General features: G+C 37.3%; 9 protein-coding genes and 1 long non-coding RNA gene across 13 annotated transcripts; 4 read left to right on the top strand and 6 right to left on the bottom strand.

Annotated features, from left to right (window-relative positions):
- The first annotated feature begins 848 nt into the window (after positions 1-848).
- Positions 849-1,595, top strand: LOC118437176. Its single transcript, XR_004835923.1, has 2 exons — positions 849-1,121; positions 1,258-1,595. It is a non-coding gene; the product is annotated as an uncharacterized LOC118437176 (long non-coding RNA).
- Positions 1,596-4,822: 3,227 nt separating this feature from the next.
- Positions 4,823-15,451, bottom strand: LOC110855444. 2 transcript variants are annotated; one of them, XM_022103856.2, is made up of 10 exons: positions 15,014-15,451; positions 14,151-14,566; positions 13,389-13,457; positions 7,377-7,438; positions 6,661-6,718; positions 6,414-6,538; positions 6,203-6,327; positions 5,126-5,232; positions 4,922-5,052; positions 4,823-4,865 (listed from the first exon to the last, which is right to left on the bottom strand). In XM_022103856.2, the coding sequence occupies exons 1-7, from the start codon at positions 15,249-15,251 to the stop codon at positions 6,270-6,272; spliced, it is 1,026 nt and encodes a 341-aa protein (XP_021959548.2). In that variant the 5' UTR covers positions 15,252-15,451; the 3' UTR covers positions 4,823-4,865; positions 4,922-5,052; positions 5,126-5,232; positions 6,203-6,269. The 2 variants fall into 2 exon arrangements, with proteins under 2 accessions (XP_021959548.2, XP_035712050.1); XM_035856157.1 differs by lacking the exons at positions 4,823-4,865; positions 4,922-5,052; positions 5,126-5,232; ... (1 more) ...; positions 6,414-6,538; positions 6,661-6,718 and having other exon boundaries at positions 7,269-7,438; positions 13,389-13,599.
- Positions 15,452-17,737: 2,286 nt separating this feature from the next.
- LOC110855185 (synaptobrevin-1) lies at positions 17,738-19,629 on the bottom strand. Its single transcript, XM_022103602.2, has 6 exons — positions 19,445-19,629; positions 19,207-19,306; positions 18,748-18,826; positions 18,553-18,632; positions 18,108-18,159; positions 17,738-18,004 (listed from the first exon to the last, which is right to left on the bottom strand). Coding segments are annotated over exons 1-6 (420 nt in total). The 5' UTR covers positions 19,447-19,629; the 3' UTR covers positions 17,738-17,897.
- Positions 19,630-19,712: 83 nt separating this feature from the next.
- On the bottom strand, positions 19,713-23,093 carry LOC110855220 (2'-5'-oligoadenylate synthase-like protein 2). The gene is made up of 3 exons (XM_022103637.2): positions 22,826-23,093; positions 22,159-22,759; positions 19,713-21,193 (listed from the first exon to the last, which is right to left on the bottom strand). Exons 2-3 carry the CDS (start codon positions 22,724-22,726, stop codon positions 20,754-20,756), a joined length of 1,008 nt encoding a protein of 335 aa, XP_021959329.1. The 5' UTR covers positions 22,727-22,759; positions 22,826-23,093; the 3' UTR covers positions 19,713-20,753.
- Positions 23,094-24,393: 1,300 nt separating this feature from the next.
- On the top strand, positions 24,394-27,846 carry LOC118437140. The gene is made up of 2 exons (XM_035855959.1): positions 24,394-24,635; positions 25,059-27,846. Exon 2 carries the CDS (start codon positions 25,060-25,062, stop codon positions 27,127-27,129), a length of 2,070 nt encoding a protein of 689 aa, XP_035711852.1. The 5' UTR covers positions 24,394-24,635; position 25,059; the 3' UTR covers positions 27,130-27,846.
- A 3,663-nt stretch (positions 27,847-31,509) lies between these two features.
- LOC118437141 lies at positions 31,510-36,350 on the top strand. Its single transcript, XM_035855960.1, has 5 exons — positions 31,510-31,610; positions 32,120-33,281; positions 33,485-33,995; positions 35,889-36,016; positions 36,088-36,350. Exons 2-5 carry the CDS (start codon positions 33,204-33,206, stop codon positions 36,337-36,339), a joined length of 969 nt encoding a protein of 322 aa, XP_035711853.1. The 5' UTR covers positions 31,510-31,610; positions 32,120-33,203; the 3' UTR covers positions 36,340-36,350.
- A 329-nt stretch (positions 36,351-36,679) lies between these two features.
- On the bottom strand, positions 36,680-39,080 carry LOC118437121 (synaptobrevin-1-like). Its single transcript, XM_035855918.1, has 6 exons — positions 39,043-39,080; positions 37,619-37,712; positions 37,169-37,247; positions 37,001-37,080; positions 36,792-36,843; positions 36,680-36,708 (listed from the first exon to the last, which is right to left on the bottom strand). Exons 1-6 carry the CDS (start codon positions 39,078-39,080, stop codon positions 36,680-36,682), a joined length of 372 nt encoding a protein of 123 aa, XP_035711811.1.
- An 11,254-nt stretch (positions 39,081-50,334) lies between these two features.
- LOC118437147 lies at positions 50,335-53,796 on the bottom strand. 2 transcript variants are annotated; one of them, XM_035855973.1, is made up of 6 exons: positions 53,686-53,796; positions 52,260-52,387; positions 52,144-52,178; positions 51,847-52,083; positions 51,649-51,773; positions 50,335-50,591 (listed from the first exon to the last, which is right to left on the bottom strand). In XM_035855973.1, exons 3-6 carry the CDS (start codon positions 52,147-52,149, stop codon positions 50,459-50,461), a joined length of 501 nt encoding a protein of 166 aa, XP_035711866.1. In that variant the 5' UTR covers positions 52,150-52,178; positions 52,260-52,387; positions 53,686-53,796; the 3' UTR covers positions 50,335-50,458. The 2 variants fall into 2 exon arrangements, with proteins under 2 accessions (XP_035711866.1, XP_035711865.1); XM_035855972.1 differs by having other exon boundaries at positions 52,256-52,387.
- A 1,402-nt stretch (positions 53,797-55,198) lies between these two features.
- LOC118437215 lies at positions 55,199-57,674 on the top strand. Of its 2 annotated transcripts, XM_035856097.1 has the most exons (7): positions 55,199-55,253; positions 55,368-55,414; positions 55,843-55,974; positions 56,039-56,073; positions 56,141-56,380; positions 56,456-56,586; positions 57,100-57,674. In XM_035856097.1, the coding sequence occupies exons 1-7, from the start codon at positions 55,237-55,239 to the stop codon at positions 57,236-57,238; spliced, it is 741 nt and encodes a 246-aa protein (XP_035711990.1). In that variant the 5' UTR covers positions 55,199-55,236; the 3' UTR covers positions 57,239-57,674. The 2 variants fall into 2 exon arrangements, with proteins under 2 accessions (XP_035711990.1, XP_035711989.1); XM_035856096.1 differs by having other exon boundaries at positions 55,212-55,414.
- Positions 57,675-57,814: 140 nt separating this feature from the next.
- LOC110855221 lies at positions 57,815-60,783 on the bottom strand. Its single transcript, XM_022103638.2, has 3 exons — positions 59,982-60,783; positions 58,575-59,183; positions 57,815-58,327 (listed from the first exon to the last, which is right to left on the bottom strand). Exons 1-2 carry the CDS (start codon positions 60,628-60,630, stop codon positions 58,615-58,617), a joined length of 1,218 nt encoding a protein of 405 aa, XP_021959330.2. The 5' UTR covers positions 60,631-60,783; the 3' UTR covers positions 57,815-58,327; positions 58,575-58,614.
- Between the last annotated feature and the right edge of the window lie 8,904 nt (positions 60,784-69,687).

The following is a 69,687-nucleotide window of genomic DNA, read 5'->3' on the forward strand; positions in this document are numbered from 1 at the left end:
TTCTTTGCAAGCCCAGATTGTATTTTGAAAAAATTACTTCAAATCAAGATCTAGTATCTTGTATGCATCACAAAAGTTGCTAAAAGTATTTTGTAGCTTGTGTAACGCTCAGTATTTGGAGTTAGCATCTTGTGTCTTAAGGGTTCGTTCAAAATATTTTGTATCTTGTATCGTTGAAGAAAAATATCTTGGCCAGCCGTAGAAGAGTTTCAGATTCCACTCGACCTACAAGCCTTTTCGCTAACTTGTGGCACCCTTGACGCTCTGAATTTTGCATATCTGATGAACTTCCGCACTAAATGTTGTTTGTATAAGGTTGGTTTCTGAAATTGAAGTGGTCAAAACATAATCAGGGTTGGACACACATACTTTGCGCCCCAAGTACTAAATATTACCGGGTATGTTTCTCGTCTCTGTTGTCAGTTTCGTGTACCGCAAATATTAATAATATTAATTTAATATGTATATGTACTTACCTTTGCAGACAGATGATGACCATGTACAAGTGAGAACACAGTTTTGCTAAAATACTTACATATGTACATACATACCTACATTTCTTACGTATAAATGGATGTAATTTTAATTCCTTGATCATAGGCATTACCCCAAACCTTTATTTTACATGTACATATGTTTATTTACTCACTACAAAACAAGGCGAAATACACGAAGGATTGAATTGATGGGTCCCTCAAGAAGAGAGGCTTATTCCCACACCCCTGGAACACCGAGGGCTGGCTGGTAAAAATCAGCAAAATCAACGACATTAGGCAGATTTAGAAGTCAGTCAAACTTGTGTTTTACTCGACCCGCAACAGCAAAGCCTCAATCTAAAATGGCCCCCAGTCGAGTTTCCTCAGTAAATCTGACTGAGAACTGGGCTCGCCAGTCGGCCTGACTCGACTCAGGTTTTCTATGCTTATTCTCATTTTACCCCAAGCGGCAGGTTAATTTCTATGAACATTCTCACTTTATCCACATTCAACTCTCTCCTTACTACATGTGTTCATTATTTCCAATTGATTTATTTCAATCAACTAGTTAATTATCGCAATCGCAGTTATAATAACTTGTGATACAGCAGAGGTGTAAAAAGGAAATAACATCGTGTCTGGAATGTAAGTTGAATTCTATACTTATAAATACGGCAGTGGTTTATCAAGAAACATAAATCGTGACCGTATCAAGCCTCAAATTGCATTTCCAACTTAACAATGCAATTTCATTTTCTTGTTATCTTTTTGTGCTGTGTAGAAGGTCTGGACGTGAAGAAAATTACGATGAAAAAAATGAAAAAGCTCCTGCAGGTTATCAAAGATGCTATGAACGATTATATAAAAGACGCTGGCGATAAGAAGATCTTCCCCCACAAAAAACAAATTCAAGCGTGACAACTTTTATGAACTTCTAAAAAATCGGATGATAGGGAGCATGGATTAAAAACACCCACTTTCAAATTGAAACAACAGTACTTTATGTAATGAGTTTTGAACGGGAATCATGGATGACATTTTAAATGTTTTATTGTTCCGAGCTTTCGACAGCGAGCTGCTATCTTCTTCAGGGAGCGATATTGAAATTTAAATTTAAATTTATTGAAACAGTACTTTATTTTCTTGTATGACAGATAATTATGATGTAATCTAGTCCGTGATCCATGCTCATCACTTCAGAGGTTGTCAGATATATGTGAAATAAATAAATGATCTCAAATGATTGATCGAATCAAGTTGTATTTAACGACACGATCATTTTTACATTTACAATCTCTGCATATAAATACCTTACTTAATCTAAGCTAAGAAATCCTCTAGTTTAGGTGGCGAAATGTTGAAGAGATGCAGCGGTTTGTAATGGAATACAGATCGATTGTTCCAAAAAATTACTAAATGCAATTAAAATCACAAATGTTTTTATTTAGTTCAACTACGGTAAACAAACTGAGAGGTACAACAATTGAGATTTGAATGGCCCGCGTACAAACTGAGTCGAGTCAGAAAAAATTTACTCGTTTCTAAAACAGGTTTAAAAATCTGACTCGAGTGAGACTTCGACTCGGAGTCGAGTCGAGTCAAACCAAAGTTCGACTGATTTCTAAACCTCACTATTAGACAGTCCACGAACTGAAGGAAGATTAACACTGTTGTCATAGGAGAAATGTCCACCTCCTTCCTACACAGCACAATAATACTAACACTGGTTACCGTTAGGCATACTGTGCCTAAAAACGTAGTAAAAATACCCACAATTTTTTGCATTGTGATACTTAACTTTCATGAAAGATGATACTTTATAATCGGGTTTTTAATGTATTTTTTTCTGCTTAACTTTCCCTTCTTATATGGTTTTAAGTAGAGACCTAGTCACCTGCATGTTTTTTTATTTACAAAATTAAAATTTAATTCCGTCTTAATACCGGAAATTGTTATATTTATGCATAAAGCTAGTGGGTTATAATTCTAATTTTTTTCATTACAAAAATTTTACTTTTTACTTATTTATTATTTTGTATTTGTATTTTATAATGGAAGAAAACAGAGTTAGGTATAATCTCCCAGCTTGTAAATGTAAAAATTATCAATTTTTTGAAGCAGTAAAACTTAATTTTGCAAAACAAAAGGCACGGTGATGGACACGTTTCAAGGTCGCTATTCAAAATACATGGAAGTATGGAAAATTAAGAAACATGATCAAAACCGATGATGAATTTCTACATATGCAGTCGGGAAGAACAGTCGCACGATACTGGACTTGGAGAAAGTGCATGAAACTTGAGCATCTACATGAATGTGTGAAAGCATCCCACAAAAATATGTACATTTACTTGATCTGCACTCTAAATAATTTAATTAGACAAATTGTAGACAAATCGTCACCTCGCGAAGGTCCTACTTACAGTTTTGCATTTTTGGGTAATTATTGAGCAGGAGTCTTATCGCCAAGGGGAAACATGTAAGTTAAAAAAAAAGATAATTTCTACAATATTTGGAAATTCTATTCTATCTATCTGCATATAATATAAATGGAAGTTTTTATTTTTTCAATGACTACGTCGCGTCCGTTTTGTAAGATTTTTGGTTTATTTCCCATAGGTGACAAAACATCTCCGTAAGCATTATCTAAAATTTAAGCACTATAGTACCTCCGCGGGTGGGTATTTGTCTCCAAATTATTTAGAGTGTGTATTCCTCCACATTTCGGCTTGGCGAGATGATTACAATGTGCTTAGAACTATGGTAATCAATACAAGGTAATAATCATGTACAAACAGATGAAATGAAAGTGAACAGTATTTTAACGATTTGTGTTCCCTCTTTCTTCCTGGTGAAAGAAAGTTCAGTACAGAGTGCTCCAAAACCTGTCCTGCCTATTTCGCAAAACCCGCTTTTTACAGCAACGATTTTGTCACACTTAAAAAGCTGGTTCTGAGTTTTAATAATACTAAAAGTTCCGAATTATTATATATCCGAATTTACTACTTAACTTTCATGTTATTTTTTACGTTTTTGCTAAACCTTTTTACGCGCAAAAGCCGACCTGCGTAATGTTTGTTGGCGTGAAATTTAAAAGAATTTAAGCAAGTCATTTCTCGCGAAAACTCGTACTGACAATGGAGGTCTCCCAACGAATGCTCACAGATTTGGACCAAACCGGCGTCAATCGATCACAAATATAATTAGGATGAAATTTGCAAATAGAACTATCTGCCAATGCGCAGGTTTGGCGGAGATATTTGCATAAAAAGCGGAGAAAACCACGAAAAAGCCATGCAAATTTTTAATTTTCCAAATTTGCTGCGAATTTTTCCCGCTTTGGATGCAAATATCTCTGCCAAACCTGCGTATTGGCAGATAGTTCTATTTGCAAATTTCATCCTAATTATATTTGTGATCGATTGACACTAATTTCGTCAAAATCTGTGAGCATACGTTGGGAGACCTCCATTGTGAGTACTAGGTTTCAAACCAGATGAACAATGGGGAAGCGACAGATTATGTATTTATTTGGTTATCGTTTATCTTATATTCAAATGTCGTCAACTTTTTTACTACAAATAGCCGACAGCATTCGATGATAAACTGAATGTGAATTTGATTATACTTACTGATAACTTTCAATTACACACAGTAAATCGTCATCAGGCAAAAATCTAATTTATTTTACTACATTTGCTACCTGGCATCTCATGTCCAGAATACCAATGTACATGTGCATGTGTAACGGTATTATTATGTAAATAATGGAACAAATATGCATATTCATATGCACATTAGTTTCGTACGCTTTTTCCTGGACAAATTCTGCAGGATATCAACGACGACGTGGTGGAAACAAAAGCCATCATTTCATATGTAATTATCACCGGCATCACTGACATTATTAATCCCTATGAGGATATGAATGTACGCATTCGAAAATATTTGTATGGTAAATATAGTTATTAGTTCTATGGTTTAAGACATCTTAGGTCCACGCATAAAAAAGATTTACATATGTACATATATATACATGTATGTATGTATTTATATATAAACATATAATTAATAAATATGTAAAATATTTATTAATATAACATATATATAACAATATATATATATATAATAAATAGCCGAAAATCTTTACTAACTATAGTTCAAGTCTGCACGAAGTGCAGCCTTTAAAATTTTGAACTTTTTATTTTTTTATTTATTTTTTTTGTTTTAGGGAAGTTGAAATAATCTAAAATATAAAAAATTTTAAAAGTGCAGACATTGCCAGTTTATTGAATGCTTCTTGCCCAATCAAGTCAATCACGTCGTCTTGCGACTTATCGCTTAGGTGTCGATTGCCCAGAATAAATCTAATCGCCGCCTTGTCCAAATCTTGACAAACTACAAATTAAATATCGACCTACAACAATCATAAATTAATAAAATACCAGACTGTTCGCTGATGGCGCGTTTCGAACGAGGAAGAACACATTTTCCGTTGTAATATTTCGAATCAGGAGCTTCTCACAGTCCTTGTGTACTTCGTCGTGACAATGCGAGTCCGCTAACTTCATGAGACCTACGAAACAACAAATTGGAATATTTATTTATTTCTGGTGGTTTGTTCGAGGAAATATGTAGATTCGGTTAACCAAAAATATTTATAGAATCTGTCTCCGTGACGTTGATCCTCCCATGGTACAGGTAGAAAAGGAGAGCTTCAAAGATTTTGTAGGTCGTGTCCTTAATCTCAATCGCGCTACAAAATTTGGAATTCAAATTTCTGATTAAATACAATTTGAACCAAACAGTGGAATATTTTTCAAGCTATGGCGAGATTGTGTAACGAGTTATACAGAAAAATCAAGCAAGACAAAAATTAGGAATCGCATGACACTCATTTATCTTCCTCTCCTTTGAATGCAGTCTTTAAAAAACATGTCGGAATAGTTCAATTTTTGATTACAATTGTTTCGACTTTTCCTCCACGGGAAGAAAACAAGGCTCGTGAAGTTTTCCTCGAAATATTTGTCAAGGTGATCATTCAAAGGAAAATTAGGTGTCATGTGATTATTAAGGGGTGAAAGCCCTTTATAAGATCGTTATGTCCGTCCCTCTGTCTGTCTGTCTGTCCGTAGCTCCGATAACTTTTGAACGGAAAGACATAGAGACTTGAAATTTTGAACGTAAACTCCTAACGTCAAGGGACAGGACGAGCTCGAAGATGGACACTGTGACATAGTCACCTGTGACGATGATGTCGTCACAGTGACGAAAAGTGACGAAAAAGTGTCATGTGTCAGTTTTGACATGTGACAAATCATTTGAACTATTTTTCGATAAGGAATTCAAAAATTCGTGTCATTTTACGATTGGACGTCACCTGTGACGATGACGTCGTCACAGGGACGAAAAGTGACGAAAAAGTGTCGCGTGTCAGTTTTGACATGTGTCACATCATTTTTAAATATTTTTCAACGTCGAATTCAATGGTGACCTCCATTTCGACCTCAGAGGTCATCTAAAGGTCATAGGGCATATATATGTCAATTTAACAAGAAATTCATTTTAACGTATGAAACAGTTCTGTCACCCCTTGGTTATATTCGTTGTAACGGTTTATTAATTTTTTGCTTGATGGTTGTATATAACTCTGGAAATACCGGGGTAGCTTGAAAAGAGATTTCACTGTGAATAAATCCATATTTATATTTCCAACGGGTACTTACGATCCATGACTTTCCCTCCATTCGTTGCTAAACATCTTTGTGAAATAATCACTCCGTGCCTTCAGTATTAACTTGTGTGCTCTAATGGTTTTCCCTTCCAGGGAAAATGTAACGTCTGCATCATCCTGTAAAATTTAAAAAAATCTTTCCCAGTTTAAATTTGTAACTAGATAAATTTATAAATTTTGCATTCGCACAAATCTGTACTAACATCGTTTCCCCACAACTTGCCAATGTCATCAACAACGGTGCGTAGTGTGGGTGTATTTTGTGCACAAATGGTGTGGTAAGTTTCGTCACAAATTTCAGCAAAAAACTTCTCAATCGGGTTATCACCTGGCAAATAAGAAACAATTTCAAGTGTTTTCACAGATTGGTTGACCGCATCATGGATTTGCGCAGGATATCCTAACGCAAAGCGAATTCCATCCTTCACCTCGACAACGACATTGTCATACCTGCACCCAGAGGTTACAATATCTTGAAATTGTTGGGAGAGGAAGTCCAAGTCCCAAACTGGTCTCACAAGGGACACTCACGACCTGTCGTCTGAGTCCAGGGTACCCACTATGTTTTTTAGAATCTACTAGGACCCCAGATGAAGGGTCCATTCATATTTCCGTGTAAAACTCATATTTGGCGCCGTGCCGTGGCGTCAAATTCGCCAAATTTGATGGTTTTACATTTTAAAACCGCCATAACTTTTGAAATCCTGGACGGATTTTCAAAATTTTTGGCAAAAATCATGACAAGGAGTTCAACTTTCGTATTCTATGAAATTTTTTCCAAAATTATCGCTTTTAACTTTTCGCAAAATTTCGAAATTTTGGGTTCGTCGAAAAAATGCTAAAAATATCTCAAAAATTAAAATTTTTTTATTTTTATTTTTTTCTCTAAAATTTCGACTTTTGTGATCATTTTAAGCATAAAATTTTAAAAATCCGACATAAACTGCAAAAGTTATGAGGGTTTGAAATTGGTCGAAAATGCAAATTTTTAAGTTTAGCGCCACGCCATGGCGCCAAATATGAGTTTTACACGGAAATATGAAGGAATCCTTCATCAGGGGTCCTAGTAGATTCTAAAAAACATAGTGGGTACCCTGGACTCAAACGACAGGTCGTGAGTGTCCCTTGTCAGTTCATATTCGTCATCCACCGTCCGTCTGGATAACCTCAAACATTGCACCACTCCATTAATCCTCAATGCAAAAACTACATTTCTGCTTGCAGTTATCTGCAAAACGTTTAAACAATTATTTTCACGATTTCAAATTCAGAATGAAATTTACCACAGCATTTTGTTTAAATCGATCGGGTCGGATTAAATGAGGACTCGAGAAATGGTTTGGGTATGATTGTTTTTTATGGCGTGGGCCTCAGCCCCTAGCCTCGTGGGCCCCAGCCGCTAGCCCCTCAAAGGTAGGCCTCAGCCCGTACCCCCTATCCCCGTGGGCCTCAGCCCCTAGCCCCTAGCCCCGTGGGCCTCAGCCCCTAACCCCTAGCCCCGTGGGCCTCAGCCCCTAACCCCTAGAAGGCGGGCCTCATCCCCTAGCCCCTCAAAGGCTGGCCTCAGCCCCTTCCCCCTAACCCCTCCAAGGTTGGCTTCAGCCCCTACCCCCTTTTTTCATTTTACCCCAGAAAAGTACATAATTTTTCCTTAGGACCGGAAACCCTAATTTTACTCCCAAACTACAGCAATAATGAGGTTTGTAGTTTCTATTCTAGCATATCGAAATATAAACATTTTCCGCCAAGGCGCGAGATGTCCGTGTCGTCTTAAGATTATATCGCTAGACTGTGCCCCTGCATTTTTATATTCATGTCCCACATTGGAGAAGAGTCCCTTCTTAGCGAGCGAATCGTTCAGATGCATACCAGGTACGAGGCAAGCTTGAAACATTTGGCTACCCATTTAAATACATGTAACCCAAACCAAAGTTAAATTAAATCGTCACGTCCACGTCGCTATTACTCCCTCACACGTCATACTCCACGGCACACAATTAAATCCCCAGCAAATAACTTAACTTCTATATCACGCTCAGTACCTAACTGATAACTAGCCCATATGTAACTAGCCCATAACCAAGGGTGGGCAAACATTACACTCGTCCCAAGCCGTTCGTGTATTTTCTCCCTTCCAAATATATCTAATACACGTCAATCTTACTAAATCGTTTGACGCTCTAATCGGAATATATGGGTTGGTGACTAATGATCGACAAACTAGTCCTTAACACCTGATTGGTCGACAAACTGCTGGTCGCCAGTCTCAACTGGTCGACACGGCATATTTGGCGCCCATCTCAACAGGTCGGTAGCATATGGTCGATACAAGCTATAGGTAATAAGTAATACTTGTAAGGGAAGTTAAATTTACGCACACTTGATTTTATTCGTACCAAATACCCAGAAATACTGTCAAAACATAACATACATCATTTGTGTAGAAAATCTAAACTATATAAAGCAGGCGAGTGTATCGCTGCTGGGTCGGAGGCTTAGTTGAGAAGTTAGCCTCTCCTTTTCTCTCTCCACTCTGCAGAGAGAATAGGAGATGCTAACTTCACTAATATTGGGGTAACGGGCTTATCGACGGGCCTATTTTGCACGCCAATTGACGGGCTTCTACACTAGTACTTTTTATTGCAAACGTAGATGTTTTTAATTGTAAGTAAATTCCTAAGAGGTCCGTGAGTTGTAAATTCATGTTGGTTAAATATGAGTGCGTGAACGTTGAGTGTCGCGAAACTTGAATTACTGTGCACCAAATTCTGTAGATATATTTGTGTGGTATTTTATTTTCCGTTCACGGCGAAGTACGCAAATGTGCCTGGATAAATTACCTGACACCAAAATTTCTAAAGATAATACCATTTTTTTATTTTGCGGAAAACTCCTGGAAATTTTAATTGGTTCCTATCTGGTTTAATTATGAAATTTACATCTTACTGAAGTCAAATTTTACTAAAAATTTTGCAATGGGAAAGAAGTTAATTTCAGTCCCATAAATATAAAAATATTAATTTTTTGCCCAAACGAATTTACTTTGTAGCAACCATGGAACAAGATATACCTACTACTGCCATATATTCTGTCTCAAGCATTCCGCGCGCAAAAAACATCAGTAGCAGTTACGTTAGCCAGTTGTACTATTTTTTATTGAATTCCCCATGCAATTGTCTATCAGAAACCATGTTCCGAAATTTTTTGTGATACAAGGTGTTAAAATGACAGATCGGACAAATCGACGTGTTGCAATTTTTCAGAAACATTTTTGCAAACATAAAAATTCGGCATTTTTCAATAGATCATTAAAAATCGGAACTAATTGCAAGATGGTCGACCATACCATAAAATGATCCACTAACATTGGCAGTGTTGATAACCGAAAACCGAGTTGAAGGGAACGGTCAAAAAGGTCACAAAAAATCACGAAGGCGCACAAAACCTGAACTCGGCTGAATTCACGCCGGATCCTAAAAAAAATTTCCCTACAAATGAACGGTCCAAGTAAAACTACGTCCCTGGCCCCTAAGCTCGACCTTGGACTTATGTCTTTAAGATGAGAAAAGAAACACTTGCTAACTTCACGCCAAGTAAAAATAGTACCCTTGAAAGCCGGGCACTGATCATGCGGTACGCGCTTGAAAAATGGAAATAAGTATTTTTAAGATAAGTAAGATAAGTAAACTTTCACAATAAAGGCCATATAAAATTAGCAAAAGCACTTTGTCCACACCCCACCAGTCCATATTATTCATAAAATTTTTTTAAATATTAATCGGACCCACCATCCAGATTCTGTGATTTTTTTATTCGGCGTAGATTGGATTTGGTCAAAAAAGTGAATTGTCTTCCTCTGGGAGTGAAATTTCTTGTCAAAAAGTATTTTTTGAAGTTATCGAGCGAATGGAAGAACCACTGGACCACACTCTATTAAAAAAATAGCTGCTAAGTATTCGAGCAGGGCTCAGGACCTGCTGATAAGGCAAAAATAGTAAAAATGGGGTAAAATTCCAAAATTTCTTACTCCATTTCGGATCAAGAATAAAATTCACTGTCGCCGAACCTCAACCTTCTGGAATACGATATGTGGTCCAAACTGAAGCTAGATACATGTGCTAAACACCACACAAGTTTGGAATCCGAGAAAAAATCTGTCGCTTAGAAATGAGACTAATATTCCTTGGACTGAGTGCGTACCGGGAGTGAGATGTGGATATCTAGACTTTGGGCTATTGTAGCTTCGAAAGGAGGAAATTTTGAAGAGTGCCCGGTATATTTTGTAGGGAATTTAATAGGCTTTCTCATGATATCGTTCGTTTTTTAAAATTCACTAAACTGAGTCCGCTACATTAATTTGTTTAGTGGTCAAAACTTATGGCAGTAGTAGGTAGATGGAAGATGGAGAGAATGGACATCACACTGAGCGCCCTCGATGGAGATACTGCACACTAGCTACCTTGACTCCCTTTTTGAACTAATTAAATACAGATAGGCATGTTGGCGATAACCTTCGACCTGCAATGGTGTGGTGAAGTGTAAGACGGCATTTTAATTTTTATCAGGCACACTCAAGTCGGCTCATTTCGCTTGTTAAAAATCGCTCATTTTTCAATTTAACTTTGGCTTCACAGTTTCAGTAAAACGTTGTTTAGATGACCTTCATATCTAATTTCAGAATTTCCGCAAAATCTTCCCTGATCATTTTTTTCAAACTCTCCGTCTGTATAAACGGAAACAATCAATTATGCCCAGTGCTTGTGTGAGCGCCTGTCAGCTCCCGCTGGCCGCTTGGCGCCCCGGGAAATTGCCCTAATTGCCCACCCATAGGTTAGGGCCTGGTCACGCTGTCACTCTCCTTCCCAATATACTCACGAATTCCAAACTTCCCTCTGCTCTCATCTCAAAGCCAGTTTAGATACACATCACAGAACATATTTTTCATTGGAAAAATTTATTACCTCACAACATTTACGATTCAAGCAAATGTCGGCAAAAACCGACAAATTGGAACAAGTTACATTAATACGGTCACCCAGCAATTAAAAGACACTTCCGACCTAACGATTATGGCCTTCATATATTGACTATCCATCCCCATCGTCTCTTTTCATGGCTTAAAAGTGGCCTTCAAACAAGCCGACGTAAGGTTTAATTTATCTTCAAATTTATCTTCAAATTTATCTTCCTACAGGTATGTCACCCCATGCGTGATTCTTCTTTCCATCAAAGTGTCCGCAGAGTGTTCCGCAATGTCTGCATAATTCGTATGCCAAACTTATTCCCTGTTATCTACTTTTGGCAGAATCGGAATGTTTCTCCTCCAGGACGTTCGCTTTCCTGCCTTAAATACCATTTCAAATGTAATCCATGTTTGGACTATTTTTCCCCATAACCTAACACCTTCAATTCCCCTCTTGCATTGAAATCACCACCAGCAATTCATGACGCATTCGGGAATTTTTCAATAGTTTGTTCAATGACGACAAGTTTGAAATGCATTGCTTCTAATCCAGCAGTTGATGGTGGGAAGTAGCAGTAAATAAGGATGTGTTGAAGGTTGGAATGCCGACATGTGCATACAGTAATGATGGTGTTTGGGCTTTGGTGAGGAATTGATGAGATCCTACAGTGTGCGTTATTGATAAGTAATGCAACGCCACCACTTCGTCTTCCTTTTCCTAGGGGTTTGACTGCGATAGAGTCGATGAGGGTGAAGTTGGGAAGGAACGGTGGGTGAGGAGTGGGTGCGCCACGTTTCTACGAGGCCTAATGCAGATGGCCTAAATCGGATAGGAAGTTCGATTCAGGTAAGGGAAGGTGGGAGAGGTTTCTTATGTTTTCTGCATTAATGAAGGTGACAGAGAAGAAAGTAGGTGTGCTTAGCTTGTGTTTGCCCTTCATGGGCTGCTTGTCTCATTGCACCTCCATGATGGATCCGGAGGTCCATTTGTATTGAGGCTGCCTGCTTTTTGTGGACCCCTCCGGATGAGACCTTTCACTTCGCGATCAGCTTTTTGCAAATCCTTTAGCTTTCCTCGGAGGTCCGTGCATGGTTTATACTTATATTATATCGATTACGAGCACAACGGTACTTATTAATATCAGATATTGCCCGCGTATGATCGCAAATTTACCTAACTTTTACGAAGTATAGGGGAGGAGTTTTGTAGTGCAGATTCCCTCATCCTCTTTATCCATTCTGTAACCTTGTAATTTAAGTACAGCCAAAAGTCTTAACACATAATTACTTTTGGGCCAATTGTAATTTGTGTGTCAAAATAAAGCCCTTTACTAAGCTTATGCTATCCATTTCAGATTGATCATTTCTCGAAATGATAACCGTTCACAACACGTATTATACCTTACAATCCTCTGATATTTATATTCCAAATTTAATGTTAAATATAACACTGTAAATCATGTGTACCTTGGTGCACGTGTTTGTACTTCATACGGGTCTCTCATTAATGTTTAAACATTAATATATTTTACTAGCAATATAATACAATTTGAATTGATTGATTAACTGCGCGGTCTGTATCTGAAGTATTCGCTCGCTAAGAAGGGACTCTTCTCCAATGTGGGGCATGAATATAAAAATGCAGGGGCACAGTCTAGCGATATAATCTTAAGACGACACGGACATCTCGCCCCTTGCAGGAAAATGTTTATATTTCGATATGCTAGAATAGAAACTACAAACCTCATTATTGCTGTAGTTTGGGAGTAAAATTAGGGTTTCCGGTCCTAAGGAAAAATTATGTACTTTTCTGGGGTAAAATGAAAAAAGGGGGTAGGGGCTGAAGCCAACCTTGGAGGGGTTAGGGGGTAGGGGCTGAGGCCAGCCTTTGAGGGGCTAGGGGATGAGGCCCGCCTTCTAGGGGTTAGGGGCTGAGGCCCACGGGGCTAGGGGTTAGGGGCTGAGGCCCACGGGGCTAGGGGTTAGGGGCTGAGGCCCACGGGGCTAGGGGCTAGGGGCTGAGGCCCACGGGGATAGGGGGTAGGGGCTGAGGCCTACCTCTGAGGGGCTAGGGGCTGGGGCACACGGGGCTAGGGGCTGAGGCCCACCACATTTTTTTTTATGTTAAATCCGATAAATTGATTGGGCCAAAACAGTTAAAACTTGTCTAAAAATATTTTAAATCGCCTTTTATCATGAGGTACATTATTTTTACCTTCTTATACTGGGAATTTTGACCAAAGGCTCTCTTTGTCACCTTGTTCTCCAATTCCCATTGAAACAACTGTAACAAATGAAAGATGTAACCACTCTACCCACACTCTCCTCTCGTGCTCCCTCTGGGCACGAACAGTGCATCTATGTGCACAAGGGGAAGAAGTGATGATGGCATTGGCATTGAAGGAGGAGTAAAGCTGTAGCCATTTCTGTAAAATATAAACTCGTGTACAATGTAAAATCTCGCCAGTAATAAACTGACTTCGGAAAGAGACACTTGACCCTACTGCCTCCCAGGAATCATTTATTGGGCCCACCACCAGCCTCACATCTTCACATTTTTCATCAGTCATGATCATCCTTATCATATTGTGGCTAATCATAGGTTATCATTAAGGACTGGGTAAGGTAAAGTGATCGGGCACTGGTGTGAATCGACCAGTAAGGTAGTAAAGGGTCATAAAGAAAGTAGTTCCAGTTCAAAATCAAGACAGAAAAACAAAATCTGAAACAAAAGTCAGTGGCGGCGTTCCAGAGAGTATACATTCCTCCCCCCCCCCCAGAAGATCAGCAAAACCGTTTATTGCCTATATCTACATGTAAATATATATGCAAGTCCCTCCTCTTCCAATGCCACAATGCTAATGTTCCCACACGTCCCCCAACTTCAGCCGCCAATCAAACAATCAAACGCCGCCAATAAATTTGGTTACTCTCCATCTAAAATTTTGATTCAAAGTAGAACCCCGTATGTACATACCTCTCCACTGAAATTTATAGCAACGGAAATGTGGTCAGTGCACGCGATCGAGATGACTGCTTGTCTATGAAAGTGCTGCTGTGCAATCAGAACTGGCTCTGGAGAGCCGTGGGGACCTCTTTCACCCCACTGGTATACTTCGCCACCCGTTGTTAACGCCATGACACGCCCACGAAAGGATAACGCTACTGTCTGTACTTTCTTTTCAGTCAATGCACCCCCCACGAGGTGCGGTGTCGCGAGCAACGTCGTCAAATCGGGCTGACTCCAATCAAGCGTGCCAGGTTGGATGCGGCCCAAGTTTTTAACATCCTCGTCACATTTAAGCACCCCGTAACGCATGGGGTGGTCATTAATCCAAGAATATAGGGCACCGTCGTCCGTCAAAGCGAGGAAAATTGATCCAACAAAAAATTCTGAAAAAATAATGAGGGTGTTTCGATGATGAAATATGTGGAAATTTATAGATTTCCTAAAAAATACCCCATCAAATTCGTATGTCAGGATTTAAAGAATTCCTCGGAATGAATGTAATTTAAATCGCTATCCATGAGCATTCTTAGGTACTACTTAGGATTTGGGGACTCTGTAAGCTTGAAGATTTTAAGGAAAGTTATCCCTTGCATTTTATTCTTTCCATGAAAATAGTAAAAACTAAGAGCATTAATTTTCACCAGCGTTAAATTCTGGTCAAACCTGCATCTCTTTTCGACACGATATGACCTGATTAGAAAAAATTGGGCGGTCAACTCGAAATTTAAACTTAAGGGTTTAGTGACCTTAGTGAATTTAGTTAAATTATTCCATTTTTTAACAGAATTTCAATCCGAGTTTATTAATATATATATACATATTGTATGTACCTTTAACTCGGACACGAGACAATTCCGGAATTCGGGTGACATTTACTTCGCCATTATTGACGTCACTGATGTATGAATATGTGTCGTCCTCCAGCGTGACGACGAATCCTTTCCCTTCCCCGACATGTGCTAATTTCGCCGAACTCAAAATATTTTCTACTTCGGGTCCAACATCTCGGAAGATTGACCAAAGGTTTAATCTTTTCCTGGGAATGATCACGGGGGACCGATTATTCATTTTATTAGTGAAAAATACGTTTTAAAGTAAATGAGTTTGAAGATTTTATTTATAAGAACACGGAGAGAATTTAATCAATTCAGAAATATAAAGTTGTGCAAATCAGCATGGATTTGTTTGCAGTTGCCACGAGTAGTTTGAGATTAAAGTGAGATTTATGTGTAAACGTTTCTGCTGAAATGAGGATGACGAATTAAAGTGGCCAATGTTAACATGTACATACATACATACATATTTTTTTAAATTTGGCTTTGTCTATATTTATGTGTGAGTTATAATTTTGGAATTTGAATTATGCTCTGTAAATAAACAGATAAATTATTTTATATATGACTCAGTTTATTTGAAGGCCTGTTTCCAATTGCGGCATAGGTCTTAGATTTTGTCCTCGAATTTATCAATAATCGCCAGTATGAAAAGGAACTTATCGTCAAAAAAATTAAAATTTAATTTCAAATATTGGCCAAGTAATTATTATTTTTCGAAATTTTAAAACCGCGTTGCATTTTAAATGTCAAGTGCACCAGATTTTTGACACAGTTTACTCCAACTTAAACTTTATTTTATTTGCCGTAATCTACTCGATAAAATTTTTAAAACTTGAAAATTTGCAATTTTCAAAATTTTGAATGACAATTTTGAAGCGCTGTAACTTCTTGCCCCCACCCATGTTTTTCTCAATTTTTTGAAATTATGATCTAGTGACTAAATAGTTACTAACAAAAAAAATTTACGCCAAACATGAGTGGGGACAAGAAGTTATTGCGATTTTACTGACACATGTTAGCTTATGGGTGGGAATATTCCCAAAATGATAGAAAAACAAGGGGCGTAAACAAAACTTTTAGTGACGAAATTCTAGTGTCACATCCATAAAGATTATTTTGAAAGCTGACTTCAAAAACTATAACTTAAAAAAATTAGCCCTGACCGTGTCGACATACAAATCGACAGCCCGTACTACGCCCACAGCTGCCGTCAGTAGTGTCGCTCGGAGTGGAGAGGCAACATCTCCGCTCTCATGACTCTCCTCCAATCGAAGGTTTTGACTTGGAGTGACTCATATATATTACATTTTTATTGCATCCTAAATATTCTTGTACTTGCTTACTTTAGTGTCTATTTTAAAACTGTCTTCAGCGTTAATTTTTAAAATTGTGTACATGGAAGATTTTTATTTAGCATTTTATTTGAGGTAACAATATCTTTTACTAGTACTGCATTAATCGTTGATACATAGATATACAATTTACGGCAGTATATAATAAAGCCTAAATAAAATAAAATAAAATAAAATAATTAGGTATGTCAAATATTTGCTATAAGGCTGCAGGAACCAGAATATTTAATTGAAATCTTTATATCAGCAAACCTTTAAAAAAATCTCTGATTTTTGTATAGTTTTTCACATAAAGATCAAAATAATAGCAATTTTGATACACTGATACATGCATAAAATCCACGCATACAAAATAAAACTTAACGTGAATACGCCCACGTATATATCTACATAGGTATGTAAATGTGTACAATACGCATAGTATTCATGCATACATACATACGTACGTATAAATGGGTAGATCATGTAAAATGGGAATGTGGAATTAATGTACATAGATATTTACATATGTACAGTGGGATTATTTGTGCGTGTCACCTCAATTGCATATTTGTATTGTCAGAAGCATAGAGTTTATCAAGGGTTCTTTTAATGGAAATGTCTTGTCAATCCGTCTGCCTGTATCCACGATAACTTTGTAACGAATTCGAACTTATTTCATTTCTACATGCGGCTTTCGCTAACGTGTTTCTAAATTTTCAAGTTAAAATGAGTTCGCCGATGACCTTTGAAGGTCATAAGGTCACAGCGCCACGGTCAATGACGTGGAATTTTTTTTCGACCGTTACAGGCGTAATTTTGGCCGGGTATTTCAAAAATCGACATATGCAGTTTTGACGTACCACGACCGCGTGACCGCGTCGGTTCACCCCATTGTTGCATTTCGTTTGCAACGGTTTGTTTAACATGGAAAGCCCGTATCGCCGAAAATTGTTATGGTGGGATTTATACTATAGAATTGACTAGCTCAAATAATTCGACTGTACGTATGTAAATTTATCCACAATTGTAATCTTATCTCTCCTTCGCAGAATTGGGCATTCGCTCAACTCCTAGATTAGGGTAGTACATAGAGGATGTGATGAATTTGCAGTTATGTACATACATACATACGTACGCACAAATGTGACATATTATGATATGTCAAATGTTACAAATACTAAACCCATACCGGAATGTCTTAACTTTCCCAACATGCTTTATGCACGGTCCTTCTATGAATCACAGTAAGCGTGTTGTTTTCGAGTTTATTATAAACTGTTTATAATGTGGGTAACAAATCATTTGTTACATACTTTTTATATCGATGAATATTTAATTAATATAGAAAACTAACACCATTGCCAATTATCTAGGTAAATATGTATGCAAACAAATTAAATTTTAATCATTTTTCGGGCAATGCAAATCAAGTACAAGATCAACTCCGAAAAAATAATTAAATGAAATTTAATCAACAATTACGTATTTATGTATATGTATATGCAGTTTTTTGCAGTTTTTTTGACCAGTCACTATTGAAAGCATCACTTCGGCGGGTCATCGTCCCCGTCCAATCCTGAAACTGTTCGATTTGATGGAGCCGGATTATTATTACTGCTGCCCGATCCTTTCGACCCGCCCCAAATTGCGACTAAATAAGAAGAAAATTCAATAATCAATTTCAAAAAGTTGATGCACACTCTTTGTCAACAAGTTTATTAATTAGTAAAAGAAACAATTTATAAATCTCTTACATCCAATCACGATAAGGACCACGATGATCACAACCACGAGAAGGATCATCATCTAAAAAAATACGAAATTTACATAGCGATGAAGGGGCACGTGTTCATAAATATGTCAGCATGGAGTCAGAATGCCTACTGAAATTGATTATGCATGTAATCAATTTTAGCGGACATTTTGGCACCATGCCAATTACATTATTGATTTGGTGTCATTTTTGAGGGAAGGGGAACGTCCATATATTTCGTTATCAAAATTTCTCGATTTTACCTCCCACGAAACGTATACATTAATGGAGAGGGTATTTTGACATGGGAAAGATACGAAGACCTAACCCACCCACCCATTAAAATGATGACGTAATATATGGATATGATATGTACACCACCGAAAATTGAGCACACTCTTGATGCACTGGTCCTATGGACTAGTTTATGTATTTAATTATCCTACCTTCAAATTTTGCCACCAGAATTTCCTCTTTAAAGAGACGGCTTGTCTCTCAAATTGATGAGCTCCTTGTTCAAGAGCGTCTACATGTTTCGTAATTATTAGTTTACCTTCACTTAAACATGTAAATGTGTGGGAAATTTTTTTAAATCCCATAATTTATTGGATTTATTAAATCCAACAAATTATGTCTCATGCCTGCACGTAAATCCAATTCCGACAGTTTCTGATCCCTTTCCAACATCAGAGCGACATTGTTGCGCATCACGCCAACGACCTGAAATTTAAACATGGTACATAATAATTATCTTATTTGAAAATCCATTTACAAATTACAACTTCCGGTAAAAAATGTGACCATTGAATAAATTTTGTCTTCACTGAACACTAATTGGGGGTATTCATTTAGAGTTCTGACGTCTATTCGCATCGCGACATAATTTTAAAATAATTGGGAACTAAATGCTAGCCTCGTAAATGAAAATAAGTTCCCCAGTCAAAATTGTTTACAAACATGACAAATTTACTTTTTGCAACGTTTTTAATGACGAGTTGATGAGTAATTCGTAATGAATACCCCCATTGTTAATTGGTAAAAACACTATTTTACACTCTTATGCGCGATCATTTGTCGCAAGATTATTTCCGCTTTGTTACCTCATTGACTTGTGCCTGCATCTGGACGACTCTTTCCTGGTCGGCTCGTCCACTGGAAGACGGTCCGGCCCCGGTAGCATCCCGGGTAACGTGGGATGCCCTGAAAATTTCAATTTTCAACAAAATTTTTACACAGAATCCAATATTAACTCTTTAACTAAATGATTTTCATCCTCAATTAACAATTAACAAACCAGGAAAACTGATTTACTTGTTAAATATTGTTTAACCAACTTACATTTCGTTTGGAAATCCAAAATCCAAAAATTTCACGGAATTATTAGCAACGTCGCAGTAGGATAATGCTGGGCGTATGTACGATAAAGTTTACGGACGTCACGTGGGTGACGTATTTACCCAAGTATGCAAAGTATAATAGCTAGCTTGCTCACTAACAAACAGCACTGGACAAGGTTCCAATGAGTAATAAATATCAAGTTGGATAAGCAACGGCAGGATAAGTATGCGTATCAGATCCATATAACTAATGCTCGTCACTACGGTTATCACGGTTTATGTATACTTTATTGGATCTGTTATCTTCCTTTGTGAAAGCAAATACTTGTGACATTCACTAAATGAATGGGTGGATAACAAATAAGTTGGATGTGTATGTAAATGCACACGCTAATAAATAATCCTAAAAAGCAATTACATATATAAATATATACATTCTAATTCTAAATATTAAATAAACTGTACTAAGGAAATTCCAGAGTAACGAAAACCTGCTAAGAAGTCAAGTTTACTCTGGATTCAGTGCAATTTATTAATTTGTTAATTTATTAATTTATTAATTTGTAATATAAAATACATTTATCTTCCTAAAGTGAAGAATATTTTTAAGAGTGTAAATAATAAACAAGTTGGATAAATAAATATGCGGTACATTTTTCAAAAGCATATTTATTTACATACCTACTTGGCCCTGGCTGTTTGGCTTGGGGGTGAGAACCGGTGGCTTTCGGCACTCGGAAGGTCTATGGTTCGATCCCTCATATCTCGGCAGCTGGGGCAGCCCTCCCTGGGTGCCAGTTACACACATTGTAGCTGGACACTCAGTAGAGTGGACTGAGCATGCTGCCTTTCCGTGGCAGTATTCGCGTCCAAAGGGGCATACATTAAGATTGAATAGGCAGTGGTGGGTAGAGGATAGGCGGAGTGGGACTGGCCCCGTAAGTGCAGGGGTGAGTGGTGGTGCTTACGGCAAGCCGGCGTCTCTTCCTGTCTTACTATCCTTAAATGGTTTCTCGATCCCCATATCTCATCAATAGATATGGGGATTACACCTGAGCAACTAGATAGCCACTGTCATACGGTGTAAGTAAGAGGATATGCAATGGATCTGATGGATGATCTGAGCATTGGGCTCCTCCAACAAGAGGAGCCCTCCTCCCAAAATACATACATACCTACTTAACTTATTGCTATGCCAAAATTGTGCATAATTATGTTTGCAGATAAACTTATCTGTACCTTGTCAGAACTTGTATCTATGTATAAGTGAATTTCATTTTCTATAAAATATGAATAACTTCTGGGAAAATTTATAAATTTTGAAACCAGGATTCCACATCCACATTTCTTGCTTGAATAAAGTCCAAGGTTCTTTCAGCCGCTGTTCGCCAACGTTGCAGGACATTTACCATTTCCGGTTTTGCCAGTTGATACCCTAAATTATTGTAGGGGTTGATCGGATCCAAAATCAGGGGGGATTGGGCAAAAATATTTTCAGGAATTTTTGACACCGGATAATTTTCCGTAAAAATGATCCTCGCCGAGGAGAGTGTCTGCATTTGGCGGAGGAAACGGCTGAACCGTCCTTGTAGACCGCGATTCGTTTTCTTCCTGTTGGACCCCATGGCGACCAACTCGATAAGATAAGATCTCCCAGATAAGCGCACGTCGTCCCGTTCAAGTCCCAGGTCGACATGCTTATCCCAATACTTGGCGATGCGAATGACCCGGGAAATATTTAAGGGAACCCCTGTGTCCAGAATTTAAAAAAAAACAATAAAATATGTAAAATGTCTACGGAAGGGATGTCTACGGAATGTCTAGTAATGTCTACGGAACAGACGTAACGTACTTTTACAAAATGTATACAAGAAAGAATTTTACGCCAACAGTACAATTCCGTCATTGATTAAAAGAATTAATATAGAATATAAGGATAAAGGAACAATATTTGGGCTTAAACTTGAAACCATTTTAAATCTAATTGAGTGTAATGAAATAGTTAGTTAATTTTATATCTTTCGTAGTAATGGCTTAGAGAAAATGTAAACTGTCGAAACATGGCATCCTGCTTATTGTAATGGTTAAATGTGTGAACTAGAGTTACCTTCTATAGTTTTACTCATCATTGCTGTATCGTTTGTTCATATAAAACAGTATAATAAAACTTAATAATAATAATAATAATGTAAAAAATTGTGAAAACAAACTCAGCACTCGAGGAATTTGGGAATAAAAAATGATAGAAATTATTATGTACCACAGGGCGGATATGTAAATATTTACCAATAATCGCAGAAATATGTATGTATTTATGTAATGTTGAAGAAAAAACCCTAAAATATTTAAAAACAAACCACACGAAAATATCAATATTCGTAAAATTTTAATTTTTGAGGTTGGATTTTTGGATTTTTCATCGTTCAAATTTATTTATGTATTTAAAAAAATACGTATGGATGGGTATACATGTACGTTTGTAAATTTATATGTATTTTTCAAATACGTACACACATAAACTTGGACGATAAAATTGCTTTTAAATATTTTAGTATTTTTCTTCAATATTTCTTACATAAATACATACATACATATGTATCTCTACGATATCTATTTCTACCCACTGAAAATCACGCACGAAATTAATGTATTACTACGTAATTTACGAATCTAGTAATTAATTATATACAAATAAATAATTTTCTATGTACGTACCCTTAACAAACGAAACTGTCGCCTCGGCCAAACTCGTGGAAAAATTGCTTCTTTCCCTCTGGTTTTTGCAACGCGTCTTCATCCGCTTTGAACCCTCTTTCGACTGAGTGGCCTCTCTTTCTTGGGCAGTCAAAAGGTGGTCGCCCTGCACGAAATTTGCCGCCGGTAGGACGTCCAATTTAAATTTAAAAGGGCCAACTTCGACTATGACCTCGACCGAATGTTGGGTGAAATCAGTCCGCAAGATTGTCCATGCTGTCGTCCGACCCGCATTTTTCACGGTTCGGAGAAAAGCCTGAATGAGTTCCTTGGAGAATGGGGGCTCGTGTCCATTAACGAAGCAGACCACGTCAAAGTCTGGACTGAATTCGTCCCCAAGAGCGGTCCCCTTCCCCATGCTGCCCGCTTTACGGGCGCGGTCCAAACTGATCTCATCCGATTTTCGGATACTTTCAAGAATGTCGTGGATAACTAGTCCACCCGCGGTCAGGTAGGCGCTACTGGGTCGCTGCGTGTCGGCAAGTTTGGTAAGCTTATTGTTTTTTTGTCGCATCAAATCCCCCCGCATTTTGGATGGAATTTATGTATGTGTCTAGGTCACCTGGAGGAAATGAGGCGTAAATACTGGTTGTGTACACACGGTAAATAAAAGTTTTAGGAAATTTACCAAAGCCTGAGTAAAAAAGAGGATGAGACAAAAATTGGGTAAAATTTATGTATCCAACCGTTGGAAAAATTGTTATCCTCCTTTTGGCTAAACTTTAGTTAATTTTTCCACAAGTTTTATTAAGATTTTTAACTCTGGATTGATTGGAGCAATGTCTTTATAGAGATATTTATTAATTAGTCCTTTCCGTATTTAAACGGGTGTGAAATTTATTGATATAATTTTAAATTTATCCAGTAATGTATATATATTTATTTAACAGTGCTCTTCTTTGTCTGACTGTCCAGGTTGATAAAATTGAGCGTGAGTCACATCTTACTACATATATGTGTAAATGCAATGTACATATTTAAATATGCAAGTTTACATATACAGAAACGGACAATAGATACGTAGTTTCATATGCATGTATACACATATGCAAATGTACGTACATACCTACATAACATGTACATTTGTCGTCTTCTGTATGTATCATAAAATTCCAGCAAAACGTTTGACCAAGAATTATTTATGTACATATTTAAAGCGTTGAATTAAACATGTACATATGTACATATTAGGATACATTTTCACCATTCGGGGGCAGGAGATCCCTTACATAATCGGAATATGTATAATGAGTTAAAATATTACGTGACACGCGGTATGTATGTATGCATGCATCACAGGGTGATTATGTACATATTTAAGTGACAAGCAATCCGTTTCCGTTATCTTTCGGGCCAGTCCTAATAACCAATGGACTCGGACATTACGCTGGGACAGAGGGCAATGTTCTAACGATTATTCAATCCCCCCCATCCCTCCTATACAATATCCTGCAATGTTAATGTCCCCAGTGTTTTCCGCGACCACATATAGGTATACATTCGTTAGAATTATGTAAATATGTGTGCACGACTAATCCTAAGTTGAATATGAACATGAAGAGAGGTTGATCTCCCTTCAGCAGATTATGAAGTAATGATGATAGAGCTTACAACATGCAGATACATACACTCTTAGAAATCCAGTAGTAAAATAATACCAGGCGGTATTTATATATGACTCTATCACCGATGTATTGATAAATAAACCGTCGTAACGTTAGAAGTAGCCCACCTTGTCATAATGATTTAGACAGTTTAACTTGTGATGAATATATTACTTATTACTAGCTACGTGACAAATATCGCAGACGAATTTGCGTCACATCCTTGTTTCTGACCAGACTGATTATTTATAAGATTCATACAGTTATCGGTTGAAGATGCATTTACTAAGTAAATCACATAAATTTGCTAAATTGTCTTTTTTCCCAAGCAGAACACAGACCGGTTTATGTATGCAATATATGTAAGTATGTACATATTTACAACTGAAGGTAGACAATTAAATACGTCAGTCTCTCTTACTTTGTAAGAACTAAGGGAGGATTCCTATTTCTTGGTAATTTATTTGCATATCTACATAATCTGGTCAAATGCAGGAAAGTATTATGAACCTTTGTCAAAACATGTATGTAAATGGTGCACTAGATTTTTGCCCCAGTATGGGTGCAGGTCTTGTCTGAATATAAAACCAGTTGAACTTTTCTTCACAAATACTGACTTGGAGTTTGCAGTAGTAACAAAAATTCATCGTCAATATTAAAAATAATAAAGTTTCTTTCGAATTACAAAGAAATACTAGAGTAAAAAGGAGGAAAAAAGCTTAATCGTCAATATTTTGAACGCAAACTGCTATACATTATCAAGACATTTTAAAGAAAATTTGTCCCTAACTTGCAAATCTATAACAATAAAATCTTGGACAAAAAGCATTTAAGGTGAGCATCAATTAAATTATAAACATGGTTAATAAATAAATCGATTTTTGTCCCAAAATAGTTTGATTATACGTACAGGGTGGTTTAAATGTTAGGTTACAATGGAAAATTTTTCAATGGGAAAAATTCGTAAATTTCCATTAGTTACAGATTTGGGACTGACATTTTTATTAATTTTTATCAAAAATTATGCAACGCTGATGACAAAATTCTTAAAATATTCAATTTCAGAGACAAAATTTCGGTAACTAATGGAGATTTGCGAATTTTTCCCATTGAAAAATTTTCCATTGTAACCTGACACATTTAAACCACCCTGTAAATTTATAATTACTTATCATTATTTATACATTTAGACTGCACATTTTCTGCTAAAGTATTTGGATCGATAAATACTAATTTATTTTCTTTCGTATTTATTAGAATGTTATACCCACTACTTGTCACCTTCTACACAATAATATTTACATTATTGCGACGGATATTTTCACTCCTTCCAAACCAAAAACTTCCCATTTTTCAAAATCGGAAGAAATCTCATCATTCCTCAACCCTAGCCGAACCCCAGAAATCATCCCCCGAATTGGTTAGCCGGTTTACCAACACCGCCCAAGTATTCGTACCCTTGCTCCTACCCGGCCTTATCTCGTCATCCGACCGACTTCATTTATACTCCCTGTATAAACAAGCCACTTCCGGAAACTGTCCAATTTCCCTGGGAAATTTTCGTGGTCCAAAATTGAGCTGGCTCTCGCTCCGAGGAATGCCCACCACCCGAGCGATGGAAAAATATGCAAATTTTTACGAAACCCTGAGACTCAAAGAGGTCGAACATCTCACCCAGCAAAATTACGCGGGCGCCCTTACCCGGGAATTTAAAACGCTACACAACTTTGAACCCGTCCTACATCCCGGGCACATCCTCATCCCGCTAAACCAACTGCCACCTCGTACCTTGAACGAGTACAATTCCGCCGTTAAGACGAAATACATGGCGGCCGGGCGGGGTAAGGTGGCCTACGAGGAGGGGGCAATGCACGACCCGAGGCAGATCAGTGACCCGCATTTTCTCGCAATTTGGACGGAAACGCACTTCTCAAAATTGGTGACACACCTGGCCCCGGGTAGAGTAGAGTTGGCCCCGTACCGGGATTTATTCGGGGTGGAGGGAAATGCAGAGGATTATTTTATCGTGGATCTAACAGGAGTGCAAGCCATCCCGCTGAGGAAATCGGATAACGCGGTTCTCTCTCCGTGCGTCGTACTTTTAAAACTCTCCCCTCCTTCCCAACAATTGGTGGCGATCGCAATTGAAAATTTATTTGAGACAAGATCAAACTCTAAAGATTTAAATATGCCGCCCTTTCCCGCAGTTTTGGGGAACCTTCGCCTCGTCGCTCCCACAGATGGCGTTGCGTGGGAACACTGCAAGTTACACGGGGCCCTTAATGCCAACTATATTTCTGGGATGGGCCTTCACACGGTGCTACATGCTGCACTGGCGGGCCCCATTTCACTCACGTTTGAATCCATGGCGGGAAACAAAAGATCCCGCCCTAATTCCGTAATTAGAAGGATATTTGAGGTCCATTCCTACGTCCATTGTGGCGTGGATTCTAACGCGTTCGATTTTAAGGAGAGCGTCCTCTTCGCGGAAGGTTCGCCGTACTATCCCTGGCCAGTTGACACCGCAAACGGCGGGATTTACAATGTGGCCCGGCTAATTTGCGATGGTTGGGGGCAACCTGAGACGAAACACCCGATCTATGACGGCTACAATAATTCAAGGAAGGAGAACATCATTACTTACACGGAACACGAGGATGTTCTCCCATTTCGAAAATTTGTGAATAGTTTCGCCCCGCCGATTAAGGAATTTGTCATGAAAGTGGTCTCCCTTGTGGGGCGGGATGAGACTGAAATGTCCTACATGGCAGAATTCCTGACTGCCTTGAGGGACAAACTGCCCTCGGAAAGCTGGGTTAGGACTGAGCTAAAAGATTGTTTCGATCTAAATGATAATTTTTTCGAGGGGGAAACGCTCATCGCGAAACTTTTGAATTTTTTCATCTTTAATGCCGTTCTTCATTCCGTGGAGCATTGTCTCCTGGAGAGTAAACTAATGAAAGATTTTCATGGCATTATCAGGATCGGGGTGGATTTTGAAAATACCAAGACCCGTCGCGAAGATATTTCTGAATGTATGAGGAAAATCAATAGTGTGGCTGACAGGTCAAAAATGTACCTAATGAACAACATGGTCTCATATCCGCATCTGAGTAGGAATTTTGCCGATTTTTTTGCAAAAGAGGGAGGATATTTTGGAAGTGAGGTGTTTTCCAGTAGTAATTTCCCTTTGGATAGGTTAAAAGTATTGAAATCTTATGAAGAAGAGTTTGCTTCCGGGTTGGAACGGATTTTTGAAGGGAAGATTAACAGTGGGGTTTGTGCGAATATTACCCTGTCCGACTTGGGGGTTAGTGTGCAAAGTTAGAAATAAATAATTTACATTGTAAATATGTACGTGCTAAAACTTGAAAATTATATTAATTGTATAGATATATACACTCTGAATAATTTGGAGACAAATCGTCACCCGACGGAGGGACTATTGTGCTCTATTTTTTGGAAATGATTTGGGAGACGTTTTATCACCAGGGGGGATAAGTCAAAAACTCACGCACACGTGACGTCGTCATTTAAAGACTTCAATACTGTCATGTAAAAAAAGTCTTATTGTCAGATTAAAATGTTGATTTTTTTTAATTGCGACGTCACGTGTGTTTGATACGAGTTTTTGGCTTATCTCCCCCTGGTGATAAAACGTCTTAAACTCGTTACCGAATAATAGAGCACAATAGTACCAAAAATTCGTAACGCGGGTGACGATTCGCCTTAAAATTATTTACAGTGCAGGGTTTTCCTTAAGTTTGTCAATACAATGCATGTTTTTAATTTTGTAGTATTTTTTATTGGTAACAAAAATTTATTGAGGAGAAAGATGCGTAGCTTGTAATAAATTTTCGTTACCACCCAAAAAAATTAAAAACAGACATTGTACAAACTTATGGAAAACCATGTATTATGTAATTAGCGGGTTAACTTTGACACATTTCTAAAGAAACATGTTGCAGACTAATGCATTTCAAATTTATTTAAATACTTGATTCAAATGTTATAATCTTTTTAATAAAATTGATTTAACTCAGAATCTACACTCCTAGTACATTTTTGATATCTAATTGATAATGTATGTATAAATTGATATCAATTTGCAAAAACATATATGTATATTCACTTATTGAGTAACAATAATGAAAACCGGAATCACTTCACACAAAGCAAAATTTGATTTGGATAAGATTCTCAGCGTTTGTAGAGCTGATTTTTACGAGTTCAACGGCACCAATAATTTGTAATTACTCCGCCCCCTCGCTGAGTGGGAGGAGCCCAAAGTAGGAAAAATTCGTTACGTCTGCGATTTTTAGCGCAAAGGCGGGTAAATATTTTTGAAAACGGTTTTCACCAAAAGTTTCCTAATTTTGTTCCCTACAACCGTTTTTGACCGTTTTTTGAAATTCGCAAAACGAATGTCATGATTTCGTGCATCCAGAACTTAACACAGCGGTAGATTGGGAGCTAACACAGCAATAGATAGGCTAGAACTTAAAAATATTCTTCTGTGTCTGGAACATCAGGAAGTGGTCATACACCAGACAAAGTATATATATTCCGAATCCTCCCGTCGAGATCTTTCCAATGATACCCCATTTATGGGGTAATGTGAGATTTGACCTATTTTACCTTTAAGGTCCAAATCATAAAAGTTCGTTAAAGAATTTCAGAAAACGGTCAAAAACGGTTGTAGGGAACAAAATTAGGAAACTTTTGGTGAAAACCGTTTTCAAAAATATTGACCCGCCTTTGCGCTAAAAATCGCAGACGGAGCGAATTTTTCCAACTTTGGGTTCCTCCCACTCAGCGAGGGGGCGGAGTAATTCCAAATTATTGGTGCCGTTGAACTCGTAAAAATCAGCTCTACAAACGCTGAGAATCTTATCCAAATCAAATTTTGCTTTGTGTGAAGTGATTCCGGTTTTCATTATTGTTACTCTATTATGATCACCAGAGGGCGAATATGTATGTATTTCTAACTTTTTCATATTACATCAAATCCGACTAAAACTTCGTATACTGATATCGAAGCGTGATCTCAAAAATTCAAACATAGTTTTGCATATTTTACATATCTTAGGTTTTTCGTACATACACACATTTTCCTACATACATATTCGAGCCTTTATATAAATACACATATTTTAATACATATTTTCAGGTTTCTTATGTAAAAATATTTTTCTTTATTCAGAAGTTAAAGTTTTGTCGAAATTAAATTTTCATGATAATGGTGTTCAATTCATGTAAATGACTAGCAAATCCAATTTGCCACATATTTTAAGCCAAAAAATTACCCTTGAAAATCTCTAAATATTACTCATGTCGCATTATGGGTCATTAAGCGAAGATTAAAATGAAGTATTTAACAATTAGATGATAGGCGTGTTAAAAATTTGAAAGGTCTGGAAAATTAAATATAAATACAGTAGAAAATTGCAATTGAAAAATATTTTTTATGTGCATATTTTCGAGTTTTTAAGCACATATTACATAAATATTTTGAGGAATTTAAGCACATACATACATATCCGTCCTATCACCAATTTTAATTTAGAAAGCCCAACAATTTATTAAATCCAGCTGGAATATTCATATCCGGTCTAATATCTCGTTCAACGAGGCGACTAACGAAGCCGGAATTATTATTCTCCATCTTCCTTCTCTTGGTGAAGTAGACATATAATAATGAATGGGATATGCAGTTAAATAATAACTCGGTATTAAAGTTCTACACCAAGCTTTGAACAGCGGACGAATCTAAGTACAATCTTAGCAAAATGGTATTGAATCATCACCGAGTGTAAAAATGACTTCATCGCCTCTGTGATAACGGGGATCACCATATAATGAACAATTTTCACCGTTGTGGTGATGAAAACTCATTACTCGGAATCAGTCCACATATTACCAACCCGGGGGAGAAGTTATCACCAAATCAATACCATCACGAAGTATATACATACATGACTTAACCTCAGTTTTAACAGGGTACATAAATACATATGTCTGCTATCAAACATGGATTTCATTCCAATAAAGCGTTAAGTTTTTGGTGGTGGATGGATAAGAAGTAATGTAATGTTTAAATTGCGTGGTGTCTCTTACCAAAAAATCCTCCCACATAAGAGATTCAAGTAGCAGACACACTACTACACAAACCCTTTGCACCTTTGTTTCAATACAGGCATGGTTTAGCGAGGAGTTGATCCAGTCAGCAAAAGATATTTAACATTTTGCCACAGTCTAAGAAACTTTGGTTGGAGAGAATCTACAAGAGCAGGATACGAATTAAATCTTCAACCCGACCAACTCCATATATGGAAATACATGATTATGTATACGTAATACGTATTTGTTAAGATGGGATTTAATTTTTTTTATTTATAAGTAGGTACTCTAATACATACATACGCTAAATAAATACACACGTACGCTTGTCACACTCTTAAAAATAATGTTACGCCTTTGAAAATTATATGAACTCTCAATTCTAAATTATTTTATCCACATATACGACATTCAAAGTATGTAAGCTTTAATTGTTGATATTTTAACAAAGCACGAATTTATTACAATTTATCTAATTAAATGGCCAACTGCATATCAGTTTTTTGTCTAAATACTGACGCCACAAAGATAAGGAATATAATATATGTATGTACTTGACAAAGAGTATACATGGTCTACTCTGGAGTTGGATATATGGTTGAATTTACTTACAGTTTTGTAATGTGGAATCGTCTTCTCTTTAAAAGGGTAACATTATTTTTAAGAGTGTAAAAGTGTGAATCTTTCCAACTTTATCAAAGGATTGATTTTCTGGAAATTTTCACCCTTACCCCCCAGGTCTGACCTGAACGTCCCATGTCATAATTAACATGACAAGGATAGGATGCCTTGACTCCTACCCCCATGCAAATCGATCACATACTTTCTGCACAGCCCCAAACTATGCACATATTCATGCCGGTTTATTATTACGAGTGTCAATTCTCATAACCGGTGCACATTCGCAGGCGTCTCCTATCAGCTTCATTGCACGTAAAAGTTAAAAAAAAGTGTAAAGAATTTTCTTAAAATGTATGTACATAATTATAAAGTAAAAAAAATCCTGAAAACCACGTGTTAAATGGTGAGTTAAAAATCGTAAAGGTTCTGTTCTTCTGTTACTTCTAAAATGAGGATTATTAATTCACAATTCTAATTTGTTAGTAACCCTATGGCTTTGCCTGTACAATTTAATCATTGAGATTTACTCCAATCGAAAAATGTTACATTCTGGATTACTCATGCTATTTATAAAGACAAAGTTTGGTCAATCCAAATTTGCAGTTGCAGTTCGTAATTTTCAGTAAGAAAATTAATCACTAATCAGACAGGAGTTTGAATTTACATATTACGGTAAGTAAAGATTTAGTGTATGTATGTGTTCACAATTCTCTGCGTATCCTTCGTATCGTAAAATATACAGTTTACGTAGAACCAAGAGAGGGTTAAGTTTCGAAAAAATTGTACCTTATAAACGCGAATATTTTCCGGCAAAATCTTACCACGCGTGAAAATCTCGTAACCGTCGTAACTTACACAAAAATACTAATGATATGAAGGAATCAAGAATACATAACTTAATTAATTTCGTGTGACTTTCATCACAAAGAATTTATAAATTATAATCCTGTAATTCAGGGCGTCACGATGCCATCCGAGATTGACGAGGTTGTCAGAAAATTGACTACTCTTAACCTTCCCGATGTGGAGCATACTCAAGTGGCGATGAGAGCTTTGATGAATCCATTGGTTAGAAACTTAATTAATGTCTTTCCAATTTATTAACATGGTTTTACATTGTATGCGTAGTACTCACGATGGAACTAATTTTCACGTAAAAAATTACTTTTTGCTTAATCCGCCCGAGTGGTACTCACGGTCAGCTCGTCGAGAAAAACTTGAAAGGAATTTTTTACGCGAGCAGTTTCTCCTCAATTTAAGGTGACGTTTTTAGATTAAATGTGACTCGTGCCATTCGGAATTCAAAATGAGAGGGAGGCGCTAGTTAGTTAACTTAAAATAGGAAACACGGAGGCCTGATTTTTAACGTGAAAATTGAGCGTATGTACAATAGTAACGTGCGGGGGAAGGTGATTTTTTCTGCCCGTTTACAAATTTCGCTCAAGTGAGAGATTTAACAGATTTAACAATTTGCAATTTCCGGTGAATACATACTTGTCGCGAATAGTAGGTTTCAATGAATATTTTTATTCATATATTTGTTACAAGTATAAATTGGCAAGATAACCGTATTTCAGATTTTGGCCAAAGTATTCTGCTCTTTGGATGTCAAAACGCTAAAGTCCGCGCGGCTCGTGTGCACCGTTTGGGGTGACGTGGGCACCACATTTCTCGGGCGGCAGGGCCGCCTAACTTTCTTCTCATCGCCAAAGTACTTCCTCAATTACCGCAGCTACACCAATCTTAACGAGTTGACCTCATTCAACCACAACTTGGCCAAAAACGTGACAATGATTATGAAGTGTGACTGCCCTGTGATCTGTCAATGTCCCCTTAATCAAGTCGAATTATGCTGCCATCTGCCTCCCAAGTTTGTCATACTCCTCCCACAAATTTTCGATAAGTTGGAAACCCTCACGCTCTATGTGGACAGGACGTACCAACCCGGCTGGCATGAATTGTGGAGGACTCATCAGTTCCCAAACTTGACCCAGATTTCCATCATGGTTCCAAATATTGATCCCTATCATACCCTGGAGGACGTTGCACAACTGGACGTGCCTCAATTTCTGTCCCTTCCGAGTCTTAAGGTGGATAACACCGTCATAGATTTTTAATCTCAATCTACCCCTGTTCAATGCAAATTTCTAAAATGGTATCAATTTCACGAGTTTTGAGATAGATACAACTTTTGAAGGAAATTATTATTACATGCAAAAAACGACTAGCGAATTCATTTTTGAGGAACTTCATCGTGCCAAATTAGTAATTTATGTTTTCAAATCGATTTTTGTAGTGCCAAAAATTTACTTCAAAAATTTGCATTTTTCTCAAATCTCTTGAACTTGATGCCATTTGTGAGACATTTATGTAATAGGGGTAGAGTGAGATTTAAAATCCCTGCAACATCAAATCATCCTTCTACGAAACCTTAAGGTTCTCTCTGTGAGGATATCAGCCGGCTATAAAAACTACTTTACACATGCCTTCTTATCCCCCATTTCCCAAGGGTTGCTCAACTGTGCCCCCAACTTGGAAAAATTAGAGTTGAAGGCGAATTTTTTCCCGGATTTGACACCCTGTCGCAAACTTGGCGAGCTAAAGTTCGACTATCAACAATGTGAAGTTTCTCGTCCCTTCGATATCTCCGGGATCACCAAGATGTTAGAAAGTTGTCGTGATTCTTTGAAAAAGTTGTGCCTGGATTTTCATGGGGCTCATTATGATGAAGAGATTATGGTAAAAAGCCCTGAATTGTGTTTATTAGTATTTATTAGGGGTGAAACCCTTTTATACGATTGATATATCGGTTTGTCCGCGCCATGAACCCAAGAAAAGCTTAACATATTGATTTGCAACTTGGTCAATAGCGCAATTTCCATGGGGTGCAAGAAATCCACTACTTGTTTAAGTTTCTAATTGGTATTTTTATTTGTTTTAAGTTCCCCAATTTTGACCTCCCCAACCTCACCTACCTGAAAGTACATCCCCAATCGTATGAAATTGAGGAATCGCTCAACATCACCAACCTTCCAAAACTGACCCATTTCTCGCTATTTTCTGGCGCAAACATTTCCGTAATGATTCGAAAGTACCATTTTTGCCACGCCGGAATAACGTCGCTCAACTTGCAGTGCTCATATTATCCCGAAGTTGACAACCATTACGAACAAGACGAGGCCAAGTTAATTAACCTGTTCCCTGCCGTGGAAGAATTAAAGTTGAACCTGGCCATAGTAGTGGACAAAGATTACTTCTACTACGACTCTGGCTTCGTTGCGCACGATGCAGATTTTTTGCTTTTGACGGAAACCTTGCGATCCTTGGGTGGATGGGGGCTGGCATGCAGAGCAGATGTGGAAATTGAGCTTAAATGGTTAAGGGAGCGTTACTCATATAAAGAGTTGGACTCTGTCGGGGCTGCCATTTTAGAAGGACTGAGGACATGGAAAGGTTGCAAGTTTACTGTTTCACCCAATTTTTTACTCCATTAAGAAATTAGACGGTTTCCATCAACTATCGCCGGTAAAAAACAAAATAATTTTTTTCCGGTGTTTTAGTTCAAAAATCTATAACGCGGAAATTTTAAAAACTGACCAAATCGAATAGTTCAGACCCACTGAACAGATTCTTAAATTAAAACACCGGAAAATAAAATAAGTTGCTTTTACTGGCGAGAGCTGATGGAAATTGTCTTTACCCGCTTACAACGCGTATGTCAGACATGTTTCTCGCGGATTTTCTTAAAGCCAGCACAAAAAAATCAAGTGCAAAAAATAATTGGGATTATTTTTTGACAGTTAAGAACGCGTCAAGTTGGCAAAGACGAACATTTTCATCATGATAATCTACGAAAGGTGAAGTGCAAATAGTTTCGCATGGTGAAAGTGCAAGTTTGTGCCTATTTAAAACCTTAACTCCCTCAATTCTACAGAAATGCTCAAATGTCAAGTGGGTGACTGTTGGTTGTGTATATTTAGTTATTTGATTTTTTCGTCACATGATAAACTATGTGGTTTATCAAGATCCGTGAGAAACACGTCTAACATGTGCATTACCTGAAAAATGGAAAGGAATGATTACTGACCGGAGTACATACTTATATGTATTACAGGGTCACAGATCCTATTTGCACAGTGAGAAAAACTGACCAAACTCATGGGCGGATAAGGTTTTTTGTACTTTCGCAATTTTACTCTCAAAACGTAGTTCTTTGGGGTGAATTTGACGTTTGGTTGACAAAAATCGGTCAACAAATGCCAAAGAAATCGACATCCGAAGTCGACCATCTCCTTCCGCATTTTTCCGAAGGAAAATTGTCACATGGGAAAATTGTGGAGAAGTAGAACATATCCGGATGCAATTAGTGTTTCTCACGGGTTAACCCGAACCATTACTATTAACATTCGGGTTTCGGGTTCGGGTTTCGGGTCCCATGTTAATAGTAATGGTTCGGGTTAACCCGTTAGAAACACTAGATGCAATGTAACTCGTTCTTCAACATATCGTGAACTTAGTTCCGCTTTAATTAGACCAATATCTAAATTAGAGGGACTGGCATCCCCAATAAAGATGCAGCCCCCAAGAAGGTTTTCGCGTACGGTTTTTCGAAAAATCGACGCCCTGACAAGGTGAGAAAATCTTTTCACCCAAACTCAAATTGGAAAAGTTGTTAAAATATGTCAGCTGCATGTGAGTAGCGTCATCAAAATCAAAGTTCAAAAACAGGTCAGAAAAAGGCCAAAGTTCACGCGAAAACAAACTTTACAACGAAAATCTCTGGGAAAACGATCCAGTATGCCGAGTAAAAACAAAAGCTAGGGATTTCAATTGTTCCTAACTCTCAGATACCTGTGACAAGTCCTGATGCCACTCCTTTAGGTTTTTAATGGGTTTAGACTATTAAAACCATAGCTTCTTCTCAGACGAGCTCCAGTTTTTTTTTGGTGTTTCGGAAAAACCTTCAGGTTGAGTAGAAGAAGATTGATCTCCAAAATATAGGAAAACTAATGAATTCGTGCAAACGGCGATATAGGCTGGCTAGCCAAAGGTCTGAGGAACGTATTGAATGATCGAAACAAATTCATTGACGCCGAGTGAAGGTTTGAGGTCAATTTTAAAACCTGTGCAAATACGATCTGTGATCCTCAGTACTTCTCCGGAACGGTATTAACCGATCTTGTACAAATGGTAATGTTGTTGCACTGAAAACCCTACCCCTCACTGCCCCTCAGTAACAAACCAACACCCATCCGGTAGAAAGTTACTACCAAATCAATACCAGTAAGGAGTCGATATGTGATCTTGCCACTTTTTAACGGTGTATTATGTATCTGTAATTTATAGGCCTGTCCAATACGACTTTCAAATTTGTTTACAACGGCGTACGCGGATCGTTTAAACTCTTGGATGGGATACGTGCTGGTCTCCTGGCGTGTAGATCAATTAGTAGCGTCACTTTGGTGGGATTTCAGGTATTCTTTTTTATATACAATTAATTAATAAATAGATGCATCCTTTATTATTTATTTATTTACGTATGTAGATGAGTGAGCAGGATTCGATCGAGTTTGGTGAATTTATTGAAGAATATAATTTGCCAGTGAGAATTCCACAACCTGATTTTGAGTTTAGCGACGGGATTCTACCAGATTCGGGTTCGAATTCGGTTTCATCTAGCAGAAAACTATCTGATTCGGATACAGTTGCTTCCAGCCTAATGCAATCAGAATCGGATCACATTTTCCCCACCCGAATGTTATGGGGTTCGGATTCGGACGATTCGAATCCAGATTAAAAAGTGAATAATAAGACACTACTATACACACGTCTCAATAATTTTTTAACAAACAATGCAAATTAGTTATAATCTTTATTAAAATTTTCTCGTTATCAGGTTAACGTTTCTCTGAAGTTTTTGTTTTTGGCTTATTTGGTTAGCATAAAATTGAGACTGCGTTTGTTTTTCAAGAGGATAACATTATGTATTTTTAAGAGTGTAAGGTTGGAAGTAAGTAAATAAATACTTTAATAAATTGTTTTGCACTTTGGACCTCTCAAAATCTAAGGGCTGGATTTTCTTCATCTTCAATTCTTGAAACTGGTAAATATGAAGGCTGATTATCACTGCTGCCCCATCATTTCAAATGCCCTCCCCAAATTGCGACTATTTAAAGAAGTGGAGAAATACGTAATTTGAAAATATAATTGTCAACAAACTAGTAGAAAAACAATTAATAAATGTCTCACATCCAATCACGATCAGAACCACAATTATTACAATCACGAGTAGGATCATCATCTAAAATTAACAACTTAAAAATGCTTCAAATGCCACCATTTCTAGGGTGGAATCATTACTAATTACAAATATGACGGCCGGTAGCCCACACGCAAATTATTCACGCACTTTATACACGACCCCACAAAGTAAATTATGTATGTATCTGATATCCTACCTTCAAATTCTGCCACCAGAACTTCCTCTTTAAAGAGTCGGCTGTTCTCCCAAATCCATTAGCTCCTTGCTTAAGGGCGTCTGTAAATAGCAGGGAAATTACTTATTTTATTTTAATATCGGGAGTTTTTTACAGTTGCATAATCTATTTACGGCCCCTCGTACATACTTGCACGCGAATCCAGCTCCGACAGCTTCTGATCCCTATCCAGCATCAGATCAACATTATTCCGCATTATGTCCACGACCTTTCCATAATTTAACCAAGGTCTTTACACCAGTATTTACATAAATATTTATAATTCCATTTCCAACTTCCGGTTAACAAATATATTATTGCATTTTCCCATTATTAACAACACATTAATGGTTTTCATTACGAGTCACATATTCACATTACAACAAAATTTCGACAAAACAAACTTGCAAACAAAATACTAGCCTTGGAGATGAGCAGGGAATGAATGTCACAGCCAATTTTTTTGCGAAGTTGCCACCTCTGTTTTTATTAATATTTCTAACTGTACGAACTCATAATGAATACCCCTATTGTTGATCCAGGAGACTTTTAATACGATCTGCGTGACCACTTATCGCAGGTTAATTTCCGTCTTCTTACCTCATCAACTTGTGCCTGCATCTGAACAACTTTTTCCTGGTCGGCTCGTCCACTGGAAGACGGTCCGGCCCCGGTCCCCCCATATCGTGTTTCCCTAAAAAATCCTGGATCTCATGGCGACCAGTTCGATCAGATAAGATCTTCCAGATAAGCGCAATTCGTCCGCTAAAAGTTGGCAATGCGAATGATCCGAGTAATATTCAAGGGAACATCTGCGTCCATAATCAAAACAAAAAATATGTAACAATTGAGAAAGAGGAATTTGGTAACAAACCTGGTACTAATTTATTACCAGAGCGCAGTTACGTATTCAAGAATAATCGCATAAATATATTTGTATGTACTTAATATTTAAGAAAAACGTCAAAACATTTACAAAAAGCACGAAAATAAGACTTTTAGCTGAATTTCTACATATTTTTGAAATTCAAAAATAGAAATTTAAAATTTGAATTTATATAATGCCCTAGATTTTTAAGATCCATAGTTAAGCGTTTTTGAGGAAATATAAATGTAAATGATTTACAGTAAATGATTTAAGTTTTTCAAATCAGCGGACATATTTATATGTATTTACGTCTGAAAACCTGGAAATGTATACACACATTACTGAGGGTCAGGCAAGATTATAGAACGTGTCGAAAACTATTAATTTTTGGGCGAAATATTCGTTGCTGGATATTTTGAATGATTTCATCCTTTTCTCATGAGGAATGAAGTTATCATTTCCAAAAAGCCGGGCTTTTAAAGCCGACAGCAGATTTTCTTTGAACCACTGTTCATCTAAAAGTTTGCAAAATGCGTAAAAAATATTTTATGTCGATTTGAAAAAAGTGTCGATCTGAAGTTTAACATAAGAATTAAAGCACTGAAGGCGCATAACCGAACGTAAATAGTTTATCTTTATGCATAATAATTTAAATTGCTAATATTTAAAAAAAGAATGGCTGCGTACTGGCCGGTAATCCGAGCGCTGTCAGAAAAAAAGTTTCGTGTACACCACATATCTTCTGAGTCTCGCTGAAGTTGTGCATATCTTGATGATTAATTCAGTTCAGTGTACGCCCAGGGACCTGACACTTCGTGGCTAGTTGATTTTGTACTGATAAAAAATTCTTGCCTTGTCCACATCAATTTTTCTCACGAGCGTTGGGTTTCTTACAGTTCGGGGGGAATGCGTTCGACGAGTGTGGCACCATCAAATTTTTTGCCTTGTTCCTTTTTTCAACTGAATCCTTTATTTTAGACATTGGGCTATTAGAAATGCTAATTGTTTCATGCTGGAGTTGGTTTAGTATTTTTTTGTACGTCATTATTGCTTAGCAAACTGTTTTAGCAGCATGGAGCTCTTTAGGGTGTAATTTTGGACCCGCTTTCAAAATTTCGAAATTGAACTTTTGGGTCATGGCGCAGCTTGAACCAACCTTCCAGAAAAGTTTAGAATATTTGGAATTAGCGACATTGTTTAGCGTATACGGGCAAATAGCGACAGGTTCTATAATCTCGCCTGACCCTCAGTATATGTACGTGCATATCAAATATTTTCATACTTTTCGAAATTAACAAAAATTACGGAACGCATGCACTAAAAGAAAAAAGTTCAAAATAATTACATACATATCTACCCTCTAATGATCATGGTTAGAAATTATAACATGACTGCAAAATTAATTAATCTGGTAATTAATTACATATGTACTTTGAAAACAATTTTTCCATGTACAAATGAAACAGTCGCCTCTGTCAAACTCATGGAGAAATTGCATATTTCCCTTTGATTTTTGCAACGCTTCTTCATCCGCTTGGAAACCGCTTTAGATTTAATTTTCATTCTTTCCATTGCATTCGAATGCATTCAAAAGGTGGTCACCCTGCACGAAATTAGCTGCCGGTAGGATGTCCAGCTTGAACTTAAAGTGTCAACTTTTGTTTTCGAACTCTTTCGCTGGGTTTTTTTTACTAACGAAAAAGTACTGCCAGCATCCTAAGCTTCACTTGTTAAATCAATTAATGTTTCCTATTTTTAAACAATGGTTTTCAGTTGGGATTTTGTTTCCCTATGCAAATCTAGGCATGGTGTAGAACAATGCTTACTTAATTTTTTATGCTTCCTGTTTGCTCTTAATGTGAAATATTTAACAAGGTGTGTCCAGGAATAAATGGTTCCGCGCATAATGACCTGCATATTACGACCTTGTTAGCAGATATTTATAATGCTTTTCGTAAATTGTTGGAAGGAACCAGACATGTCAATTTTTGCTTCGAAGGATTTTCTTACTTGATTTTTGGCCCCCGATTCGACTTTCCGCACTAACCCTCAAATTTGAGATTTTCACTCGAAATTCGAAATGTCTTTGCTGATTTTTCGCCATTAACGTTTGAATTTTTCCAGATTTTTGGCCTTGGGGCGAAGGTTAGAGTACCTTCTATTCCACAAGGCCCAAACATTTTCGATTTCTACCAAATAGGGATATTTGGAGGGTTTTCTATTTTAAGGCCATTTGTCTCAATGTAAGCCTCGCTTGGAATTGTATAGGGAATTTAGATTTTATGTACAACTTCTGTTGGTAATCTATACTCACTGGGTTCCCTGCGTGGAAAAATGTGCTTTTCGAAGTCTTTGAGGGATCCAGATCGACGTGGGTATCGCCAGAATTGGTGAAAATTTTTCACGACATTTATCGACACGTTTTTTTGCAACTTTTTCCAACTCTGCTGTTTTGGTCTTGAACGTTTTTTGTGAGACTTCGCTTATTGTTTTCTGGAATCCCCAGTTTATGTACTTTGATGTTGCGGAACAAACTTTTTAGAAATTTGCAGTAGCCGAGCAGTGCCACGATTTGACGTGGAAGAGTTATTGCTGAAGAATTTTTTAATGTCTTTCAAGATTTGGGGGTGGCTGTGACGAGAGTTGATCTGAAAAGTTTTTTGAATTTCACTTTTTGTTATCCTCATACATAGAAATATAAACAGTGTTTGTTGTTTTGTAACATATTGCCGTTTTGAAGTACTGCCACGACCTGTTTGAAGGACAAAAAGTGACGATTTTGCAGTCGTGAAAATCTCGATTCGAGAGGTTTTCATTTTCACGGCGATTGCTACTAAATTTCATTAGTTTAACCAAAAATGCTTTATATCCCCTGAAGGCCCATGTAATTACGTTTCAAAAAATCAAAATGGAAAATAGAAAAATACACAAACTGCGCAGGGTAGGTACACAGTACTCGGTACCATTTATTCCTGGACAAGTTATATTTTAGAAAGAGATATAAAATAACTTTTCAGCGACATTTTGGTTTTAGAATTTCAGAGGTTTTTGAGTTGTTAAGTTTCTAGGCGAAAATACAGCTTCGTTCGATAACTCGGAGTATTTAATGGATAAGCTACAAATTATCTGGATTATTGGGTTAATTATTTGTGAGGAAGGACTTGTAAAGGGTATTTAAAAATCTACGAATTTTTTAATTTGAGTTGAACAGCATATTGGTTTATCTAGAAGCTGTACATCTTTTATTGGTATGTAGGTATACCAAGTGATCATATTGCCTGGCGCTGTATCGAAGGAGATGAGAAATCAAAATCTTGTGGGAAACAAGTCACAAACGAGACAAAATGTTACGATTCTTCTCACTGGAGTGCTCATTGCATATTTGAAACGAATTCAACGGAAAAATATTACACTCTGAAGGAGCAATTCAAAGTTTGCTGTGGTGGGGATGGCACCTGGAGAGACAGAGACACCTACGCACTTACAAGAAAAAAGCAGATACCTCTAGACGCCGAAATTGCAGAACAAAAATTGGAAAAAATTAACAACGCCAAGGAGGAAAAACTTATAGACTTAGAAATAGCGAAACTAGAATGCGTTGACGATGTGCATAAAAAAACAAACAAGTCCCTGACATATAATTGTCGCCAAGTCACCAGGAACAAAATGCTGCAGAAATTAGATGCTGTCAAAAAATGTTCCCCGCATAATGACTTCACAAATTGTGGAAAAGAAATGAAAGCGACAAAGAAGGATTTAATATTAGAATCCTTCAAAGCCTCTTGCGGTGCGGAGGACTTGGTCCGTACGGTTGACGAACATATAAACCTTGGCTTAACCCTTGGAGTCAAGCCGTCTGCGTATCAAGGACTAAATCAGACAGACTCCGCATTCTCATGTGGAACGAAGAATATTTATGTTGATAACCAAATAACGACCATCTGTGGGGAACTTGCCGACTCATCAGGTTGCTGGGCCAGTCTTGGTGGGAGAGAGTGGTGTCATGTAAGAAAAAACGTGAAGGAATGGGATAGAAGATACGTGCAGGAGGATGACTACATTTTTGCGACGTGTTGTGGTGGCGGTAGATTTGAAGAGAGGCCGGTACATGAGGTGAATCCAAGGTAAAGTTTTGTATGGTTGAGGACAAGCCCCATTTTGATCCTAACGACGAGGTCACAACTTTTTCCATCACTAAGAAAAGTACTGCGTATCTACATTATAAGCTGGAAATGTCTGTCCAAAGAATTTGTCCTCAACGGAAGTGAAAGTGGAGAAAGTCAAGTTTCGAATGGCGCGAAAATTAGAATTAAATTATTTATTTAAAAAATAAATTCCCCCATATAACCACTGTCAGACAACCACCTCCACATAAGCACCATCAGATAACCACAGTCTGACAATCACCCTCAGATAACCGCATGACAACCACCCCCGGATAACCATTATCTGACAACCACCCCAGATAACCACTGTCTGTCAACCACCCCCAGATAACCACTTTTTGGAAGTGGTGACAAGACGCAAAGTGCAGTGCTCACCAGTGCACACTTTACCAATGAATTATCTGGGGTTGGTTATCATGGGTGGCTATCTGGGGGTGGTTATCATGGGTGGTAATCAAGGTTGGTTGTCATGGGTGGTTATCATGGGGGGTTGTCATGGGTGGTTATCTGATGGTGGTTATCATGGGTGATGATTATGGGTGGTTATCTTGGCCACTTCAGTTTAAAGTTAAACACAATTGGAAGTCTGTCATTGGTATTCAGGATCCGCCACTTCAGTTTAAAGTAAAGTTAAAGTGAAATCGAAGTCAAGGCTACAACCGGCCCAAGATAACTGCCATTAGACATTTAATACGCGCCAGTCGAAACTTGACTTTCTTTGCTTTCACTTCGGCTTCCGACAGACTTTTGCATGTTGTAATTCTCGCTCGCCCGGCGGGAGACGGGCTTATACGCTAGTAGTAGATAAGTCTGAGTAATCCCTCGACGGTTTTACAGCGTATACAGGCGTGGAGGTTATCCGAGGTCGCAACCACAAGGTAAGTACAGCCCTGGCCGGGGATTATTGGATCTTGAAATTAGCTCGGAAATAGTGCACGCACCTCCCAAAAATCGTCCTCCCAAACCACCTCCTAAACATAAGTGTGGCAAATTGCCGAACGGAAGACTGGCATGTGGAACTGGGTATTGGTAGTTACATCTGGTAGCACAATAAAAGAAGTGACTTAGTAATTATAATATAATTGTATGAAGATTCCACAAGTTTAAATAATAAAAATATCATGGGTATAGCACTATTGTTCATCAAATTAATAGCATGCCTAACAAACAAGTTCCAAAGTTGCTTAGGTGGAAAAGGTTGCAAATAAAAAATATAACAAGCAATTCATTATTTCTTAATGTAATTACATTGACATTAATAGTTTGTATAAATAAGGGGACACAAATCCAACCAGTGTGTGGCAAATCCGTTTATTTAATAGACGCGACCGGTTTCGTAGTTAACTTTATCTTCACCAGGGCACAATGGGCCAGGAGCCTAAAAATGTGGCCATTAAGGCAGTATCTTGAATTGGCTACTCACATATTTCAACGTGTAGTACAGAACCAACCTGTCCTCCATGCAAAATATAAAACCAAACGTTACACACACTCAGGCGTACCCTAGGTGTAAACTTTTTATAATACATTACGAAGATAGGGCGGATACATTTTCTAATAACTTCCCAAAACTTCGCACATGGCGAGCTCAAAACGTATGTCATTATACAGCCCTTGATGCGCTGAGTATATCCTGCTGCGACCATCAAGCTTTATTCCAACCAGGCCCCGATTTTGGGGGGGGGCAACCGGGGCAATTGCCCAGATCGCTGAAAAGACAGGGGCGCCGCCAGGCGCCCGAGCGTACACTAGATAAGATTGAATGTCACCGTCCCCACTCTAATCTTAAAATTACATAAGAATGAGTGGCATACTAGGATCCCAGCGCGCCAGAAGAGTTTATGAAAAGACTCGTTTTAGGCCTTTTAAGATGGCCTTATAGATTTACCAAGATGTCTGTCTGTCCGTCCGTCTGTGCGCACGATAACTCTCTTTAAACACTAGCTATCGACTTGAAATTTTGCACACTTCATCTTCAGGTCAAAAGTAAGGATGAGTTCGGAGATGTCATCTTAAAAGTCCCCGCAAAGTTGCTTGGAGTAGGATTTTTAGGTATAACTTTGCGTTTTCCACGCCTTTTATCTACCGTAGAAAGTTACATTGTGCTCGCTCAGGCAAATTTTTAGCCCGAGTCAGGGCTTATGGAATCGTTCTGTCCGTCTGTCGCCTGTCTACAAGTTTATTTCTGTTCTACTCATCCGATCGATTTGAAATTTAGTACGCACTTAAAAATGTCAATGGAGGCATATTATAGGAAATGTGCCTTTCCGCGTTGCATCGATTTCACCAAATGAAATATACAAATTGGGAAACAAAGTTGTGGGTGCAATTTCTATTATAGTTTAGCTATTTTAAATTATAAACCTCCCTTCACAAATTTAGGAAAGAAACTGAGAAAAATAAGAAAGCCAATGTACATTGGGTAACATAGGAATTAGACCACAACTTTCATTTGACATTTGGTTTGTCCGATGAATACGAACTATCTCATGCATCAAAAGTTGCAAAATTCGAAAATCGTTTCTTTACCTTCGCATAAATAATTAAAAAACCTACTCCATGCAACTTTGCGGAGCCTTTTAAGATGGCACTAATGATTAATGCCATCTTGGTAGTTGATGGCGACAGAGTTTGGGTGGAAAATACAACCACCGGCCAACCACTTGACCGATCACGCCCATCTTCGCACTCATCCTTAGTTTTGACCCGAGTATCACGTGTACAAAATTTCACGTCGATAGAATGTGTTTAAAGAAAGTTATCGTGCGTACAGACAGAAAGACGGACAGACAGACATCTTGACAAATCTATAAGGCCATCTTTAAAGGCCTAAAATTCACGGCTCCCGCACATTTATTTCTAACAACCTGATGCCAGAATTTTACCATTGAGAAGACCTATAATTATAGTTTGAGCTTTTGTTGTCCGACGAAAAAGTGTGCCAGTACTCTCAGTAGCCAAAAATCTCCTGTGGACCACAGGCTGTGGTAGCAGGAGATTTTTGGTGTCCAATTTTCTTAGGGAGTGGCTTATACGGCAGTAGCCGTGACAAAATATAGCTACTGAGAAATAGAGAAGCGAAGTTAGACGTGATTCTAGTACGCCCGTGACGCGCGATGGTGGTGGATACCTTCCGAGTCTCACTCTGCCTCTCGCTAAATATGAAAACAGGTTTGGTGGCACATTTCCCTCGATATTCCTAAATAGTTGTAGAGAGCTAAAATCTGGCATTGATGTTCATAAGAGATATTATACTCAGAGAATATTAGGCAAATTTAGAAAACATTTTAACTTTACAGACCCCTATAGTTACCGGATTTTACGACGGCTACGACATTTACGACTAGTGGAAAAATATGAAGTGGAATTGAGATAAAATTAATCATTTATAATTCAACACATTGATCCGGGCCATATAAGGCTCCACTGCGGGTTTTTACGTTAATCTCACACGAACATAATAAGTCACGTCTTTGCCAATTGGATAGCTTTATCGACGGAATAGATTTTGCAATCATTGTCTATGCACTTTATAAAACGTAATTTCTATTATAATTTTTAAATAGATACAATTCCATTTCACCAAAGTTAAGTAAGGTTGTACGAAACTGAATAATATGCATATACTTTATCTAATATTAGTATAAAAGCATAAAAGACTAATTAGCAAGTTAGTTGTGGAAATTTAAGATTTTTAGAGGGACGGGGGCGCCCCATATGTTTGCCCAGGGCGCCAAAACCAAGATCGGGCACTGATTCCAACCACACGCACTTTTAGTAATTAAAGTTAAAAAAATCAAATTGAAGTTTAATTACTTTTACTGAAGTATGCTTCAAGTATTAAAAAGTGTAGATTAAACAAGGTCCCAAAAAATGGGAAATCTTAGGAGGAAAGACCCTCTACATGCCCCTCTCAGATCTCGATGCCCTTTAGATATTTTGAAGTGTCCCATGAATGTACAACAACCCTGAAGTGGTTTGATGCCATGGCCACATTTGCGCCCGCCACACCCACTCAAAGGTGCCCAAAAATCGCTTTCACTCTAGCTTTCAACCATTCAAAACCACGCCAAAAATCCAATTTTACTCCGATTTTGAAATTTCTTTCACCATTATACTCCTAGATAGTTGCTCTCTTCTGTGCAACATCAAACTCAACTTGTTCGATGATTATTTCGCAGAAATAATTTGCTTTGTTGATTACTCAACAATGCTCATTCAGAATTTTAAATTTTAAAAATACTAAAAATTTCATAAAGTTGAGTTTGATGTTGGACAAAAGAGAGCAACTATCTAGGAGTATAATGGTGAAAGAAATTTCAAAATCGGAGTAAAATTGGATTTTTGGCGTGGTTTTGAATGGTTGAAAGCTAGAGTGAAAGCGATTTTTGGGCACCTTTGAGTGGGTGTGGCGGGCGCAAATGTGGCCATGGCATCAAACCACTTCAGGATTGTTGTACATTCATGGGACACTTCAAAATATCCAAAGGGCATCGAAATCTGAGAGGGGCATGTAGAGGGTCTTTCCTCCTTAGTGAGCCAGTGCAATTATAGCTAATAAATAAAATTAGATTGAAGAATTTTTGTATCACCGCTCTCGGTACCATTTAATACTGGAAGCGTTAGTAACTTAGAATACTTGGCCCCGTAAAAGAAGATTTCATAATAATAGAAATGCATAATATCGAAATTAATATATTATTTAAACAATTTTGTAGTTCACGATTGTTAAACCACGATATTATATCTCATTTAACACCTTTCTCGTCCACTGCATGTCTACATACGTCATATGTATAGCATAAAAACGCCCTGATTTCTCAAATTAAGATTTAAGAATGCAAAGCAAAATTCATAATTCTTCCAGTAAAAATTGTACGGAGAGCGGTGATGCAAAAATTCTGCAATCTAATTTTATTTATTAGCTATAATTGCACTGGCTCACTAAGACCAATTTTTTGGGACCTTGTTTATTTAAAACCTGTAATTGGGTTGTCAACGACGCAGCACCGCCATTATATTTGCACCTAGAGTAATTTTACTAAATTTTTAGTTTTCAAAATTGAATAGCATCATGATTTCTTAACCGATTTCGGTCAATTTGGTCTTAAAATGTTCAGAACGAGTTGATGTAACCCTTTTGCAATTGCTTAGGATTATGTGATGGTCCAAAATCGAATATTGGATAGAAACGTGCCTACGAGTGAAAATTTTTGCACATTTTGGGGGATAACTCGGTAAAATCAAAAATTCGCTAAGTCGACTTGCACATCGTTTCTAAATTCCGTCACAATGATCTGGCCACAAATTTCATCGCAATCGGTTCAGAAATGGCCGAGAAATATAATTATTTCACTTTTTTGGGGCGGGGTAAATGCATACTTAGTAAATATTTTTCGTTGTTAGGTATTTGCCTCACTCACTTGACCATTCTGAAGAGACATGTTTTCGAATTTTTGGATTCGCGCTAAAATTCGAAAATTTACAGAAATTTTAAAAACCGAGGTTTTGGCTGAAAAATGTTTTAAAATTCGCGCCTCGAGCTCAAGCGCATTTGGAAAAATGAAAAAATACGAGTATGCTTAGTTTTTAACAAAAAACAAAATAAAATTGGTCCCAACCCGATCTGAGTTGTACACGTAAAAGACTTGCATTGTACTAGGTGGCCCACCCTACGTGTCTTTGAAATAAAACGCTGTAGTCTCAACAGTTTTTATGCTACAAATTTCTGGTTAATTTTAGTTGAAAGCCAGTTAAATTCTGAGTGGAAAACAATTTTTGGTTTTTGAAATTTCCTCCCCCGCATTAACTCAGCGCTGAGGAGGCGGCCGCCAGCCCTCGACGAAATTACGCACTGAATCCGTGGACAAATTGTCTCATTCCGTAGTCAAAGATTTTTTTTAAAGCCTCCAAACTTCTATGAGGTTTAGAACACACCTTTGCCCCTAACTTTGACCATTTTTCATAATCCTGGGATTCAAATCCAGCGAGGAGGATGACCATTCCGAAGTGGAGATAAAGTCCGCAATTTGTTTTTTTAGTCACGGTTTGGTCATTTTTCGCACTTTGAGCTGGTGCTGAGCCCGGTGGAAAGGTGTACTCGATTCCATTGAACTAGATACCATTGAGGGGATGTACTATGGACTCAAAAACGTATTTTGAGAAATTTGATTCCATCACCTTCCCCCCATTTACGACGAAATGACGAGAAATTACCCCCAATCAGCTTGCACCACCCAAAACCTTCACAAAACCTAGATAATGAGAACTTTTGACCTTCTTCTTTATTGGGGGACATCTTGGACAGATTCTGCGTATACAGTGTATTTTTGTTTGTTAAAAGATTTCCTCACAGTCGAAATCCCCTCATTTGTAAACAGAATCCTGTTAACCTATTTGGCACGTACCGCTTGAGGTGAACCCTTCATTTCTGTAGTATGGCTTTCTTTGAGGGCATGATCAGGAGGTGGCAAGTACTGCTTTTCAAAGCCCCAAGCATAAGGTTCGGTTTGAGCGCTCGGTGGATAATTTGCGTCAACAATGTCAGCTGTGCGGCTGTTCCGTTAAAATTTCGTGAATTTCTTAGGATTCTAGCCTTCAGCGCATTCACGATGGGTGTGATCGTTGGAGGTTTAAAAAAAATTATTCGACTGCCCTTAGTCCATCCTGTCCCTACGAAAGTTTTTATAGTCCGTTGAACTAAATTCAAGTGCACGTTCGACTCCTGTCATAGTTTTCAAATTCGCTATTTCTCTTCAGGTTTTTTTGGTGCAAAATTATCACCGCCCGCGTCCTCTCAAGGCTTTCGCTGCTGATAAGCTTTGCAAGTATTAAAAAATTGATTGGTGATATTTATGCAAAATCGCATGAGGAATCCAACGCACTTATCAGATTTTGATAATCTCCAGCGGTTTTAAAGATAAGAGCTAGTTACACTTAGCCTGGGCTCACTAGGTAAGTGTGCAGCATACTTAAAACTCCATCAGTCTAAATTAAGAATAGATTCGCCTTACTGTTAGAAGAACTACGGTACAGCATGTTGCACATAAACTTTCGAACACCTCCAAATTCAGTATCGAATCTTAAATTATTTATAGATATTTAAATGTCAAAATGTTTCAAATTGCACATCACAAAATTGTAGATGCATATGAGTTTAATCAAGATAACGACTCAGTTTTTCATTCTGAATACTAAGTTGAAATTTCTTTCGGAATTGCTTAGATATTTTGGATAAGTACGGTTGTTTGAGTTGTCAATAAAAAATATTTTGTGGAAATTGTATTTCAAAATAGTACATAACGATGCGGAATCTAGAAATTCGGGCAGAAATTGTTACTGGTCAGACCAGGTCACTATTTTCATATGCTGGGTGTGGTATTTAGAGTGGTATTAGCTCATTCCAATTTCACGAATTGGTTGGTTTTGAGGACCCACGCTTCTGTCGGGCTACTGGAGCCTGGAATCCCATGGCACGATTTTTGATTGATCTCCATATCGTATATTATATGTTGACCAAAGAGCTGGTTCTCAAATTCAGCATGGGTCTGGGAGCTGAAATCTATCGATCTCGAGTTATTATTTGCTTGATTAATTCGTCGATTTTGTACATAGGTGACTTCGTTCAGCCGAATCATGGGAAAGCAGCATCTGAAATTGTTGATTCATGTTCTATGGCTACATTTCGGATAGTAAATATGTCGGAGCATTTTTTCCATCTTATTTTTCGATATCAAAGCTATTTCGTGATAGAGGCATAATTATTTCTAGCACAGCTCTTTTGAGTCACCGTTTTGGGTGTAGACAACACACCATGCTAGACCTAGAAAGCATACAAAGTCGTATTGCATGATTTAATTAACTTATCATGACCAACTGAGGAGGATGATCAACAGAATAATTTCGCACACTTCATTAAGCAACATATTGCCAATACTTTCTGATGGTTCGTATAACTGACTAGTTAGAGTCAAAATCTGGATTCCGTTATCGTTAGTTAAGTAAAATCAGAATCATGGTTATAATCGAACACTACATTAAATTTGCCATGTTCATGGTAATTTGATGATGCATGCAAAGTTATAGCTAATTTTATGTAGCTTGCGTAGGCGTTACTTATACTTCTTACATTGACTGCATATCTTCTTTCGTTCCGTGTGGGCCACAACGCTACGATGATTGAATTTTAGAATTTTAAAACCACCCCTACAAGTGATGCGATCGTCCCGTCATACGGCGGGCTTGAATCTAGTTCTTGATAGGTTGGTAAAAAAGAAACAAAATAAAACCGAAAATCAATTTATTATTTGCATTAATTGAAATTCATGGGACCATCAAGAGCGGTAAGATCGAATTTAAAACGCATGTTTCTTCATCAGATGCGACTTCACAGATTTAAAATAAATCTTATATATACAGACACTCATATTTTGGTGTAAGATTGGTGATCTGTTTTTCTTTCGTCCACAACTTAGTATTATTTATAAACCATTTTTCCAGCAGGGTTGACATAATTTTTTCGCGTCTAGAATCAAGAATTCTGAAACAACAAAAAATTTGTAGATTAGCGTTCCACGAATTGTATAGTTAACCGCCTTAATTAAATTAGTCAACTAGTCTGACCTGAACTAGCGACTGTTTTCAATTGGTTGGCCGTGTAGAGAGTGTAGAGAGACCAACCACACTTACCGCGGGTGAGATATATACCCGCGCCTACCCTATAAAGGAAGCCCCAAAGCTCTTTCCTGGGGACTACGACTTTGACTTGCGAAGAGGCAACTCCAATGCACATGTATGCATTTCCTTTCACCTAGTTACTAACATGACAGTGACAGGAAACTACCACTGGGGATAGCGCTAGGGGGTGCGAAACCTTTTGTTGCTTACTATGTAGTATGCACTATCCGTCCAACGATTTTCCAAATCTCATCTTACCTCAAAATCATCGGTGAATGCAGAAGTTGTGGTCATAACTAATAATATGGGGAAGCCTTCTGCTATCTATACATCATTAATAGCCCAACACGGGCTCAAAAATTTTTCTACTCTTCACTCTACTGATCCATAACTAAAGGCATTGCTGTAAATTCATCAGTAGTCGTCTTTCAAGGTGGCTCGCCAAACTTAACTCAAGTACTGCAGCTATAGTAGCGACTCTGGTCTAGGCAAAATATTGGTTATATCCAACTAGACACCAGACCGTACACTCTTAGCAAAACGGTATTGAATCAATTTGAATCATCACCAAACGGGGAGCCCACATGACTTAACCAAATTGTGATAATATTTACACCACATTGTGATAAATCTTCCCCACAATGTGTTAAATCCTCACTATCCAGTGTTAGGTTTACACATTGTGGGGAAGATTTATCACAATGTGGTGTAAATATTATCACAATTTGGTTAAGTCATGTGGGCTCCCCGTTTGGTGATGATTCAAATTGATTCAATACCGTTTTGCTAAGAGTGTAACCTCAAACCGTTCCTATTGTACTTCTACCTGAAAATTGTATTTCGAACGGTCCAGCACCGCTATAGCCAGAACCTTTTCTCTCTCTTTTGCTCACCCTTACAAATTAAAAAGAAAATTATACCCGTCTGGAAATTCTGAACCCTTTGGAAATCCCAGGCTTAATGCATAAAAGGCTGCATCTGGCTGGAATTTCTTATAATTGGTTGTGTTTCCATTGCCAGGCGTAACTAGGGCGAGATCAGCTTCCTGCAACCATAGTACCTAACTGGTGAACATTATATCTTGCAAAGTTAATAACTGTCGTATTTCTTTAAACTACCCCACGTCCGACTACGTCAGCAGTGTCATTCTTGGTTAATGAGCGACCCGCATTTGTAGGTTTACCGAACGTTTCGATGCCTAGAATAGTACAATTGTCCATGTTGCTGTATTGCGTATCTATCACATGTAAGAGGTCAATAAGAAGGCCAGTATAACAGGTCGTATGTCGGCAGGATAACGCGGTAATATCCGGTGACTTGAGGCAAGTCCGATTTACAATCACCCAGGGATGATCCTGTAGAAATAGTTAAATTATGCAGTAATTTCATCTTTTTTCTCACATAATGAAGGTTACCTCCATAGTTACAATTCGTTGAATTTTGGTATATTCTGGAAAATAAATAGTGGCCACATATCGGTATCTTTACATAAATGCTTCACCGGACTTAGAAATTACGTTAGCTCACCTACACATTGAGGTGGCCAATTCCACCAACAATAATAAAATCCTTCCGAACAGGAACATGATCCATTGCGGCATGTAGAGTTCTTATCAATGCACGTGTTACTCGGCAGGCATTTTCCTCCGTACTGGATTTCTTAGTAAATAAATGAACATTTTCGAATTAGCGATGATAAAAGGTAGGGTTTCTCTTATGTGAGGCCAAAGCCGAAAGCTGGTACAACTAAAAACGTCAAAATGAATATACTTTGTTCAGGCAGGCTAAGCTTATGGTATGAGGCCTTTGAGGGGTTAATAAAACACAATTACAGAAATCTGTGAAAATAATTAGGAGCCCTCAGTTCAGCAAATTCTTAAGGGCAGGGTTTCGATTGGTAAAAACCAAATTGACCAGGGCAGCGGGAAAAAGTGGGAAAAAGGCATTTTTACCACCCACCCAAAATGGGTGGGAAATGGGAAAAACTCTGGTTTCGGGGCAATCCGAAATAACTTCTTTAAAACTTAAGATTTCCAAAATTTGACTTCATATTCGTATTCTCCATCAAATTCTGAGAAAATTAGTTGGTAATACGGTTCAATTCGAACAATCTCTAAAATTAACATGTATTCATATGGGAAAATTGGTTAAATAATTAAAACTGATCAAAAGTGCTCGTATTACATATCAAAATTTTCAGAAATTCACGAATATGAAGTCCAATTCCGGAAATATTGATTATTAAAGAAGTTAGCTTTCCCCATAACTAAATACATGGATAGCCATATTTCCCATTTTGGACGGTAAAAACCGTTTTTCCCGGTTTTTATCACTTTTTCCCACCTGCGGTGGTAAAAAATCATTTTTGACGGGAAAAACGAAACCCTGGTTAAGGGATAGATTATTGTACATTGCATTTAGTTAATAGTTTCTCCCGTCCTGGTTTTGGTTTTTGTCTGTGGCCCCGAACCCAAGGGAGTTTTTTAAGTGATTTATAGTCATTTGCAAAAGCACTAGTAATGGGACCTTTAACGTTGATGTTTAACAAGATATGTTAATTGTTAACTTAAATAGCACGAGATTAAACAGTGTTTGTTACCATTGTAAAATACTAATTTGTCTCTATCCATATACATACATACAGGGTTGACTTGTTGTATAAATCTGACAGCCAGTTGGACCCCGTGTGAAACTACCACCCATTAGGGACCATCCATATATTACGTCATCAAAAATTCTCGAATTTAGCATCCACCTACCTAACGTAAACATTAAGGGATAGGGAATTTTAACATGGGAAGGATAGGAAGCCCTAAACCACCCACCCACTAAAGTGATGACGTAATATATGGACGTTCCCTTATGTGCTCCACCAGTTTACCGCGGGCATCTTACCAAAGTTTCTTGCTTCTATTAATAAATTCGCTGTGATTTTAGGCCGTTTAAATATTAAATACCTTCAGTTGCCACTTGTCTAAAACTTAGCAGGACCACACCTGCACAGAAAATTAAGGAAAACAGGCGAGATGTTGCCATAATAGCAAGACTTGTAGAATGGAAGTCGTGGAGTGATATTAATGTGCAATTTATTTTGATACGAAATCTCAATATTTAATAAATATTATTCTGTTTGCGTGTGTCATATATCATGCCTGTGTCCGGGGCAGATTTGCAGATACTTTTTAATGCAATTTGATGTTTCGTTACGATAGAAGGATAAATCAAATTCATCAAATGATGCAATTTCAATGGCCACGGAAGGTGTTGGTTGCCATTGTATTTTGTATTTCCGATGAAAACCAGACCAAGTGTACTACAAAACTCTTTTCCATATTTAGCGTGAGGCAGAGTGAGATTCGGGTTCTGGTGGGTATCCACAACCATCGCGCGTCAGCGCCGTATCCGCCTCACTTTGTCGCACTCACTCAATCATGCGTCTTATTTAATTAACCATACTGGGTTACTTAAATGTTGTCTTATTAAAATACAAAAAAATTAAATGTTGGTATATCATTAGCCCTCGTTTGTTACGGCACTTGCCGTATAAGTCACTCCCTCAGAAACTTTGACCCCAAAAATCTTACGGTCCCACGCATTTCTCGTCGGGCAATAAAAGCTGAAAATGTAGCCCTTCATAAGGAGAAAATTCTGGCATCAGGTTGTCAGCCGAGAAATGGCTGGGACCATGACTTTTTTAAGGATTTATGTGTATGCATAAAAACCGCCAATTTTCGAATTTTGAAACTCTTGATGCATCAAAATGTTCGTATTCCAGGGGGAAGTCAAATTGTAAATGCAAGTTGGGGTCTTATTCTTTTAGTGCCGAGTGTACATTGACTTTCTCATTTTTCACAATTTCCTTTAACAATTTTTGAAGGGGGGGGGTGGTTGCATATAATTCGAAAATACCTATGGTATATTGATGTTTCTACCCAAAAATAAATTTTGGATTTTTTATGTGAAATTCGGTGAAATCGACGCGAAAAGAGCTTGTACTTTTGGCTCATTTTGTACCTTCCACTAAACGACATGATTTCCTTTCTACTTCATATTCATCTGGATTTATTGTTGAGTTCGGTTTGCTTAAGCTTAGTAAATTCAGTACCTTTTTGATATTTTTTAAGTCCTTAGAACTGCACATCGAATTCATGGATCTTGAATGTACATGCAACCTGTATGCACGTAACCTGTATAACAACAGGTAAATAGATTTTTTGTAACATATATTTAGTTAGGCATGAGATCAGAAAACCGATATTTTATAAATATGCGTATACCAATCATATATTTAGCTTAGAATAAGTCATTTTATTATAATCCAATAATTCTACAAAAAAACATAATGGCCTCCATTATCTTTCGTGACTATTCAAATTGCTTCATTTGATGTGGTTTATCCCCTCAAACTATACACACACTCACTATTATAACTAAATATCGCATTACATTAAAAGCAATCTGCATATCAGCCAATTCACGGGCACGATATTGGACAAACGCAAAACGGAATGATATTTATGAAACGGTGAGACTTTGTGTCAGATTAAATTTTTCAATAATTTGTCTCCTTGTTCTTCCAATTTACAATTATTCAAGCCAAATTTGCTATAATGGCACCACATAATATGTTTTCCTTAAGTTGTTTCGCAGGTGTGGTTTTTCTATGTTCTGGAGTGTCCACTGAAGGTAATTATGTAATACTTAAACACCTCTTAATTAAAACAATCTTGCGCCTAGGACCAAACAAACTTTGTCAGGATTAAATCCGTAAACTGGGCAGGAAAAAATAGCATGGACCTTATTTTCGATTTTCAAACCGGAAGTCCGATCTGTCCACTAATCCTGTATGAGTTAACAGACACTAGCCTTGTCAGTTGTTAATAACCATTTCTCCATTTTTCATCGCTTAACATAAACCCTTTAAGATACATTTAAAACACTACTTAATAATGCAACATATACTTAAAATAAACCAACGACTACCAGAATTTTTTCTGTGGTCCATACATATTTTACCGATATCATAATTTCTCAATGATAAATGTCTTTAAGACGTTAATCAAAGTTATTCTTCTCCAATGCTTGAATTAATTTAAACATGAAGAAATGTCAAGGGATCCCAAACGGCGAGAAATGTCGACCGACTGACATATGCAAAGGGAACAACGCGACATGCCGGGATGGATTTTGTGAATGTATGGATGGATTATATTACCAATATGCTGAATTATCCGGCGACTGCAAAGGTCAATACATAAATTTCTTATCGTGCACACACAAGCACACCAATATTTGTCTTTAACGTTTCAGGATACGCCCAAATTCGTCGCATTTTGACCACGGATGTAAATTTGAATAAGTGAATTATGTTTATCAATTTTGGCGAAAATTTGGCAAAATGTATTTTTACAGGATCACCCCTGGATGATTTTGAACCAAACGTGCCTCAGCTCAAAGAAAATGAGCGCCTTGTCCTGCCGACATTCGCCATGTTATACCGGACTACTTATCGATATATTGCGTACTATCGATTTGGAGTACCATAATCTGGAAAACTGCACGATTCAAGGGATCGAAACGTTCGGAAACTTTACAAATACGGGTCGCCGTATGATAACCAGGAATGACACTGCTCGTCTAATGGATCGCTGGGTAGTTCAAATTCATTTTACAACGAATGTTATTAATTTACCAACAATTTTTTTCATAAATTGTGCACATGTTCAGGACGCTGATCTCGCTTTAGTAATCATGAACGATAGAAATTCACAAAATCATGCCCGTATTGATGCACTTTCTTATGCCAAAAGCCTCGGGTATCGGAAACGTTCATATATTGATATTGAATTTATCTTGGGGTGAGTATTTTGTATGTTTTTATCTACATAGTTTTTAACATATTTATGTATGCACCTGTTCAACTTTTTTCATTCAAAGTTCAGTCATCCCGATTTCTGACTGAAGATTTTCATTCATCCATAATTCATTTTTTCAAACTCACTTCATCTGACTTCATTTCTTACTTCGCCCGATGTATTAAGCATAGGGTGTAAAATAAACGAGTAAAAAATCCTTTCATTCACGCTCACTCATCTAAAATGAATGATGCATTCATTTATTTTCAATCAAATGACACGAAATTCATTTTCATTCACTATAATTCTCTGTAATAATCAGTTACATACGTAAATGAAAGTAAACAGGTATGGTCTTAAATCTTACGTAAAAGTGAGTAGCCGCTTAATAATTTCTTTAGGAGTCGAAATTTTATGAAATAGTGAAATTGTCAAGTTCAGCGTATTTACAAGGAAACAATGCATTTCTATTATTTTGATTGCTTACCTGAAGCAATGTTTCCACCTATTTTGCAGAATTGAAGATCTTGGCAGCAAAAAAATAATGTCTACCTTGATAGAAAAGTGGTTTGTAAAAAACAAAGAGTTGTGGACGAAGAAAAAACAGAGGACTAATTTTACACCGCTACAGGAATGCCTTTATAAAACGGATTGAGTATTTTAAGGATGTAGTGTTATCGTGTACTAACAATGGAGGTTTGCCACCGTATGCTCTCAGATTTGGACCTAACTAGCATCAATCGATAACAAATATAATTAGTATCGAACATGCAAATGGCAATATCTACCAATGCGCAGGTTTGGCGGAAAGCGGAAAGAATGCGCAACAAATTTGGAAATGGAAAAATTTGCCAGCCTTGGGGTGCATTTTCTCCTCTTTTTATGCAAATATCTCCACTAAACTTGCGGATTGGCAGATATTGCCATTTGCATTTTTCATACTCATTATATTTGCGATCGATTGACACCAGTTTGGTCCTAATCTTGGATCACACGTTGGCAGACCTCCATTGTAAGTTAAAGTCGTCCAGTATCCAATTACGTGGGTAAATAATTTAGTATGCACCCCATTTTTATTTGTGGAGGGAGTCACAGGTATTTTGCACTGCAGTGTAGTTGTTGATCAATTCATCAAAAATATTCCAAACTTATTTAACCCTTCTTGACTTTTTATACATAAGTATTCGCACTTTTGCATAAATACATATGTAAGTAGGCTACTAATCTATGATTTCCGCTAGTTAAAAACAGATTTATTTGATATTAGGCATGCATGGTAATCATGACATTTGAAATAAATACTTAATAAATTATCTTCTACATATCTAATTAATGGAAACTTTTTTTCTATTTTGTGCATTTATAAATATATCAGTCTCAACTAATAATAATGAACCAATTCACGCAACCGCTCGTAACTTTATATACAAAATCCTTTACATATAAATGTTTCTAAGGGAAATTACATTACAAATTTTTGTCATTAAGTGAGATCTGCGACGCCTCATTGATTAAAAATTTTACAAAACTTATAAATTTTAAGTTACATACCTAAATATATCCTTGAATACCTTGGTCACTACGATCAAGGTATTTAAGGATTTCCTTAATATAAAATTATTATTATTATTTAAATAACAACGTATAACATAATCCGAGATCATTAATCTCTTCCTTTTACTGTTGATGGTTTAGTTCGAAGTTTTAATTTGTTTACAACTTTACTTTAATGGAGGTGTGTGAACTTTAGGACAATCGCGTTTCTTAGAAATGGGGTTACGATTACAACCTAAAAGTAAACGTATATGACTCTACCCCCGTGGTTATGAATTTGTTACCAACTGGTTATAAATTTATTAGCTCTGGTGACAATTTAATACCAAGTCGTTGAAACTTTATAATTAGTTGGTGACAATTGTAACCACTCGATGGCAAATTTATAAACACGACAGTAGAGTTAAATACGTTTACTTTTTGGTTATAATCATAACCTCATTTCTAAGAGTGTCCAGACATTCCCCCCCCCCTATTCTAATCCCCAGATGTCACCTGGGCTTCCGCGACCACTTGTGGCGTTTCCAAAATCGCCCAGTCTTCTGCTTCAATCTGCTCATTTTTACTTCCAGAATCCTCCCCTTTCACGGGAACATTTTCAATTTTTTGGCAAACCTCGGTCCATGCCTTCTCCCAATCCAAAATGGATGGATTAATGTCCTCGTCACGAATCCGGGTTTTTGCCGGATTAAATCCATCCTGTTGCACAAATCGGTTCAAACTTTGGCGGTATGCGGCTGCGCAAAGTTCTGCTATTCCGATATCAATTTCCTCCTCGCCGAATGACATACATCTCTCAGCCATCAAGTCCAATATTTCCGTGCTCGGTTTATTCGCCCAGTGTTCTGTTTCCGAGGCTAACTCGTCCCGTCGTGCCTTTGCAGTTTTAATTAGTGGGAGGTGAAGAAATTTCCGGAAAGGTGATAAACCCCGGGAAATATCGATGTCTTCCAGTTTGTTTACATGAATAACGACAAAGATCTCTTCTTCGAGGTAAAGTTGGTCCAATTTTTTGGAAAAAGCTTCTGTCAGGATGTGCAATGGGGCTGAAAATGGTAAAAAAGGTAACATTTTATTATAGAAAGAAGGGAAAGCAATCATTGGTCATTTCCCTTGGCTTATTAAGCTGGCAATGTATACGGGTTTTCAATTTGAATTTTTGTGTCTCAACTTTCCCTTCTTCCATATATTCAAGTAGCGATTTTGAAACCTGTCCATCTCCATGAATATTTTGCAATATGAAGATTTTAATGCGCACTTAAAAATCGATAATTTTTAGGTTTACAAAGTTAAGATGGTTCACTTTTACACAGAAATCCAGTATTAAAATAATACCATGCGGTATTAACGTTAATAAAGCGTATTAATGCGTATTAATGCTGTGTAGTAATAACCCGATACCAAATTTTTACAATATTCGTATTAAATTTTTACGGACCGGTATACCAAACGATAGCAAATTTAATACGAAGAAATCAATAACTGCGTGACTATACCGGATTTCTAACAGTATATGTATGATTTTGATTTTTTTTCCATCTATGAGAAAAGAAATATAGAACAGACGAAAAATAATTAGTAAAACTGAAATAGTTTCTCATGGAAGAAAAAAATGAAAATCCTACCATTCTAACTTTATAAACCTAACAATTATCGATTTTTAAGTGCATTAAAATCTTCATATTGTAAAAAACTCAAGGAGACGAACATTTTTCAAAATCGCTACTTGAATATATGGAAGAAGGGAAATTTGAGACACAACAATTACTCAAAACCCGCATAGCATACCACCTTAAAACCGTTGCAACCGTTCAAATCGGTACCATATTTTTAAGAGTGCTCACACTTATCACTTTTTCCATCCTCCTCCTCCCCCAGCAGGGTGTCGACACCTGTCACGAATATCAATGCGGATGGATTATCGCTTGCCGCCTTGAATAGACTTATCATGTCCTCATCCAAACTCTCCCTTCGAATCAATGGGTTAGTCGAATTGCCCACGTGATAAATGTTGTCAAACTTTCCACGAAACAATTTATACAACACTTTATCGAGTACAGGGACATCATGCATGTCAAATAGTTCGATCGCTAAAGCCTGCGCTAATTGTTTCGCGGTCACGGCATCGTCCCCATGAATGATTAAACCTCGCGACACTTTCTCCTCGAACTGGCCCGCATTCCAGTACACATTCCGGTTCAGATAAGGCAAGACGACATGCTCCTGGAGAAAGTCGATCTTATCGAGTAAATCGGGTCGGGTTTGGCGCAACGTTTTAAAAAATGTTGAATCTTCGGGGTTTATTTTCGGTTTGTTAGAGTTAGCCGAATTTTTTGCACGCTTATCAATTTTGCCAGGATTCTGGAAATTTATGATACCTACCATTACCAATAATAGGATCGATAGATAGGGGAGAGTTTTACACAAAACGGATATAACGGACAAAAAGTCCACTAATGAGGACAAGAATTCTTCCATGATTACAAAAATCATGACTGGAAATATAATATTGGAAATATGGTATTGTGACGATAATTTTCTCTAAACTTGTGTTAAAAAGGTATGTTTTTCTGGACATAAACAGCAAAAGTAAGCAAAACTTGGATATTGACAGATGTGTGTGGACTGAGGAACCGAGGAGAATTCGAGTTCAGGTAGGGTGAGGGTCGGGAATAAATATAATTCTGGGAACGTCCTCATACTATGTCATCAAAAAAATACCCGTTTGTGCATACACTACCCAGCCACACTTTCCCTATCGTAACTAGGGTAAGATTAACACGAACCCCAAACCACCCACGCGTCTTTTTGATGACGTAATATATGGACCATCCAAATGAGGGTTGGGAAATATGTGGGATTTTAGTGTGGGTGAAAGTTGTGCATTTGTGGGCCAAATGGATTGATTTACATGGAGGGGAGACACGACTCATGTGTTCATATTGTGGAATTATACTTCATAGTTATACGTACGTATGTAAATAAATAATGATGCCAAGGTTACGTTAGGGATAAATCAATGTATCATAAATTCATACATATGTATGTACATACTCATATTTCGTGTAAGCTTTTTTGCAGCTTAACACATAGATAATATGTATATTATGTATATAATGTGTTCATATATGTATTCGTATATTATACGAATTCGTATATGTACATATGTATAAGGATGTTGAGGGAGTGATAGCTAAGGGACTGTGCAGAAAGCATGTATCGTAAATACCAGGGATGGGCAATCCCAACAATTTAGAGGGATTACGGATTACAGATTAATTAATTTAAAAATTATCATGGGATTACTGGATTGGGATCACTTCGTTCCTGAAATAATGTGGATTACTTGTTGGATTACTGGGATAAATTAATGACGTGGATTACGAATTACGAATTACAGTAATCAGATTACGGATTATTATCTGGATTACAAAAATCTATATTTATGTATTAAGGGGTGAAGAGAAGCGAAATCCCTTTATGAAAAAGTGTTGTCCGCCGGTCTGTATCCACGATAACTTTAACATGCTGTTTGCGGTTTTCGCCAACGGGTTTCTAATTTTTGAGGTACGGATAAGTTCCAAAATGGGAATTGTAGGTCATAAGGTCATGATGACGACGCCACGGGTCAAACGTCGAATTTTTTGTTTTGGCCGTTTTAGACGTTGTTTCGGTCGAGGATTACAAAAATCTTCATAGTTTTGACGTGAGTGACCGTGTCGACTACGCCAAAGTCCAAAATGTCGAATTTTTGTCTTGATACTTTTAGACATAGTTTTCGGCGGGGATTTCAAAAATAAAATCTAGACCTAGTTTTGGCATGCCATGACCGCATGACCGTCTCACTCCACGCCTGTGATACAAACTCTTGCCTTTCGTTTGTAACGGTTTATTCTGAATAGCATCATACTTATATTTCATGATGACGATTAGTTCAAAAAACACGAGCTTTGAATGATTCATTCGACAGTCGGTTTATTAGGGCAGACAAAAATGTTTTGTAGTAAATAGACCCGTCTTAATTCTTCCAAAATTCTCTAAACTTTGCACCTCTGCTGAAGAATCTAGAAGGTAGTTTAAGCACTCAAGTTCAGCAAGTGACTCAGACTCTGGAGAAGTTGCAAGATGGAGCTGTCATGCCGTTTACAGGAGTAAAGTAATCCAACAAAGTAATCCGTAGTCTGATTACATTATCCAATCTCGTAAATTGGGGATTACGGATTACACATAATTTCCAGACCTAGTTAGGATTACGGATTACGGATTACTTTAAAATGCGAATTTTTCGTGGATTACTGGATTACGGATTACATTCAATGTAATCTGATTACTTAATCTGATTAAAGTAATCCTAGGATTGCCCATCCCTGGTAAATACTCTATTTATAGCCGGGGCTAAAATCCAAAATTGAGTGTCACAGACCCGGCTATAATTGGAGACCGGCTATAAATAGAGACCCGGCTAAATTTTGCTTTGGTTGTAATTTGGATTTTAAATTTCAAATTTTGAAACAATATTTATTTCAGCTTACACAATTTGAGCAATGATTTTCCAATTTAAACAATTAACAAAAGATCCTATAAGTACACCGGTAGATTTTCTAAGGCTGAGAGGTTGGGAATACAGAGACGTTATGCGAACCAGGGCCTCCGCGTGCAGGTGGTAGGTGGTGACGCGCACCAGGGCCGGGCCCGCGACATAGGAAATTCTAGATTTCTTAAGATCTTTCCCACAAATTTAATTTTTAAATTCTAATGCAAGTCTAGAATACGAGAGGTTCTTTTTCAAAGTATAGTGTACTTTTTTTAGGCTTAGGAAGTAGGATTGTAGGCGGTAGCGAAAACAAAATCTGCTACACGAAGTCCAACAAAATCAACCAACGACCAAATTGAAATCGGTTCAACTAATTATTTGTTATTTTTCGTCGATATACTTCGAGATATCTACTTATATGAAAGTAGTGCATGGCATAATTAGCTTGACTTACTTAATTGGATTTTAAAACAAAGTTTGTGGCTTGCAATGTGGGGATACGATTTGGACGGTATTAATTTTAAATTGGTGAATCCAAATTAAAGTGCTTTCTTGAATTACATAATATGTTTTCGCCTGTTTCTAAATTCTTAAGTTAATTTTGATCTCTTCCCTAAAACTTTTATTAAAATTTTGTGCTATTTCTCAATTTTTTGAACTGCTTAAACGCAAAAAAATGTTAATTTAAAATTTTTAAAAGCTTACATTTTTAAGAACTATGTACTTAATTTAATTCCGAACAGACGTATAGTTTAATTTCTTAAGTCAGGCTAAAATTCGAGAAGTAATGGTTTCTTAAGAAATCCTGATTTTAGCTGAAAAGTTTCTTAATGAAGGCCCAATTTAATTTAAAATATCGCCAACGATAGCTCATTCAAGGAAACGCAAAAATATTGGTCCGCTTATTTATCTGCAGAATATTAAAAATTACTTACAATGGGGTCTCCCAACGTATTCTTAAGGATTTGGACCAAATTAGTATAAATCGATCACAAATATAATTACTGTAGGGTTGCCGCAGGTAGCGAAAATGCCTACCCGTTACCCGACCCGCTACCCGCAGCATAACTACCCGTACCCGCACGGGTACCCGTTACCCGCTACCCGTTGTGAGAATTAAGTTAAAAACTAACAAACCATCAGAATAAATTTAATTTCGTCAATTATTTGCTCAATTGGGTTGTTCAGCAGTTTGAGATAATGCCGTGCAAGTAACGAATGTCGTAATTTGCTGGATGTAATTAGAGATGTTTCTGAAACCAAACTTTATGGCTTACAATGAAACCTTTTTCAAGCTTTACAGGGATTTCTTAGCGAATTATATAAAAAGAATCAAACAAAAAATTAAGAATTATCACTTATCCTTATGTTGAGTAGCCCGTCTAAAGGAAACTATTGGGGGCAGAGTTCAAAGTTCACTATGGTTTTCGTCAAGTGGAGGAAAAAGATGCAGAAATTTACTTCAGAATTGAACTTTGCCGTCAATATTTTTCTTCAAAGTGGGCATTTAATGGAAAGTATCGCCCGATTCCTAATTTTTTGTCTGACGTTTTAATCTACATACTCGCTAGTCAATCTTCAAGAATCTTGGTGTTGCTTGAATAAAGGTTCAAGTTTTAGTTCGATCTTTTAAAGTTTTGATTTCTTTAAATACAGTTTTCATTTAAAAAAATTGTCTACAAATAAAATGTTTGCTTTCAATCGGATTCAGGTTTTTCACCTTCAAAGCAAAAATGGAAATTTAGTCAGTATTACACAAATACACACAATTACCGATATTTTAGAGCAGGCAAATTACGTTTAATATAATAATAATAATATAATAATAATTTATTCATGACAATTCTTACAAGGCTCATGGCCCATAGAATTACAGGTTAAATTACATCGTAAGGAATTAAATAACAAATCAATAATACTACAACGACAATTATTTCTTTGCAAAATTATCCTGGGGGTTCTCGCTTAATAACATTCTACTAAACAAGGTTTGTGTATGTTAAAATACAGATTCTTAGACATTTGCAATATAACAAGAATAAGACAACTTGGTTAAAACACAGTGATAGGATACGAAAAACGCAATTAAAAATTAAAGTCATTGTTTGCAGGATTCAAGCACTAAAATCAAATAGATAACCATCAGACATAATTAAGCATCAAATTTATAAACATATAATAAGAGCATTATTATTCAGAATTCCATCTCAACTAATTAGGTCAATGCGAACGAATTCAATTGATCAAATTAAATAACTCAAAGTGGTGGATTACTAAAATCAAACCATTAAATACTACAGCATAATTTGTAAATGTAAAAAGTAAACAGTCAGTATTCACTGCTCAATGAACGACACTATTTTCAAGTCAGTTAACTGCAGATCCTCAAAATTAAATTCATAATTCCAAATTAAATTGCAATCTTATTCACATTATCAACCGATTATGCTAATTCGTATGACAATAACTGCAAAAATCAAATCATTAAATACTACACATAGCAAATCTTCATTTTTCAAGTCCTTATAAGAAAATCATAAAACTCCAATTCTGAAATTATCCATTTTCACTAGGCAAGCATCCATTTCCCTCGTCAGTGACTTCATGTTGGCATCCATAATTGAAAGTATGTAGGCTACGCCGTCATCCGAAATTGGTTGGGATAATTTTGGGCTTCGTTTAACGTCTTTGAGATGTGGTCCTTCTAAGTAATGTGTATCGCGTTGATCGTCTTTTTCGGGTTGAACGTCTTTTTCTACAGGGGGCTGTCCATACTTGGCGTGGTCCAATTTCTCTGTCTTCTCCGTAGGTTTAGTTTGGGCTGTGACTGAATGGCTATGATAGGGTGAAATTCTAATTTCTTCGGTGATTTGAGTCCCATTCATGAACAAGTCGGCGCCTCGGAAGTAGACTTTGTTTCCAATTTTCTTTTGCTCAAGGAATTCTGGTATTTGTCGTCTCTTCTTTGCACGTTCCTCTTTACTTAGGTCCTCCACAATTGAGATTTTGGCAGGGATAGCTTTTAACTTGTGGCAGTTTCTAAACACCATATATTTTTGCTTTGTTGATGCCAATTTCACCAGCACCGATTTACCGTTGGACAACGGACGGACATCTTCAACAGTGATATCCACTTCCAAACAATTGGAAAGAAAATCTGTCGTCTCCTCCATTGCAGTTTTGGCAGAATAATATTCACATCCATGAATTATGATGTTGCATTGTCGATCACAATTTGCATTTGGTTTGGTTTCATAACGAAGAATCGTTTCTGCATTCTTCTTCACTTGCTGCCCCAATCCGATAAACTTATTTATGAATCTGTCCAGTTCACTCTTAAAGTTGAACATTTGCTTCTCTATGTGGCCCAATTCTTCTGCGTGATTAACAAAACTACTTGATAAGAACTCGAGTTTCTCTTTCGCTGATTGTGCAAATTCTTGTAGATCAAGTTGCACATTGTCAAGTAACTGAATTTTGTGGGCGTTTTTACTTATATTATTCGTTGGGATCTTATGCACAAGTGAATATTTCTGATTTTTCCCCATTTTTCGAAGTGTTATGAATTTACAGCAGAAATTCTTATGTGGGGGTAATCGCGTTGAATTTAGCTTTATAATGATATAACTTTGTAAGTATGGCTTGTACTTTTATGTAGTGAAAAACTCAATTTAATGAGAGCTCAGAATAAACACGTCTGCTCGCTTCAATAACTAAACGAGAACCTCAATTATGTTTAAGAAACAGTAATTTGTCCGCATTTTTGAGACGTGAAATTCACTTTAAGCTGCCGTGGGCTTGTCTGTGGCTTCCAAAAAGACACGCTCGCTATAAACGCTTGCTGCTGGCAAATGACAAATTATGAAATGAATAAATAGGAAATTGACGTTTTTGTTGGTAAATGGACTAACTTGCTGCTAGCTTTCTTTGTGAACGGATTTATGTCGAAAATTAAATAAACAGTGAACTACTCGTTACCCGTGCGGGTAGTTCTCGCTACCCGCCGATAACGGGTACCCGCAAGAATCGTGCAGGTATGCGGGTAACGGGTACCCGACCCGTTACCCGCGGCAACCCTAATAATTAGTATGAAACTTGCAAATATGTAGCGGGGATATTTGCATAAGAAGAGGAGAAAGCGCACACCCAAGGCTGGCAAATTTTTCATTTTTTAAATTTGCTTCGCATATTCGGATCATAAATTCACCAAATCAGTTTGAATGTCATTTCTAAATTTCATAGGAATAATCGGTGAAAAATGTCATCAAAATCGGTTGAGAAATGACTTAGATATTGAATTATTTCTGTCAGTTTTTGGGGTGGGGTCAATGCACACAATATGTAATTTTTGTTGCCAGGTATAAAGGTCACTAAAAAATTGTAATTTTTTAAGATTTCAAATTTGAATAACTTTCTGAGTTCCTAACGTATTTGGATAATCTTGGACTTAAAATAACCGGAATGACTTTGTCTACAATATTTTCAATAAGTGAACATGTCTGGATGACCCATTAATGAACTATGAAAATAAATGTTCAGTAAGGGGCAGATTTTCGCGTACTTTTGCCAATAACTATCTCAAAAAATAAAAATTCCAAAAGGCGACTCGCACATCGTTTTGAAATTATCTAACAATGATCGGTGCCAAATTTCATCCAAATTGGTTGAGAAATGACTGAGATATCGTCGGTGGTCACTTTTTTGGGGAGGGTCAAATGCATACTTAGTAATTTTTTTGTTGCCAGGTACTTGCCTCACTAAGAAAAAGAACGGAGGTTTTATATCTGCGCATTATCAAGATATAAGCATTGGGAACATTGGGAAAAATCATGTCGAAATTTTCTAAAACTGGCGAAATTCAACATAACGTAGAGCAGTAAAAATCGATATCTACGTTCAGGCAGGCCCAAGAAGTGTGTCGCGGCTGAAATTTACCCATGTCTAATTTCAAATTTCCAGATTCCTAGGTCTATGGTTATCAAAATTTGTTATCGACTTGGTCAAAAGTGTTCGAAAACACATTTAGATGCATTGAGGAATATTGGTTCCGAATTTCAGCTCTTTAGGCACATGTCGAAATTTCGACATGTCGACATCGTTCCATTACGACATGGGTAAATTTCAGCCGCGACACACTTGTTGGGCCTGGCTGAACGTAGATATCGATTTTTACTGCTCTACGTCATGTTGAATTTCGCCAGTTTTGGAAAATTTCGACATGATATAATTTTCACGGCTAAGGGGTAGGAGACCAAGGTCCTGCGTTACGTCACTCAACTTCAATTCAAAATTGTTGGAAAATTCTCGAAAATTCCCTAAAATGTCCAAATTTCCGAAAATTATTTGAAAATTTCCTAAAGATGCTCGAAAAGCGGAAACTTTTCCTTTCTGGGCAAACCCGTTTGCACCATAATTTGTGAAATTTTGCAAATAAATCTTCAAAACTAATATGGGACTATATTTTGGGACCATCTAAAAAGGATTTTTTTCCCATTTAAATGGATAATATTCCTGAAGCTACTTTTGGCCATTAACAAATATTTTCGGACCCGTATAAATTTTCATATGGCCACTTCGTTTGATATTCAAATTTGTAGTAGAAACCACCTTTACAAAAAGCATGATAGCCAAATAATAAAGTCCTTTTTTAATGTTTGAGCACCTTTGCCTCAGTTAGGCACATGCATTAAGTTTGTGCAACCAATGGAACCTAATTCAAGCTACTCCAATATCAAGAAATCCAGCCAAAAATTATGACCCACATGGCACTTATCTATCTTCCCATTTGAATGCCACTTTGAAGAAAAATATAGGCGGTAAAGTTCAATTTTTTAGTTAATCTTATTTCGCGTTTTCCTCCATGGGGGACAAACACGAGCGAACTTTACAGGCCCCCTAAATATTTTTCTGCAAACGAAGTCGTCGTCGCAAAGTTCGTACGCCTACTTTGCCGCTGTATATTTTTCTTCCAAGGTCCCATTGGCTAGGGGACATTTCAACGGATAAGTATCATGTGACTCCTAATTATTGACTGGATTTTAATAAGACTCTGAAGACAATCACTCTGAACTCTGAAGACAATCACGGTGTAGCCTGAAAAAGGTTTTATTGTCAGTTACTCATACATGCATGCATTCGTGAAATATCGGCAGAAATATCGGCACCAACCACTATTGGACCTTTTATTTTTTAATTTTTTTCATTTATATTTTCGGAAAAATGAGATTTGCCTTATGTTACACAGGGGGGTAGTGGGCTTTCGTTACACTGTGTGACAGAGGGGGGGGAGGGGTATGAAAAAATCGATTTTTGCGCTACATAATTTATGAACGGCCCCTTACAAAGCCGGTATGGTCATGCAGGTATTAACATCTCGGTATTAAAGTTTCTACCGCTAGGTATTAAATTTATACCGGTCGTAAAAATTTTTGAAAAAATTTTATAATTAAGCTATTTTATATCTTAATTATTACTATTTCATTGTTTCGATATAAGAGTTTGAAAAATTTGTCCAAGATACGCCTTGCCGTGGACAAGAATATCAATTTTGAACCAAAAGTCAACGCCTTCACTCTCTGGATTTCAATGAACGTCTATTTCCGTTTAGTAGCTGCAGAACTATTCTCATTTCCGGTTTTCTTAATCACTAGTGCCTTTAGTTGTTAAAGGAGTTGATCGAACTCATAATTATGAGCGTTTGGGATAATTGCCTTCTCAAATTTCGAATTCATCATAATTCTTCGGAAAGATTATCCTCGCCATGATAGGGGTCCAGATTTAATTGGGAAATTATTAAAAAGAAATGAGGAGCCGCTGAAACGATTTATAGATAACTTTATACTCATGGAAGCATGGAAAGTTCGTTCGAAAAACTTCCCCACCTATGAGTTCTTTGAGCATTTTAATGAAAATTGTTGCAAAATAAATCAATTGGTTGCTCATGTCATGATTGGCGAATTTATTAATTTTGGTTGGAATAAACCATATTTTCGTTGGATGGTATAAAATAAATCCAG

Source organism: Folsomia candida, unplaced genomic scaffold (genome assembly GCF_002217175.1).
Source record: "Folsomia candida strain VU population unplaced genomic scaffold, ASM221717v1 Fcan01_Sc012, whole genome shotgun sequence".
Lineage (NCBI taxonomy): Eukaryota > Metazoa > Arthropoda > Collembola > Entomobryomorpha > Isotomidae > Folsomia > Folsomia candida.

Bases quoted from the DNA above. Each gene is read 5' to 3' on its own strand.
- LOC110855221 (XM_022103638.2), bottom strand. From the start codon at position 60,630: ATGATTTTTGTAATCATGGAAGAATTCTTGTCCTCATTAGTGGACTTT. The intron at 59,184-59,981 runs GTGAGCACTCTT...TACCATTTTCAG, and splicing joins GGATGGAAAAAGTGATAAGT to CCCCATTGCACATCCTGACA.
- LOC118437141 (XM_035855960.1), top strand. From the start codon at position 33,204: ATGTTAGAAAGTTGTCGTGATTCTTTGAAAAAGTTGTGCCTGGATTTT. The intron at 33,282-33,484 runs GTAAAAAGCCCT...ATTTGTTTTAAG, and splicing joins ATTATGATGAAGAGATTATG to TTCCCCAATTTTGACCTCCC. The intron at 36,017-36,087 runs GTATTCTTTTTT...TTACGTATGTAG, and splicing joins TCACTTTGGTGGGATTTCAG to ATGAGTGAGCAGGATTCGAT.
- LOC110855444 (XM_022103856.2), bottom strand. From the start codon at position 15,251: ATGAATAATCGGTCCCCCGTGATCATTCCCAGGAAAAGATTAAACCTT. The intron at 13,458-14,150 runs GTATGTACATAC...CATTTGTTACAG, and splicing joins CTATAAATTTCAGTGGAGAG to TTGTTTCAATGGGAATTGGA. The intron at 6,539-6,660 runs GTATGACAATGT...CTTATTTGCCAG, and splicing joins ATTGTAACCTCTGGGTGCAG to GTGATAACCCGATTGAGAAG.
- LOC118437147 (XM_035855972.1), bottom strand. From the start codon at position 53,764: ATGGCAACATCTCGCCTGTTTTCCTTAATTTTCTGTGCAGGTGTGGTC. The intron at 52,179-52,255 runs GTGAGCTAACGT...TTTATTTTCCAG, and splicing joins TTGGCCACCTCAATGTGTAG to AATATACCAAAATTCAACGA. The intron at 51,774-51,846 runs GTAGTTTAAAGA...CTATGGTTGCAG, and splicing joins CTGACGTAGTCGGACGTGGG to GAAGCTGATCTCGCCCTAGT.
- LOC110855185 (XM_022103602.2), bottom strand. The intron at 18,160-18,552 runs GTAGGATAATTA...GTATTTTTTTAG, and splicing joins TCTGGTGGCAAAATTTGAAG to ATGATGATCCTTCTCGTGGT. The intron at 18,005-18,107 runs GTAAGAGATTTA...CTTCTTATTTAG, and splicing joins GGTCCTTATCGTGATTGGAT to TCGCAATTTGGGGCGGGTCG.
- LOC118437140 (XM_035855959.1), top strand. From the start codon at position 25,060: ATGTTATACCCACTACTTGTCACCTTCTACACAATAATATTTACATTA.
- LOC110855220 (XM_022103637.2), bottom strand. From the start codon at position 22,726: ATGCGGGGGGATTTGATGCGACAAAAAAACAATAAGCTTACCAAACTT. The intron at 21,194-22,158 runs GTACGTACATAG...TTCTGGACACAG, and splicing joins GACAGTTTCGTTTGTTAAGG to GGGTTCCCTTAAATATTTCC.
- LOC118437215 (XM_035856096.1), top strand. From the start codon at position 55,339: ATGGCACCACATAATATGTTTTCCTTAAGTTGTTTCGCAGGTGTGGTT. The intron at 55,415-55,842 runs GTAATTATGTAA...AGAAATGTCAAG, and splicing joins TTCTGGAGTGTCCACTGAAG to GGATCCCAAACGGCGAGAAA. The intron at 56,587-57,099 runs GTGAGTATTTTG...CCTATTTTGCAG, and splicing joins GATATTGAATTTATCTTGGG to AATTGAAGATCTTGGCAGCA.
- LOC118437121 (XM_035855918.1), bottom strand. From the start codon at position 39,080: ATGTCGCTAATTCCAAATATTCTAAACTTTTCTGGAAG. The intron at 36,844-37,000 runs GTAGGATATCAG...TGTTAATTTTAG, and splicing joins TCTGGTGGCAGAATTTGAAG to ATGATGATCCTACTCGTGAT. The intron at 36,709-36,791 runs GTGAGACATTTA...TTCTTTAAATAG, and splicing joins GGTTCTGATCGTGATTGGAT to TCGCAATTTGGGGAGGGCAT.